This window comes from Triticum aestivum, chromosome 6B (assembly GCF_018294505.1).
Source record: "Triticum aestivum cultivar Chinese Spring chromosome 6B, IWGSC CS RefSeq v2.1, whole genome shotgun sequence".
In the NCBI taxonomy this organism is placed as follows: domain Eukaryota; kingdom Viridiplantae; phylum Streptophyta; class Magnoliopsida; order Poales; family Poaceae; genus Triticum; species Triticum aestivum.
In genome coordinates, this window is record NC_057810.1 from 208,249,891 (window position 1) to 208,321,979 (window position 72,089).

The 72,089-nt window shown below is 45.3% G+C and overlaps 1 protein-coding gene across 1 annotated transcript; it reads left to right on the plus strand.

The window, feature by feature from the left end:
* Positions 1–28,558: 28,558 nt before the first annotated feature.
* LOC123139104 (ultraviolet-B receptor UVR8-like) lies at positions 28,559–42,832 on the plus strand. Its single transcript, XM_044558906.1, has 14 exons — positions 28,559–28,827; positions 31,026–31,257; positions 32,072–32,249; positions 32,357–32,534; positions 33,162–33,407; positions 33,519–33,600; positions 38,423–38,578; positions 38,698–38,871; positions 40,445–40,516; positions 41,686–41,757; positions 42,066–42,184; positions 42,327–42,412; positions 42,499–42,551; positions 42,644–42,832. The coding sequence occupies exons 1-14, from the start codon at positions 28,559–28,561 to the stop codon at positions 42,710–42,712; spliced, it is 1,986 nt and encodes a 661-aa protein (XP_044414841.1). The 3' UTR covers positions 42,713–42,832.
* Positions 42,833–72,089: the final 29,257 nt, after the last annotated feature.

The following is a 72,089-nucleotide window of genomic DNA, read 5'->3' on the forward strand; positions in this document are numbered from 1 at the left end:
TATAGTGATCACAAAAGGGGGAAACTCTAAGCATATTTTTTTAGCAAAAGAGGGTTTCCCCTCCGATTTCTATTAAAGAAACCACCACGGAACCAACATGATCAATTAAACCCAAAGCATGATCAATTAAACCATATTATGGCTGTGCCATGGCAGATTTGAAGCTGCAAACCGAAGAAATGATATTTAGCATCCATTGTTTGCTTCGAACTAAGAACTAAATTCTAAGAGCTGAAAAGAAAGTAGAGCAACCAAGTTAAGATCTATTTTCTGGTTGAGATCAAAAAGTTGAGGAGATATGAAGTACCACCTCTCTTGCGGCGCCGTGTAGGCATCCGGGTGCGATGGCTGTCGGTGGCGTTGAAGCAGATCTGTGACGGTAGACGGGTGCATCGGGGGATAAGTCCCGTTGCAGTGGAAGAGAAGGTCGTGTGAGCGGCCCCGGCAAAGAGGTCGACGGCACCGATGAAGCGAGAGGACGCGATGCAAGGCTATTGGTCTGTCGCCGTGGATGAGAAACGTCCATCTATAGAAGTGGACGACGCAGTCTTGGTAGGCGCTCCGGCATGGTGGAGTATGGTGGCGATGGATGTGGTGGAGGACGGCGGCGATGGATGGGGTGGCGGATGGAGGCTGGTGTGGGGATGGGGTGTTCTAGCGCGAACGGTGTATGAATCAGAAAATGGAGGGAGGGGTACGGGGAACCATGTTTTTTGGACGCGTCTGTCTGAAATATGGGAAAGTTATGAACTTAGCCCCCATTTAAAATTTGGATGTCTCGTCGGTTGGGGATAGGACGGTAATCTCGCATCTCGCCAATATTTGCCCAGAGCGATATCGGGCGAGGAGAGGGTGGTTGGCGCCCATGGTTGGCGCCCATGGTGTATGAACGGGGCTGACAGGTAGGGCGGTTGTATCATGTCTGAGTGAAGTTACAAACCTGCCCCTATTGAAAATATTTGCCTACATCAATTTCGGCCGAGTCGAGTTTGTTTTGCCGCCCACCGTGTATGAATGGGGAATGGAGGGAGAAACATAGGTCTTTCGGACGATCTTGAATCAAATGTGTTTTGCCGCCCATGTTTGACGCCCATCGTGTCGGAATGGGCTCAGAGGCGGTCGTGTCACGTCTTATTGAAGTTACTAACCTACCCCTATTTAGGGCAGTGGAAATCAGGCTGATGGATTGTCCGTGTAATGTGTAGACAGTAATTTCCATCTCCCAAACACTTGGCTTCGGGAAGCCGATATGGGAGTGGACATTTTGCCGCTTCTTTCGAATTTTGGGACAATAAGCATCCACGTTTACCCTGGCAACTAAATTCGAATCCATTTTGTATTCCTATATCAATCTTTATAAATCACTCTACGTGTTTTTATATATCTTCAAAAGGACAACAAAGATGTATTCCACTGTCATATATGAATATGGTTTACAAATGTCGATACTCAAATTCAAAAGCTAGAATCCAGTTTAAGGTGAATTCGAATATTTCGAACACTTCATGTCCAACTCAAATGTCACACGCAGCATATTGTATACTCCCATTTAGATATGTACACAAGCAATGTATCAAAATTCAAATACCGAGTCAATCAACCAAGAATGTACAGAACTAACAGACATATAAACACTTATAGAGTATATGGATCAATAATATCAACTAACATACATAAGCCAGGCCGTTGTACTTTTTTTTGCTACAACATCATCCTTTTTTTAGCCAGCATCTTGGCCCTTTCCGATGCGTGCCACTTATGGTCCATCTATACTACTACTATTGTTGAATGCACATTCAGCCCGATTGGCATATTTGTAGGTCTGGCACAGCAATCCAAATGAAATGTCTCCGAGTCTTATCGATTAATACATACTTGTGCTCAAATAAAATTACAAACCAAAAACCAAAAAAACAATTATTACAAGATCTCTAAAACTAATGGTTTGATTGATTACATGAACAGACAACACAAAGGTTATTCAACGATGGAAAGAACATTTCACCTATGATTTACCAAGTAGGAATTTAATTTCCTTTTTTCCTTCAGGACCTTAACAATCTGGTCAGTCTCAGCTTGCTTCGTTTTGAAATCCACCAAATATTTAATGGTTGTCTTGAGTATTGCTTGTGATTGTGTTGTTTGCTTCCTCAACATGTCAACTTCATCTCTAAGTGCAGAAGCATAATCTCTTTCTACCACTAGTTTAGCCTCTAGAGCATCAGCAGTTGGCAATTCATAATGCACGATTGGGTCGGTGCCACTGCTGTGGGATGATGCAACGTCCATGGTGACCTCGCTCTTTGATCTTGGGCTAACATGTTTTGCCATTAAAGTTCCGATTGGATTCAGAAAAGTTGGAAGTTAGCAAAACATCTCAACTGGGAGTTATAACAGCAAACCAGTTAAACAAACAAGGAATTAAAGAGTTTCAATTGGATGCTGAAAAGTAGTTATTAACATCATTGTAACCCGCTGTTGCAGCAGCAAAGCAGTTAAATAAACAAGTAGATAGTTAAGTTAAGGAAAACAGATAATTCTTAATAGTAAGTATCAAAAACATATATAGGCGCAGTCTAAAATATGATTAACAGGCTGTGGCATTATGTAATCAGTAGCAAACTAAATTAAGCCAAGCAACGTAATTGAACAATTTTGCAATAAGTGGCCAACTAAAATTCCGAGAAGCAGGTAACTGAACTTACGCTAGTTCTTTGTACAGGCACACTGCAACTTATTTTTTGCTTACAAGGTTGTACAAAGGAGTCCATGGCATCAATTGCTTGGATACGCAGTCCCAATACTTCTTTCTTCCCACACTGCATTGGTAAGTCGAATGGTTAATCTGGTAAGATGGTGCGTCCTTGATATGTTATATGAGGACGTGTAGTCAGACTAGTTGTAGCCACACACATCACACTGGCTTTTACTGTATATTTCATGCTATTACTTTTCGCATATCGAGATCTAAGCAATCTACAATAGGATGAAAAGACTGGCATCCTTCACATTATTGGCGAACTCAGTTCATAGAAACAAGCAATTCAACCATTCTGTGGGTAAATCAAAAGCGCCACTAGAATATTTTTCACTACCCAATCATACACGCAAAAAGGGGCGACACCACCATAGGGGCTGGTATGGGACGCCGCCTCAGGTGGCTGGAAAGTGTGCACCTAGTTTGAGTCGTCCAGGTTGGCCCAGGCTAGTTTTGTTTGTCCCAACGCACGAGCAGGCAATGTAAAAAATGAAGAAAAATATTTCAATTTGGATGGGCCAATAACATAAGTGCAAGGCAGGCCATATAGCAGGCTCGCGGCCCAAATGAGCGCCTCCCATATCGATCGACAGCAGGAAAAATCCTAATTGATTTGCTCCAGCCTCCAGTCTGGTTTGCTCCTAACCTAGCCGCCGCTGGATAGACCGACACAGCACTTCCTCGTGCCCTCTTGGAGGGCGGTCGTCGGGCTTCAAGCCAACGGAAGGACAAGAAGATGAAGATCCAACCCTGGGTGTAGCCTGCGTGGGAGGCAGCGGCGGCAGCACGGGCATGGCATCGAGCTTGCGCAAACGGACAGTCGCAGCTTGCAAGAGTAGCATGCGCAATGAGCAGGTACATCACATCCCTGATTATATCTAATTCAACTCTTGAATTTTTGGCCAATAGTTAAACCTGACGGTGTTGTAAAACTGCTTGTATGTAGGGAATCTATGAGAAAATGAAACCAATTTCTACTTATTTTGTAACTCCCCCAATCAATACTGAATTGACTGAATCTGATGTATCTAATCAAGTTTCTGATGCAAACATACAAGCTCATGTTGTTCTTGAGCCTGAAGTGTCTAATGAACAGACTGCTAATGAAGGATTTGATGCAAACATTTTACATGCTCCTGGTGATGAACATATAGTGTCTAATGAGGGATCTGCTATGTTGAGAGAGATAGAGATTTGCAGGCATTGATGACAAGCAAATTATAGTGCATTTTCATAGCTTGAGGAAACGTCGAGGCCATCTACCAGAAAGTCCCCGTATCATGACAACATAGCATAAATACTTTTCTAATCTGTTGTTTGAAACTATTGGCATACTTGTGCAGGATAGATATATTGACTTGCAGTTTGCGCACTGGTTATAGGTGCAATTACACTTCGATATTTTCAGCGAGAGACGAAAAATTCAAGCAGGTACAGACCATGTTTGTAGTCCTTGTACACCATGTTGCATTTTGTGTTTTTTGATGCTTGCATCATTTAGTGTTTATAATCTGAACTACTTTGGATCATTAGCTGGTTTTCAAAGTGCATGTAGCTTCACATTTCTCAAGTTATGTTGATTTCCGGAATGCAAGTGCCTTCGTATTTTTTAAGTTAAATGTTCGCCCCTGGTAACTTGAATTCGTGGATCCGCCACTGCACGCAAATCATACACGAATGCCAGTACGAATTAAATGAAATGCAGGGACTTACGCTAGCTCGTTGTACAGGCTCACTGCAGCTCTGCTTGCGCTTGGGATGTTCCATGTACAAGTCCATGTTACCACTTGCTTGGATGTGCAGGCCTTGTGCTCCTTGCATCCCCCTCTGCATTTTTGACATGGCGAATGGTTGATCAAATAAAGGAATCGACCTTGATGTTGTACCGGAGGAAAGATACTTACAAGGTTATATGGGTGTGCAGGATGTGTACCAGATCCCGTAGCGCCGTCATGCTTCGCTAAAAATGGATTTGCTTGTTTCAGATGATATCTCCAGAAGAAATAAGGGTTAAAGTCAGAGTTACATAGGCGTGTAAGCTAAGAGAGTAGTGAAAGGATATCCAAACATCGTTGGAACAGTGCACAAGGGAGTGATGTGTGGATACCTAGTTCAGGCCGACGTTTGGGCATGCTCGCCTAGCTAAAGTGCGGGTCACTTCAGAGCCGTTGAGGGTGATGCGCTGGTGTTGGCTGGCCGCGCACGGATGCAGATCTTGAGTGGTAGCGGAGCGCTATGATGCGGTGGACGAGACCATTGGTGAAGCCCCAACGGCCTCGAGGGGTGGAGGTGCGACGATGTGCTCGGTGAAGTAGCCCCGGTGAGCTGGGAGACGGCGTCGGTGAAGCGCACCTGATGCGGTGGAACTCGGTGTCTGTGAGGCACATCGGTTGTGGAGGCCGACATTGTCGGTGGACCACCCGGTGCGATGGACGAGGGCGTAGATGAGGTAGCTCCGGTGCCGTGGTGAAGCGAGACCGTCGTCTTCGTCATCGTCGTCCGGCACAGAGGTGGGGAAAGAGATGAGACGAGGGGTGATTCGAACTTTGCTTGGGTTGGCGGCGAATTAGGGATTTGAGCAATCTGGGCACGGAAGGGGATGGTGCAGAAGAGAGATTTTGCAGGGCTGGAATTGGGGCCGCCAGATATTTCAATCCGAAACGTGTAAGAGCAAACTTATTTTGTCGTTGTCCTTTTCTTTGGGGGGGGAGGGACGAGGGAGGGAGTGGGGATGCGCTGGTGTTGGCTGGCCGCGCACGGATGCAGATCTTGAGTGGTAGCGGAGCGCTATGATGCGGTGGACGAGACCGTTGGTGAAGCCCCAACGGCCTCGAGGGGTGGAGGTGCGATGTTGTGCTCGGTGAAGTAGCCCCGGTGAGCTGGGAGACGGCGTCGGTGAAGCGCACCTGATGCGGTGGAACTCGGTGTCTGTGAGGCACGTCGGTTGTGGAGGCCGACATTGTCGGTGGACCACCCGGTGCGGTGGACGAGGGCGTAGATGAGGTAGCTCCGGTGCCGTGGTGAAGCGAGACCGTCGTCTTCGTCATCGTCGTCCGGCACAGAGGTGGGGAAAGAGATGAGACGAGGGGTGATTCGAACTTTGCTTGGGTTGGCGGCGAATTAGGGATTTGAGCAATCTGGGCGCGGAAGGGGACGGTGGAGAACAAAGATTTTGCAGGGCTGGAATTGGGGCCGCCAGATATTTCAATCCGAAACGTGGAAGAGCAAACTTATTTTGTCGTCGTCCTTTTCTTTGGGGGGAGGGACGAGGGAGGGAGTGGGGGAGGGAGGGACGAGGGAGGGGGTGGGTGGCTGGGTGCTACGCGTCCGTCCGACACACGGGACCACCCCAACACGACTATGCTTCGGTGCCTTAAGGCACCGAAGCAGCGTCCACCCCGACACGACCCTGGTCTGCCTGGTGCGCCTACATTTGACAATGCAAACGAATCTTCTTTCATTTGCAAAGGAATCTATATGTATTACCATGCCCGTGTTTTCCTTGCAATAATTAGTCATTCGAAACGAGATACTCCCTCTGTTCACTTTTGTAAGTCATTTCAGACAACTTAAAATGAACTGTTTTGCACATTGTCTAAAATGTCTTCAAGGTCGTATAAAAATGAACAGAGGGAGTACTATAAATTAATTAATGAGGAGTTATTTGAAAAAAATCGAAACAGTATCCACGCTAACGTGGATTAGAGTGTGTGTCACATAATTAGTTATTTGAATTAGAGTGTGTGTCACGTAGCGATCTCCAATTCTAACGTGGATTTTGCACGGCGACCCTATGTGATCGATTGACCTTGCTTCCTCCCACGCACAAAATATATCTACACGTGTGTGACTGGATCATCTCTCAAGCTCTATCTTACAGCCCTCACCCTTGCCAAAAGCTCAATCGGACAATATCTCTCCAGAGCATATATATTTGTTCAATGAATGTCGGACCACACTCACTTTGTCTCTCTATCTATATGTCTCTCGATTGACCTCGCTTTCTCACACTGTATCTTCCACGCATTGAAGCTACTACCTCTCCATCCCTCGCAAAGCCAGAGCTATTTACATTGCGAGTGGCACTCCAACCTTGGATTAATTTTTGTAGGCATTTCTTCCGATCGGTTTAGATTATATTTTCGTAGCATTCGGCCCACAACTACACCAAACACCATTGCAACCCCCGCAACTCCCCTAGTTGATTTCCCTCTAGCTCGATCATCGCTCTCTCGCACATCCTTTCTCGCCTTCAACGTTTCCCTATGGTATTATTGCAAAAAACTATGTTGTTCTCTTTAATTATTATAAATAAGCTACAAAACTACACACCAATAGTCCACTTGGAATGGAACAAAATTCAACCCACAAATTAAAGTGCTACAAACTACACACCGAGGGGCCCACATGTCATGAAACAAATTTGGACCCATATACAAATTAAAAAATAAAGGACGAGGATCGAACATGCAACCGGGCCTTCAAGCCGCACATCAATAGGCAACATACGTAGAACAGCAATGTTTGTTGTACCCCCCTTTGTTCACATAATGTTTTTATATTACCACAGCCTATTTAATGGATAACATGTAATATTATTTTTAGTACTATTCGCCTTCACTTACTGGTGGGTTCCATGTGTGCTCTCTCTCTCTCTCTCTCTCTCTCCTCCCCTTCTGCGTTTAGACGCACGGGCAAACACGAAGAACTCGCGGGCGATGTTGCCGTTGACCATATCTGGACGCGTTCACAAGTCAGGGCACCAATTTCACGTACTAGCAGCACTAGTCAGTGTGTACGTGCAATGCATGTTAATTTGGAATTATATTAAGTGCATGGAGATATTAAGTAGGATATTATTTGCGTGTTATTATGTGATTAGCACTATTTTTGGCATGAAATTAACTGCACGCTAAACGTGTTGAGCGCTCGACATTGAAGCAGTCTAGGTCGTTGGATGACAAGGAATACATGTGGCTTGGTGACATTTTATATTTAATTTGATACGGCTCTAGCAGAACATTCAATCGATCAAACCATAGATTTCGTTCAGTCTGACTCCGACTTTAAATTATACGACGATCGATATAAAATAAACGGAAATGATAAACATTCAGATTTTAAGCATGGCAATCCGAACGTTTTTCATGGCAAATTTAGATTACGCGGCGGCGGCGGGGGTGTCTTGCAGTGGGAAGCGGCTCCTCTGTCGTGCTCTATGTGTCGGTGGGCCACTGACCGACAGCGACGGCGGCGTCTTGCGTCGTTGTTGGTGTACTCCTAGACGTTGGCCTAGCTTCCAGGAAGGCCAAAATGTTCTGGACTTCGGAGCGAGTCAACTGGCGGGAGGAGGCGACTGGCGTTGGTGCAAGGAAGCGGTCGACGGCGGCCATCGATGCCGCTGAGGGGGGCACTGGCACACACGCAGGGACATGCGCTGTCAATGGCGCGGCGGAGACATTCGTGTGCACGGGCACCGCACGGGCGCGCACGTTAGTGCACGCGCAGGCGCAGGCGCTCGCAGGTGCATGGGCACCGGCACTGGCGTGCGCTTCAGTGCACACGTAGGCGCATGCGCTGGCAGGTGCACGGGCGCGTGAAAGTCGGCGGGGACCTCGTGGAACCCCGTGGGATCAAGCTCGGCAACAATGTGCGGCTCGCATCCCATCAATGCCACGAGGGTGGGCGCTGGCGCAATCGGGGCGACGGGAGCCGGAACGGGAGCGGGGACAGGCGCGACGTCTTCCCGCAAGGCCAGTTCAAGCTCGTCCCAAAGCGCCTTATGTTCTTGAGACTCCGGCTGGGTGTCTTCCTCAGGAAACTGGAACACTAAGGGCGGACCATCATGATGCGGCATGCCGTACGTTTAGGTCAGGCTAGTTGGAGGTAGACGACAGGATAATCGGAGAGGAAGAGAGAAGATTGTAGCGATACCGGGTAGTGCGGGGTTGATTTTAAACTGCGGCGCCGACAACATTAAAAGTGGGAGCAGTTGGGAAGGGCTCGCCTCCCGGTGAGCCTGCACAGCGGTCTTCTCGCACGCCTCCCTGTCAGCCGGCGCAGCGGTCTGCTCGCACGCCTCCCGTCTACTCATCACACGCTTGCTCAGACGGCACCTGCCGATGAGAAGCGGGGACTCGTGGCGGCACGAAACGCCCATGGTTTGAATAGTGAAAATGTTCGCCTTAACGTGATAGTTCTTTGTTCCAAAATACCTTGGCTCTTCATTTGTGCAACTTGTCATATGCAGCTTGTCTCAAATTGAAGAAAATCTTACGAAGTAATATTTGTGCCATATCACGTGACCATGCTCAGTTTCAAGAATTCATGCTCACTTTTGGATTTTATGAAATTTAAGATCCAGGATTCGAAACAATATCATAACCTGCATCATGCAATAAATTTTCAAGCCGTACATCTGTCCTGTTGTATTTCTTAAGAAAGGATTTGGTCAAACATTTTGCTTAGTTATACTTCAGACAAGTTATATATGCAGAGTAAAAGGATAATCCTTCTGTACCAGTGCATTGCCTGATATATTAACTCAAGTACTAGGCAGGAACAAACGGGCTCAATTATGTGCTCATCCTGGTGTAGTAGTAGTAGTACTAGGCAATGCAGTTGACGGGTGACCTTGACGAGCGGCGACCGAGGGAATTGAACCGTGCTCGGCACGGTAGGTAACGTTGTCTAGTTACTAAAGCATCCCTCCGTTGTTCATCGGTAGTCATTATGGACCGGGGACATGAGGGGAATTTCCTAGGGCTGGAATTCTGGCCGCCAGATATTTCGACTTGAAACGCTGAGGCTCGACTGGTTGGGGTTGCCTAATGTGCGTACCACGCACGCCACCGAAGGACACGAGCCCGGTTTTTTTATTTTTTTATTTTTTAGGATCAACAGGAGCCAAGGTCTGGCTGGTACGTCGTTGGGTCCTACCATTCGAGAATACGAAAGGAACCTTTTAAATTGCCGAACGAATCTATGTGTATTACAATACCCGTATTTTCCTTGCAAATACTAATCTTAACGTGGTAATTGATTTATGACGAGTTGTTGAATTAGAGTGAGTTTGTGATATAGTGATCTCAACGTGGATTTCACATTTCATGGTATCCCTAGTAAGTTTTCCAATGCAAATTCAAATTTAAAAGATGAACAATATGGAGGTGAGAAAACTTTGTATGTATCAAGCATATGACCACACACACACACACAGACACACACGCACGAACACAACAACAATCCAATAAGTATAGTGCATCTATTTTTCCAAACCATGCATGTATGACACGAATTCAAAAATACTCCTTCTATTCCTAGATATTAGTCTTTTAGAGAGTTCAACAAGTGACTACATACGGAGCAAAATGAGTGAATCTAGACTCTAAAATATGTCTATATACATCCGTATGTGCCAGTCCATTTGAAATCTCTAAAAAAACTAATATTTATAGGAACGAATGGAGTAAAATGTAAGACATGCATGGTCCTCAGTTCAATATTTAAAATGAACATGAGACTGAAACATGAATATTAAGTCTAGTACTACAGTACATGCAAATGTTGTGTTTAGGCGGAGCTATGATTGTCGGGGGTCAACCCCTCGACCTTAGATAAAATTGTGGAACTCTGTTTAGGGTTGTTTAGATTATATTTGTCCCCACCCTCCCAACCACCGATTGGTTGTGCACCCCCACCCCTCCTCCCCGGGAGAATATCATGTGCCCCCATACCTTAGATGCTATATGCCGATACGAGTTGCTTGGAGCTTGTAGATCTGAGATATAGCAGCTCACATGATGTGTCTTAATATTTTAACAGGAAACCTTGATTAGTTTGAGAATTGCACACAATTTGTACAAAAACTACTCAGATGCCCTTGGATCCCATATCCAACGACCTCGAAGCTCGTATCACCGTAGCATCTAAGATGAAGGAGGACATCATATTCTCCTGTATGTAAGAATATCATGTGCTACCACACCTTAGATGCTTTGGTGATACAAGCTCTTCGGAGCCGTTGGATTTGTGACCCAACACCTCCTCGGTGGTTCGAATGGTTTTTTGCAGAAAAGCCCCAAAAGAGTTCGGCCACTGCTTACAAGCACAAAGACTGCTCAGATGCCATTGGATCTCAGATCAAACGACCTCGAAGCTCGTATCACCGTAGCATCCAAGCTGCGATAGCACCTTATGTTTTCTCGCACGGGAGTATATGAGGTGCTCCCGCACCGTAGATTCTATGGTGATACGAGTTCACTGAGATCTAACGGCCCACAGTAGGAGGTTTGAATGTTTTTGCAATATACGGCTGATAGAGTTTGGGAAATGCGCAGAAAGTACAAGTACTACGCATGTGCCATCTAATCACTGATCAGACGACCTAGATGCTCATATCACCGTAGCGGGTAATTAAGCTACGGGGAGCACCTAATATGAGCAACGGGGAGCCGTTGGATCGAAGATGCAGCGGCACACACGAGGCCTGAATGTTTTATTTGCAAAAAAACCTTTGGAGAGTTTGGAAATTGCGCATAATTACAAAGACTACTCCCAAGCCATTGGATCTCACTTCCAACGGTGTAAAAACTCGTATCACCATAGTATCTAAGCTGCGGGGTGGATGTGATATTCTATGCCGCTGTCATTTTTGTTCGTAAACTTGCAAAATACGTGTAACTCGTGCCGTTACTTGTCTAACCGCGCAAAGTGTTTGTTCAAAAAAACCATCCTACACTGAAATATCGGAACAACACACGGGGGTCCCACTTGTCATTAATCAAATTTGGACCTAAAACTAACAAATCTGAAAGAGGAGATTCGAACTGGCAACCTGGACTAAAAAGCATAAGTCGATAGCCTGAAACAACAACGGTTGTTGGCTTTGTCCCATAACTTGATTTTATACAGTATTACGTTGAGTAGAGTAGAGGGAGTGCCTCGTCAACACGTGCATGACCGTTGTCTCACTTACTGGTGGGTCCCAGGTCTGCGATCTCAATCTCTCTTCTCTCCATCGTCTAACCTTTGCACGGGCACACACGAAGAGCGGCGCTAGCTTGCCGTGGTGTTATTACAACAACAAAAAAAGCTTGGAAAATAGAAGAATCGCCTAGAACAAGAGACGTTGTGGCTGGTCGATACGGAGCTAACCACATCTATCCTCTGTGCCACGTTTGCATGATGAAGCTGTGTGGCTAGTGGGGTGTTTTCGACCGACTGGCTGGGTCCCGAGGTCGAACCATAGGTACTAGAGTTACTGCCGACGTCTGATACAGTACTCCCTCCGTCTAGGTGAGTAAGTCACCGTGACCAAGGAGGAGGGGAAAACGAGAGACCTTAATGTTTATTTGCTAATTAATAACATTGCATGCAATGAACTAACCACTGCATGTCGTGTTTGGTAGTCTCAAATCATTAAAAGCATGCACACCCCTCATCTCTTATTGGTTGATATGTCAAGAAACAAGAAACGAGATAGAAGTTAATGCACCGCGCCTAAGTGTTTTGGGATTATTTGATTTTTGTAAGCTGACTTACACACCTAGACGGAGGGAGTATATTTTTACACGCACATTTTTCCTCCGTGCCGAGACGTGGCACACCCTACCGCGCGGTTTCGGGGTCCTCCCGGGTGGTGCACGCATATATTCTTCCTGACGTGGGACGCCCTACCGCGCGTTTTCTGGGTCCTCCTCGGTCGTAGCGCCGAAGCAAGTAAATGAGTCGTCAAATCACGAAAGACCACCTTTCCCGCCGAGTACATCAGTGAAGCACGGTGGCTAGCTAGTTGGGCTAGTTCGACCGATTAGCTAGGCCGCCGCCACATTTGTTTTTTCACCCCTTTTTTTATCTACTTGCCGGCAGGTAAATTTAAATATCCACCGCGGCGTTGCTCTGGTGTTTGGGTGCGGCAGGATTTTTAATTTTTTGATTGACGGGAGCAGGCGCGACAGGATTTTTAATTTTTTGATTGACGGGAGCAGGCGCGGCAGCAATTAGTCACGATGACTCCGCCTGTAAAACCCACTGCTCCCTGATGTGAGAAGTCGTCGACTGGTGTTTTACCGTGGTGAAAACCAAAAGATTCCCCGCTCCTCGGCTGGCTCCCTCCGCCTTCCCGTAGATTGCATTGCCTTTCAGCCGTTTTGCCCCCTTTGCTTCCTCTCCCCATTGCTTCTACCTGGTGCCATGGCGGCGCAGTAGATCACGGAGTCCGAGGTGAGGCGCCTGACTCAGGAGCTCCATGCCAAGGATGCGGAGCTCAGGGCCAAGGACGTGGAGCTCCGTGAGCTCAAGGAGGAGAGGAGTGCCATGCTCCTCCGTTATGTGCGGGAGTTCACGGAGCTTCAAAAGCGGCAGGCGTCCACCACAAAGATGCTCGAGGCGTCGGCGGCGTTGCTGCAGAAAGCGGGAGATACGATAGGCCGTCAGGGGAGCCGGCTGGAGCGCGAGCGGGCCGATCGTGACGAGGTCCAGGATCGCCTCAGCCACTTGGTGAACCAAGTTGCCAAGCACGTGTTGCGGCTGCGCGATGCCTACCGTCGTGCCAGCGCGACGATGCCGGCCGTCGGGCTAAACCCGTTCGACCACCCGGTCGACTTCAACGAGCTGCGGCTTCCTGACCTGGTCTCCTTCTTCACCTATATCTCCGAGGAGCTGAGCCGTCTCCGCGCGATGGTGGGGGCTGAGCTGGACAAGGAGGGGTTGCGGGCTGCCGTCGCCGTTGCCGGGCGAATCCTTTCAGGGCTCCGTCACCGGAATCCATTCGTGCCATTGGACGCCGTCTTTGACGAGCTGGCTCCCGTGGACCGGGAGCGGGCTCTGCGGGCGGTTGCACCCTGCATCACCAACATCGTGCGCCTCGAGAAGAAGAGGGACTTCGGTGGTGTTTAGGCGCCCTCTGCATGGGCATGTCCATGTCTCGGCGCAACATGACCGTTGGATCAAACTCAGACGGTGCAGATCAGTCACTGTAGCACAAAGCGTGTGGGTGTGTTTGGTTGCATTCTCATCTCAATATAGTTGTTTCCTCTTCGTGTATTTTTGTTAACCTACTAGTGTGGACTCATGCACCCTTCATGCACCCTTCCAAACACCCAAAAGTGGGCCGAGAAGGGAACTTTTGCTCCCATCCCGTGCACCCTTCATACGGAATTCCCCTTCATACACCCTGCCTAACACTATTCGTGCTTCATATGGTTCATGTTTCGTGGAGTACTGTAGCACCGTACTCTCCGTGCGCTGTAGACCTACTTCTGTTAACATTGATCTCACCGTTCATTCTCGACCGGACAGTCGAAAAAGCGGTACTATGTTACATATAGGAGTAGTTGACATGCGCACAACATCATTTGTTATCGTCATATCTTACTACACTAGCAACAAGATTGTCTAGTACTGACGTATGAACCACTGCACATGCCTAGTAGTAGGAGCACTGTGTATGTTCAAGTGGCTGCCGTGTTTCGCACTCCTCCGTCGTAAGAGTGGAAACGCTTGCTGTAATCATTTTTTTCTTCAGAAAAACAGTGGACACGATCTACCGTGCGGATCCTCCTCCAGCCATGCGCTAAATTACTCACTTTCGCCGACGTGTGGGACAGCCAGCACCTGGGTCCACCAGCCATGCACTAAATTACTCCGTAGTAGAGTGACGGTAGACTACCCCGATCGAAGCGCCGCAGTAATGCCCAATGAGCCGTCAAATCACAAAACCCCCTCCTTTCCAGCAGTAAGTTGGACGGACGAAGCAACCATCATTTCACTCTTCTCTCTCAGCTTCCTCTCTTGAAGAAAACCCCCACTCGCTTCGCTTCTCCCTCATCTCGTTCCTCCTTTCACTCTTCTCTCTCAGCTTCCTCTCTTGGATGGACGCTGGAGCACCGGCCGACGTGATGTCTATGGCTCTGGCCAAAACCGTCGAGGCTCATGGTACGAAGAAGCGCAAGCACCCCGCCGAGACTACCGCAGACAAGCTCAAAGCCATCGCCCTGTCCAAGCCCCCCTCTCCGGGATCCCTCATTAAGCAAGTCCAGGTAATGTCTCTTGTTGACGATCTTTTTCTCGATCTTGATCGTGTTTTTTCATCTAACATGCAGTACTAGTACTGGTAGTACAACTTTCTGGGTGATCTTGCATGTGATTTTAGTGTGCCAAATGACGGTTCTAAATTCCTCTTTTGACCAAAACATGCGAGAGGTTGACACTGATTTCTTATAGATTACTTTCAACTACTCCCTCTGTTCCAAATTTCTTGTCTTAGATTTGTCTAGATACGGATGTATCTAATACTAAAATGTGACTTGATACATCCGTATCTAGACAAATCTAAGACAAGAATTTTGGGACGGAGGGAGTACTTTATGAACATCAATGCTACCTTTGAAGAGGGTATATTTGCCTCAGTAACTTGTGTTATGGATATTGCAAGTAATCCCTCTGCTCTCATGCCTTTGAAGACATGTTCTAGTGTCTTTGTTCACTCATTTCTGTGCGTATATGTAGTCATATATGGAGTATAATATCGAAAATCATCTTATATTTCTGAACGGAGGTAGTAATAAAATATGGTTTCTGTTTGAATTAGAACCAGGTCCGCGGTGGAGATGAAGTTCTCAAAGTCATGCCGTGTGAACTGGAAGACCTGGGGATGAGTTCTACTGCTAAACTATCCAGCTGTTGTGTCCTTGTCGCCACGTGTCCTGAACTAGTGTTTTCCTGTAGCATTGTTGTCAGGCGTGTTCTCGAGGCTGTACTTGACCACAACAATTTCCTGGCTGTGCCTTCGATTACGAAGGGTGTGGTTCTTGTAAAGCTTCCCAACAAATCTGATGCGGCCTGTCTTCATCATCATGTTTATGAGTGGAAAGACCACTCTGTTAGGTTCTCCAAGGTTGACAAGATGGTGATGGTGCATGTAGACATCTCTCACGAAGTCCATGGCCTAGTCAGTTATGCGGGGTTCATCCCGTAGGTCGGTGGCAAGAAATAGTCTGCAGAGTTTAATTAGTGCAACTTTGCTTGTCTGTAGTAAGTACTATTGTTCAGTACTTGATTTGTGTTTGTGAACCCTGTATTGTTTATTAGTACTGCCGCTTTTGGTGTGTGGTCAGTCCTGAGAACGGTCTATGTTAATGTCTGTCCACTCAATTCAGTCTGTATATTTTGAAGTATCCAGATCATCTTTTTTGTGAGGACGGTTTATCAATTATGGTTACACTCCAATATCTGTATGCATTGCAGGGTTTATCGCACCCACCAGGATTTCCAGTCCCATGGATGTTCGGTCCATACGATTTGTCACGACCTTTGGACTGTCCTGCTTGTGGGAGTAGGAGGGGCCCCTGCATGCCAGCCGTAGTTGGACGATCAATCTTCTGTTTAGTACTTCAACATAGTGATTTCCTGGTAAGGATTCACTCGTGTCACATCAAGTAAATCTTATTGATTTACTGTCTAAATCTTATTGATTTAATGTCATGTTTTCTTTCTTTTCCTGCAATTTTATGATGCAGGTTTTGCCATGTGACATTCATCACAGAATAAACCGTTTGGTTTGCTCTACGATGGCTATTTTTGCAGGTTTGACTTCTTATGTCGTGTCAGTAACGAAGGCACTGTCCATCACTTATATTACTGGAAAAAATTGGATCAGTCTGTTGTCTGAGTACAAGCTGAATCCCTATGATGAACTGCAGTTTGGTTTAACAAAAACGCCACAATTAGTCCTTCTCGCGTTTAGAAGAAATGAAGAAAAAGACTGGATCAAGGTCACGGATCCTAGTCAAGTTAGAAAGCTGATCATAGCAGACCAGACACGATCGCCGCTGTCTCGCACATTGGTACCACCTTCAGCAATGGATCGAGCACCGGCAGTTGCTCTAGCACTGACATCGGCAGCAGCTCAGTCTGATCCAGCTGAGGATTGGGCACCGACCGCATCAGCGGATCAGTCTGATCTACCGGAGGATCGGGCGTCGATACCGGCACCTACTCCGACACCGGCACCAACTCTACAAGGAGCACCATCTCCGGCAGCAGCAGCGGCTTCGGCACCTGCACCAACACTTGCACTTGCATCTGCTCCGGCCCGTGCAGTTGCACCGGCAACAGACTGGGCTGCAGTTCGCACTTCATATACCAAAGTCCTTACAAAAACCGACATGTCCACCTTCTTGGTAAGCATTGGCCGCCCAAGTGCTTCGTTCTTTTTTCTTTTCATGTTGTTTCACATGATTCACTGTGTTGATCTAACTGTTTGGGTATGTCTTCTTGTTTGCAAACAGAGAATTCCTAGAGCAACGAGGGAGTCGTTCAACAATCCGGGCGACCGCGGCCAAGTTTCTCTTACCATGGGCAGCCTTGGTGTGAATGAACCTGCTCAATATACCGTAAGTACAAAGGATGGTCGCATGATGGTTGATGCTAAAGGATGGTCAAGGTTCAAATCTAAATCATATCTTGCGGTAGGGGATGATGTCAAAATCGAACTTTCTCGGGAAGGAGAGCTGGTCAAATCAACTTTGAAATTCTTCAGTAGCAGCACGCAACTGCCGAACTGATCTATCCTCCGAGAGATTTTGATGTAATAATCTGGCATGGTGAAACAAGTGTCCTGTGTGCATAAGTAGTACGACAATATTATTTATCACATGGTATATCGTTGATAGAATTGCAACTCTGATTGCTGGTTAGAAACTGTCGTTCGATTTCATTCCAACAGCTGCCGTGCGTTATTCAATTTTGTGTATTCGCCTTGCGACAACATCTAAAACCAGCGCCGTACCGATCGCTTGCAATATGAAAAGCGCTGAGGTAGAACACATGGGCCCCCAAACATGCAGGGTGGGCCTGCGGCCCAAAGTCCAGAACCGTGAGCCTGTCTGAGTATTATATTCTCAGCTGAACCCCCATAGAAAAAGCTGAACTCCCATAATTCCCGTGCGTTGCACGTAACATCAAGATGCATTTGTATGAGTATTTTATCTTGTGAGAGAAAAGGATGAACGAGGGAAGGCCTTATTTGCAAATGTGGAGAGGTGTGTGGGTACCTTTTTGCAAAATTGCCATAGTATCCTTCCTATCCGTCAGATATAAATCGGACGGCCTATATTGCAGGATGGCAGGCACACCATCATCACCAACTCGTCTATACTGTGTTAAAAACAACTCTGTTTTTTATAATTACTAGCAAGATGCCCATGCGTTGCACGGAACATCAAGATGCATTTGTATGAGTAGTTTATCTTGTGGGAGAAAAGGATGAACGAGGGAAGGCCTTATTTGCAAATGTTGAGTCGGTGTGGGTATCTTTTTGCAAAATTTCCATTTTTCCTTCCTATCCGTCAGATATAAATCGGACGGCTTATATTGCAGGATGGCAGGCACACCATCATCACCAACTTTGTTTTTTATAAGAGTAGAGATATATGTTATATATATTCCCCTTGATTTTTCTTATGTATAAAGTTGTGATATAAAAGATTTGTATATTTCTTTACAGAGGGAGTATCTCTCTGTCAAAAAATATATTTATGTGTAACTAGTTACTCCTGTCTTTCTACTTCCTTTCGCTGATATGTGGGGCAACCGGCAACGGGGTCCACGTGCCATATGCACAAATTAGAGTGCACAACTGCACGGTAGACACACCCCGGTCGTAGCGCCGCAGTAATGCCCAATGAGCCGTCAAATCACAACCCCCCCCTTTCCGGCTTTAGCAGTAAGCTGGACGGACGAAGCGGCAATATTTCACTGGGCCTGAATCCCCTTCTCCCTCGTCTGCTTGTTCAGAGAAAACCCCCTCTCGGCGATTGCATAGGGTTTTCTCATGGAGAACCAGGTACGAATTCTTCATCCATCCCCGATAAATCCAAGTCCCTTGGTCGCAGGTAATCCTAGGATGGCAGCCGCCGCCGTTGATGCATTTTTCTTCCTACTGAATCTAGTGTGTTTCATTTGCAGTGCCCAAAGTGCGAGGACCCTACAGGTTTCTGCGCCCTCGGCGAGACGCCACACTTGTTCCTTCTCATCCTAACACAGCATTTTGAAACGCGCACAGTATGTTCCTAGAATCCTCTTTTCTATCCGGGAGGGTGGGTTTTTTTGAACATGTTGTGTTCTCATATTATTTTTCCTGCAGTGTATTATTTGCTCTGCCAGAACACATGTACTCAAGATGCTCGGCCTTGCCATAACTGAATACACTAGTTTAATGGTCACAGTGAAGACAAGCCATGGATATAAGTTCCGAGTTGGGTTCATGAACCAAGAAGATCGCTGCTTTTTTATGGCCGAACTTGGATAAACTTTCTCAAGTGTTACGGACTGAAAGTTGGCGCACGAATGTTGATGGAAATAGCAGAACCTGGTCTCATCTTCACTGCGATCTTCCACCCCGACGTCGTTCCAATTGTTCATCCATGTTAGTTTTGTATCTGGTTCTTGCTTGTTGCCTCGATTACTTCTTAATCCACCTATTCTGTCTAACTAATCACAATTTAACTTTAGAAGTAGCAACGAATCTCTCACGAAGATGCTACTTCTAACTAATATTTTCTTATAATTGGTGGCACGTGTAGGTTTTTTCAGAGTTAAGCAGTCTGCTCGTTTGTTACTCTGTAATAACTCGGCTGTTACTGATGGCACTGAAGTTGACTGGATCGACATCCACAAGTTCCTACACTTTATTGATCGTCTTGAGGTCCTTGTGGGGCGTTTCAATGGTGGAAGGCCACGTGGGATATGTGTGCCACTGCTGCACTCGTTGAACAGGTCCAACTGTGTCGAGAAACTTATGGTACGAGCTGTTTTCTGTTATATATGTTGTTCATAAACTATTGCTTATACACAGTTTTACAGCTGTGATCTTCTTGAAACAGGAACTGCCCAGTTCTATTGTTCCTATACAGATGCCTGACCATGGTCGGGTCAGACTTGCGCTTGGTCACAACATGATGTTTATGTCGACCTACTCAATTCCCCTTGGAGGTGAAAAGATACTTATTCATGGGTGGTCTCAAATAATGAAGGCCCGTCCATCTTGGAGAATAGGACAGAAGATTATGTTCATGCTTTTCCATGGCTCTAAAGCGAATATCCTGTTTATTGACCACATTGCGAGATGAAGCCGCTTTCAGAAGGTTGTGGATGCGCGGGGTGGCGGTCCTGGGGCTTGGCGGCCTCACACTTGGTTAACTGTAGGCAAAGTAGCACTGTTCGAGGCGTGCTTTGTACGGTTGAACCTGTATAAGTACTCATACTGCTTTCAGCTTTGGTTGTTAAGTGCCCCTGCTGGTTTCAGTTAAGGTTGTTAAGTACTCCTGCTGCTTTTACAGTCTGTCGTGTTTCTTCAGTCCTGTCTTCCTCCAGCCGCCAAAACTAAACCAGCGCCGGCGGGGCCGCCTGCTTCCGCCTCCCACGGCTGGCTGCGCCTCAGCGCACGCATCGCCGCCCCACCGTCTCCTAAATCGTTAACGCCGACGTCCTCCGCGCGGTTTGGTGCGCTCGCCGCGGCGCCGCCCTCTCGCATTGTCAACATGGTCAACAAACAACAGGAATCGGCAGAAGTACGTGGATAGGATGACAGTAGGGGCCCACCACGTCAGCGTATGGAAAAATAAAATGCTTCCTCCTAGTGTTTTCCTGACATCTGGGACCCACGACATTGTGAGCGTATATAGTCAATAGACAAGAGAACAGCACAAGATCGGCTGACACCTGGGACGTAGCTGCTCGAGCAGTATTTTTTTGGTTATTGTTGAGACGGAGCAGGGTTTGAACTGGGCTGTGGCCCGTCTAGCCCAGGCTTATATTTTATGTTCACCATGTGACCAGCCCAGCTATTTTTTCTTTGTAAAAATGAGCCCAGTTTATTTTTTCTGAAGAATACCCAATCCAGGCCTACTTATTTTTCTACGCCCTGATGGGCTGCAACTCTTTCAAGACGCGTGCAAATCTTGAAAGTAATATGAAATGGGTTGTAAATATAAAAACAGATGACAAATTGGCAATTACTTTATATTTTTTTCACATTTTCAGATTCCTATTTCACTGGGCATTAACCTAATTTAAATATATCTTCAAAGTACTTTAAATCTGGCTCGACATTTCGGTATTAAAAATAGTTTGGAACCCACAGAAATATGCGAAATTGGCCCTGCCCAACCAAAAAAACGACTACAATAAATTGCATAAGAAGTTGCCATGAGCTATATATAAATTATTAAAAAAGAAGGAGTGGTCTGACTTGTGGGCCTGTTTAGTTGACGCGTATGCAAGATTTTTTAGTTATTATATACGCCAACAAACGATTCTAGCAGACGTAACCGTTGGATGTCAATCCAACGGCCGTCGTGTTTCTTCAATCTCTGATCTTCTTGCTCCAGCCGCCAAAGCAGCGCCGGCGGGACCGCCTGCTCCCGCCTCCCGTGGCCGGCTGTGCTGCCGCGCAGGCCTCAGCGCCCCCTACTACTCCCACCGCTGGCCAGGGCATCCCTCTACTCACCCACACCCCCTGTTATTCTGCGGCGACGGCAGCCTCACACCGCAGCCGAACCGGTGAACCCTCGTACTCCTCTCCGCGCGGGCTTCCACTGCCGCGTCTTCCCCGGCTCCGCGTCGTCCCCTTCCTAGGCCTCGCCGTCGTCCACCGCCCTGGTGCTCTCGGCGCGGCGTGGTCAACGTGGTCAAGGAACGACTTCCATCGGACGTGGACTGTACGTGGAGAGGCTGACAGCTGGGTCCACGGCCGCAGCAAGGAAGTGCCTCCATATTACGCAGAAAATAATTATTCCTCCACCTGACAGCAGGGACCCACCGGATGGGCCACCGTATTTCGTGAAAAAACTGTTTCCTCCCTGACTGCTGGGACCCACCAGCTACATCTTCGCACGCAAGGAAGTGCGTCCAGGCAAAAATATAAACGATTCGCTCCCCTGACTGCTGGGACCCACCAGCTACATCTTCGCACGCAAGGAAGTGTGTCCGAAAAAAAAACGATTCGCCCCCCTGATTGCTGGGACCCACCAGCTACATCTTCGCACACAAGGAAGTGCCTGACAATCGGGACCCACCTGGTCGAAGCGTACGTAGCATTGTCATTCTGGTCGCAAACGTGTACGTACATATATACTGGTCGATGTAGAGGCGCACACGTGTCGTAGTAGAGGCGCGCACGTGTCGTAGTAGAGGCGTGCATGTAGCATGTACACGTACGTACAGCGGCCAATGTGCAAGAAAGAAAATACGGCCACGTATGTTTACATACGGGCGGGGTCTCGAACGCCTACGCGCGCATACGTACGGCCAGGGCTCGTGTACATGGCTGGGTCGGAACAGAGAAATAGCGTCGTCGTCGTGTTCATGGGGAGCCAACCGGCTGGGTTGGAACGGAATGCATGGTCGTATTCATCCACCGTCGACCTCCTCCAGCCTCCACCTGCGACTGTTCATCCACGGGCTCCTGTTCATCCAGCCTCCACCGCGCGCTACTCCAGCGGCTACTGTTCAACCACCCCTCTCCACGGGCTCCTGTTCAACCACCCCTCCACGGGCTACTGTTCTTCCACCCCTCCACCATCTACTGTTCATCCAGCCCTCCACGGGGTCGTCCTGTTTATCCAGCCCTCCACGGGGTCCTGTTCATCCAGCCCCAACCGGCTCCATCGATCGGGGTCTTGTTCATCCAGAGGCAACGCCACGGGTCCTATTCATCCACTCCCACCGCTCACTGTTCATCCAAACCCCCCCCCCCCACAACGCTCACTGTTCATACAGAGAGGTAGCATCGATCGGCTTCAGTTAGCAGCAGTAGCGAAGGAATCGATCGCTCAGGTTCAGTAACGCGTAGCCTACAGTGCAATCGCTCGGGTTCAGTTAGAGCCCAATGCCTTGCTCGGGTTCAGTTAGAGCCAACGCCTCGCACACACGCGCGTACGTGTACGAGAGAAACGCGCATCGCTCGGCCCCCGACCACCCACCATAACCGGGAACTCCCCGAAATTTTCCTCGCCCTCGCTTCTACCATGGTTTTTTCCGTCATGGATGGCCCAAAGAATGTCATGCAGCTACGTCTCCGGCCCGCCCAGGACGAAAGCCCATTTTCTGTCATGATTTTTTGTCATAGAAGTAGGAGCCCACCACATCTATGATGATACCGGGTTTTGTCACAATTATCGTCATAGAAGTGTCATATGTATGACAGAAAAAAATTCGTTCGGCCCAAAATGTCACGGATGTGTCTTTTTTTTGTAGTGTGAGCACTGCGTTGGTTTTCCCTTAAACAGGAAAGGGTGATGCAGCAAAGTAGCATAATTATTTCCCTCGGTTTTTGAGAACCAAGGTATCTATCCAGTAGGACGCTCCTCAAAAGTCCCTCGTACCTACACAAACAAACAAGAACCACGCAACCAACGCGATAAAGGGGTTGTCAATCCCTTCACGGTAACTGCGAAAGTGAGATCTGATAGAGATCATAAGATAAGATAAATATTTTTGGTATTTTTATGATATATATTGGAAAGTAAAGATGCAAATAAAAGTAGATCGGAAACTTAAAAGATAGACCCGGGGGCCATAGGTTTCACTAGTGGCTTCTCTCAAGATAGCATAAGTATTACGGTGGGTGAACAAATTACTGTTGAGCAATTGATAGAAAAGTGCATAGTTATGAGAGTATCTAGGCATGATCATGTATATAGGCATCACGTCCGCAACAAGTAGATCAAAACGATTCTGCATCTACTACTATTACTCCACACATCGACCGACTCCTGCCTGCATCTAGAGTATTAAGTTCATAAGAACAGAGTAACGCATTAAGAAAGATGACATAATGTAAGAGGGATAAGCTCATGCAATATGATATAAACCCCATCTTTTTATCCTCGATGGCAACAATACAATATGTGCCTTGCTGCCCCTGCTGTCATTGGGAAAGGACACCGCAAGATTGAACCCAAAGCTAAGCACTTCTCCCATTGCAAGAAAGATCAATCTAGTAGGCCAAACCAAACTGATAATTTGAAGAGACTTGCAAAGATAACTAATCACACATAAAAGAATTCAGAGGAGATTCAAATATTTCTCATAGATAAACTTGATCATAAACCCACAATTCATCGTATCTCGACAAACACACCGCAAAAAGAGTTACATCGAATAGATCTCCGAGAAGATCGAGGAGAACTTTGTATTGAGATTTAAAGAGAGAGAAGAAGTTGTCTATCTAATAACTATGGACCCGAAGGTCTGCGATAAACTACTCACAACTCATCAGAGAGGCCTTGGATATGATGTAGAGGCCCTCCGTGGTCGATTCCCCCTCCGATGGAGTGCCGACGAAGGCTCCAAGATGGGATCTCGCGGATACAGAAGGTTGCGGCAGTGGAAATAGTTTTTTGTGGTGCTCCTGGATGTTTTCAGGGTACGTGGATATATATAGGCGAAGAAGGTAGGTCAGGGGAGCCACGAGGGGCCCACGAGGGTGGGGGGCATGCCCACCCTCCTAGGGCACGCCCTCCGGCCTCGTGGCCACCTCAGCTGCTTCTTGACATCCACTCCAAGTCTCCTGGATTGCGTTTGTTCCAAAAAGATTGCTCCTGAAGGTTTCATTCCGTTTGGACTCCGTTTGATATTCATTTTCTTCGAAACACTGAAATAGGCAAAAAAAACAGCAATTCGGGTTGGGCCTCTAGTTAGTAGGTTAGTCCCAAAAATGATATAAAAGTGTAAAGTAAAGCCCATAAACATCCAAAACGAGTAATATAATAGCATGGAACAATCAAAAATTATAGATACGTTGGAGACGTATCAAAGCCTTTGCCCCAAGACATTGAATATCCAAAGGAATTCTTTGTTAAGGACCTTGAGTATCTGCCTCGCATAGTATATCACATTCTGAGGCATACTCTCTGGCCCATCAAAGGTTATTCTTCTGAAGCCAAACTTGAAGGCGCCATGAAGACTTTGGTATTCTATATCATCAATGGCATCACATTCAACACCCAGGATTTCTTCATTAGACAACTTGCTGCCTCCGGGATTGATCTATTTGGTCTGAAGTTTTATGCTCCATGGGTGATGCGCTTGATTAAGCATCATTCAACTGTTGACTATCGGCCATCAGCTCGCAATCACATTATCTTTTTTCCTGATGTTGATATGTCTGTTGAAGCCATCTAACCTGAGCCTGCCAAGAATCCCCTCCACCTTCAGAATCTTGAGTTCCAGAGCTTCACACAGCCCATTGATGGTGTTCATGTGCCAAATGTTGCAACTTCTGCTTATCCTTTGGCTAGCAACCTGCGCCAACCGCACCGTGCAAATCCTAAAGCCACTGCAAGCACCATTGCTCAAAGGCCTCAGAAGCGTTCTCGTGTACTTAATGATTGTGAGCTTCTGGTGGCTTTACATCAAAAGCAAGACAAACATCATGACTGGCTGAAGCGTCAGATGCAAAGTATCTTGGTGGATGTCAATCACATTCGCAACTTGGCCACCAATAACTCGTTTGTAGCCCATGAAGCATGTCGTCGTTCTTGGAAGAGTCTCACCTTGCTCTGCGCTGAAGATGATCTTCGTGCGGATGGCTTCACTGAAAATTTCAAGTTTGACTCGAGGCCTCCTCAAAATGCAAGTTGGCGTCGCACACCCTCCATTGAAGATTCTGTGTGCTCATCTTCGGCTGCAACTATTGTTGCGAGAGTCATCGATGAAGAAGATGACGTTACTTCACTGGTTCTAACTGCATTGCATGATGATGATGCCCAAGGACCGTCTGCACCACCAAACTCCAACGTCGACCTTACTGCTCCAACTTCGTCTCCACTTGGGAACGGGTAGATACTCTATGTCTTCAAACCTTTTTGGTCATTACTGACAGAAGGGGGAGAAGCATATGAGTTGATAGTCTTCAAGCGGGTCCATATGGGTGGTTGCTTAATTTTTGCTAAGTTCTTACAACTCTCATTCTGAAACTTTTGGCTTTTGAGTTGTAACACTTAAACTTGACTGTCGTCTGCTAGTTTTGCTGCCACTTTGTGATGCAATGATAAATTCCGCATGAAGTCATTCTGCAGACGTCCGCTTTCCATTATGCATATCATTGTCTTCATTATCTTTTTATATGCATGAATAATTGTCTTCACACTTTGAAGATGGCCTCCGCAAAGCAAAACCTACCATGTGCATTTGCATTCAAAACCAAACTATTTATATGCACATCTTCAGGGGGAGCCTCGTCATATGTATGAAGACAATACTCACAATACTGAACTTTCACATACTATTATACCCATTGAAAACTTCAACCAGTTTGTCATAAATCACCAAAAAGGGGGAGATTGTAAGTGCATCTAGTGCCACCCTTAGTTGGTTTTGGATTATTGACAACAAACGTGGTTGAGGGACTAATGTGTTTGTGAGAATTGCAGGATAACACATGTAGTGTCCCTCATTGATTCGGTTTACCTACCAGAGATGACCCCTAAAAATGTGTGAAGACATTGAAGACAATGGTGGTTCGTGAAGACATTCACGACGAAGATTATGACATGTGAAGCTATTCACTTCAAGACTATGGAGTGCGAGGACATAGTTGTTTTGTAGTTTCCTTTTCTTCTTTATTAAGTCATAGGAACCACTGCACTGTTAAGTGGGGTCCAAGTGAACAAAGTCAGAGTGAGTGATGTGATGCTCAAACAAATCCTATGTCTTCGAGCGAAGACAATGAGAGCAAATCTTATCCAGAGCTGGATGAGTCAGCTTTGCTTGTAGCCCAAGCCAAGCTGCCGCGTGTGTTTGAAATCTGACTGTTGGACACGTGCCAGTTCCTTAGTGACTCAGGGTCATTTCAGACGTATCGGGTCGGGTTACCTCCTGGCTATAAATAGTCCACCCCCTACACCATAAATTGGTGGATGCTCAGAGTTAGTGCACGGCTTTTGTCATTTGAGAGCAACCCACCTCTGAAGTAGCCAGATTCTCAATTTCAATGTCTCTAAATCCCATGCCTCCCTTATACTTCAGCATCGTCATCAAGTCTGACGAGACCCATGCCGTCTTCCTTCCTTTTTACTAAACAAAATTTGACCCTATTTCAGTACCACTTGATAAGCCCGGATCTGTCTGACCAATAGGAGATAGGCAGAAGAACAGCGCTAAGGATAGTTACTGAAAGGCAAGGCTTATATGAATGTGCTTTCTAACAGTCTTAGTCGATTGAAAGAAAGGATTACTATCCAAGCACGATAAAAAGAATATAGATAGAGCCTCTATAACTCGAGCAAATGCCATGAGTGAGACTCTAGGACTTTCAGCATTCATCCTATTTATGATAAAGCGTAGAGAAATACTTGCAAGGACAAAGCCCAAAACACCCAGAGCCAAAGAGTGTTAGGCATCACTGAAGTCTTTCTGTCCGAGTGATCTGAAGACTTGTTACACTTGAGGACTGTGAATCCTCCAGCCGGTTAGGCGTCGCGTTCTGAGCATCCAAGAGTCATTGTGGATTGCCGGTGAACGAAGTCTGTGAAGGTTTGGAAGTCTACCTAGAAGACTTACCAGAGTGATTGGGCGAGGACTGGGCGTCCTTAGCTCAAGGGGAATAAGGTGAAGACATGGTCTTCTGAGTTAAATCTCAGCCTCCCTAACCATACGTACAGTTGTCGCAACAACTGGAACTGGTCTACCAAATCCTTGTCTTCGTCAAGCTACTGGTTCTATCCTCTACTCTCCTTACTTTATAGTTGTCTTTGTGAAGTCATTGCTTGCCAGTCTGATCTGTTTGACTTCACTCCTTGAAGACTAATATCTTTTTAGCTTCGTACTATCTTCCTTTCTGATCATGTCTACCTAGTTGCAGTTAGTCTTCGTGCTTTCATTGTATTGTATGTTTGACTAATGCTTGCCTAGTGTAGTTTTCATTCCGCGGCTTACTATATAGGCTCAGTTTACCTGGTTTGCTTCAAAGCCTCCGTGTTTTGAAGACTTCCATAAAAATCGCCTATTCACCCTCCCCCTCTAGTCGATAACTAGCACTTTCACATGGCGCCTAATCTTGATGGCGGGGGTGGAACAACATCTCGACGTGGTGGTGACACCATCATGAGTAGGGGTGGAGCGGCTTCCCACCGTGGCAATGACTACCATGTCACACTATGTGGCATCCACAAGTGTAGCCCTGGAGCGACCGCTCCTCTCCCTTTGTGGCCAGTCTAGAGCTTGCTTGGTTCTTCGACCTCCTCGCATGGGAAGATGTAGAACCGGGCATATGTCAAAGGGATAAGAAACGATCTAGCAGGAAGTAATACTCGTATTTTTGTGCTTGGTGTAGGACTTTGGAAAAGGTGTATCTGTATGCATGTGTAGTGGTTGATAAAACAATCTTATCTTAGAGCATCTTCAACAGCTGCACTAAAAAAATGACCTTTTTAGCACGCGCGCAATCGATAAATGGGCTCCAGCAAATGCGCGATAAACACGCGCATGGCATATAGAGTACAGCGCGCGGTCCGAATTGCCATCGCGCACTGTGTATTTGGTGTGCCCGCTTCCGCGCGCCGCACAGTCGAGCGCTCGCACCGCACTCTCTCCGCCGCACCACCTTCGCCCGGCCCCGCGCCGCCGTCGGTGAATTGGCCCGATGGACGCCCGCGTCGGCACCCCCCTCACCCATTCATACACCCGCGACCCCTCTGCGACCGCCGCCGCAAACCCTAGCGCGGGGAGCTTTGGCTTTGCCTCCGCCTCCGCTCCTCCAAGCACCGGCATCACGTGCGGCCTTTTCATGCCACCATGGATGACCTCGGCGGTGGGTGGAGTCACGCCGGCACCCGCTGTGAAGCCACGTGCCCCCTCTTAAAGCTCCCAAATGCGGCGCGGCCGAAGAAGGGAAAGGTTTCCGTGAAGAAGAACAAGGCGGCGAACGGCTCCGGCTCCTCCAAGCCGTCGAGGAAGAAGCTTGCAGGGCATGCGACGGATGCGGTGGCTACCGAAGCACCGGCGAGCTCACTTGTTGAGCCGGCGGCCGACGCACACAAGGTGTTCGAGGAAATGCCCCAAAGGTATAAAAATTTCACCAACTTTTTGTTGTTGTTATTTTTTGAATGCATACATATAGATAGCTCATTTGCTTCGTTGTACATCCTTTGTAGTTTCAATGATGAGGCATATATGTCAACTATGGGTGTTAGCTCCAATAATTGTCATTGGTCTCAAACCAATGACATGCATTTCGATGACCATGAGTTCGAGGTGGACGAGGATGGTGAGGGCATTATCGATGCACCGAAAGGAAGAGGAGGCAACTACACTAATGATGAAGACGTCTTGCTATGCAATACTTGGTTGCAAGTGTCAAGGGATCCATCCGTTGGAGGTGATCAAAGTAGAGATGCATATTGGAGCCGAATGAAGGAGCACTTTGATCTACACAACAAGAGTGGAATTGACCACTCGGCACGATCTCTTCGCTCCCGGTGGTCGACAATCAACCGAGATTGTCAAAAGTGGGCGGCCGCACAAAAGGCGGTTGACAAGTTGAACCCAAGTGGCACTAATGATATAGATAGGGTAAGTGCCATTTCATCCATGTTCATCATGCTTGTTCTTGGTGTTTGTAGTGCTAACTTGTTTTGTTTTTTTTTGCAGTTCAATATTGCACAAAACTTGTTCAAAGGAGAGGAGACGAAGAGCAAGAAAGGGAAGATCAAGAAAGGGAGACCATTTACCTTGCCTCATTGCTATGAGGAATTGAAGGATGATGAGAAATGGAAAAAGCGTGATGGTATCGATGATGTTGATGAGAGCAACAAACGCAAGCGAACCATTGAGTTGGATGATGATGAGGACGAGGCATCAAGTGATGATGGCAAGAGAAGCCCTACACCAAACTCGGTTTCATACTCAAAGCCAAAACGACCGGATGGGTGCAAGAAAGACGCAAAAGAAAAGAAGAAGAGGAAAGGGAATGATGAGCTCAAAAATGCTATGGAAGCTATTGTGAAGGCAAGAAAAGAAGCGAACGAGGTGAGGAAGATGGCAAGGAACCACGATGTCGCGGCCGAGGAGAGGAGGTTGGCACCGAGGAGAGGAGGGTGGCGGTCGAGGATTGGAAGGTGGCATTGGAGGAGAGGAAGGTGGGCATGAAGGAGCGATCTAGGCTGTTGGATTGGGAGAAGTACTTGTTCTTCTTGGACACATCTATCCTCAATGAGGCGTAAAAGAAGTATGTCAATCTTGCCCGTGAAGAAGTCTTGATCCAAAAAAGAGCCATGATTCACGCCATGGGTGGCGGTGGCATTGGCGGCATGGGTGGCGGTGGCATTGGCGGCATGGGAGGCATCGGTGCCATGGGTGGCTTTGGAGCTACCATGGAGATCATGGGTGGCATGGGTGGCCTAGGAGCACCTCCGGGCGGCATTGGCGGCATGGGAGGCATGAGTTTTGCGTCTCTCATGGGAGGCATGGGAGCACCTCCGGGCGGCATGGGTGAAATGTCTTCCAGTGTGCCAACACCTTCACATGATGTTGTTGAAGATCTTGCCAACACCGCGCGCGACAATGAAGAGGAGGAGGAAGAATCGTCTTCGGATTATGAATCGAAGGAAGAGGAAGAGGAAGACAAGGACGAGGCTTGATTATTGATAGGCCATTCTTTGGTGTGAACTTTTGTGTCATGAACTTGGTTCGGATTTTGAATTTAGTTGGATGATGTTGTAGGCATGAACTTTTTATGTCATCATGAACTTGTTTGTGTGATTTAAATTATGTCATGTCTTTGTTTTCATGTTTGAAATTCATATGATGTCCAAAATGCAACATATGACAAGTGCCGGCTGCTCGCGCGCGCTGCATTTTAGCATGCCTGCTGAAGCTACGTGTGTGCGCTGCATTTTACAACGGTCGCTGGAGCCCGCGCTGGCTGCCGCGCCAAAACAGGCGATCGGCGCGTTGTAAACGCATTTTTAGCGCGCCGCGCGTTGAGTGGCTGTTGGAGATGCTCTTAGGCATGGGACCAAATCTAGAGAAGGCAATAAAGAGCAGTTTTAACATGGGCCCTCTTATCTGAATTTTGGGATAGTAATCCTCCGAATTTCTATTAGGTGAACTAGTTCGGGGATGTAACTATCATCTGATTTGAATAAAATGTGCCGCAACTTAAAAAAAAAGTTGATCCCGTAGCGCGTGGAACAGGACAACAAGCGCGTGCGTGCGTTTTATAGATTTTCCGAACAAGAAACCCACAGAATCATAATTACAGGCCAGGCCAGCCCCAGGACTGGCCCTGCTCAAGCTCCTTCCGTGGGCAAGGCACGTGGATGTCGACCCGAGAAGAGATCAAGAGATATCTTCCATCTGCAGTGACGCAGGCAGTAAGACCCGGAGAGAGCGCCATGCAGATGCAGCCTCAGGGTGACGCGGGTACAGCGGATGCGGCGGCGCTACGGCCCGACGCCATTGATGCGCTCGGACAAAGTCGACCGAGGAGCAAGGTGCGTCGTGCGTATATAGTGGAGTGAAACAGCGGAGGTACCTTGCTTTGATAAAAGCTACCTGGTGACATTAATACGTCTGGTTGGTTAACCGTCCCATCCCGTCCTGCTCCCTCACCCTGTGCATTTCAAAACCGAACCGAAAAACCATACCGAAAATAAACCGAACCGAACCGATTTTATGATTTTTATGGTTTCTGATTTCGGTATGGTATGAACTTTTCATACCGATTTAAATTTTGGTTTTTATGGTATATACTGAAAAACCGAACGGTTAACCGAATAAACCGAAGTAAAAATAAATTTATATTTCTTGAGATGAACAACCATACAAGTTGTCATTTTTCTTGTACATGAGTCAAAATCACTAATAAGCATCATGAGTCAAAATCACTAATAAGCATGTAAAATTTTCTTGTAACATAGTCACTTTTCTCTTTTTAAAATGCTAAGCATGTCGATAACCATCAACAGATGAATTAATGCATGCATATATACTTATATATATAGTCATATACTATTTGTGTAAAATAATATGTGTTTTGAGTCATAAATTTGCAAATTATTATTACATCATTTTCAAATTCGCGTCAACTTTGGTTTTTATGGTATATACCGAAACCATACCGAAATAATTTGGTATATACCGAAACCGAACCGTATTTTAATTTCATACCGTATTTACCGAAGTATTAATATCGTACAAACCGAAAAACCGTATAAACTGAACCATGTAAACCGAATAAACCGAACGCACAGGGTGACTGCTCCCCCTCTACTTGTACCACTCCACTGCACTGCTTCCATTCCATAGTTCCAGTCCACCTGGTCGAGAGTCGAGACTCAAGAGCGAGTAGCTGAGACCCACCCGTGGATTCTTTCACACATGGACGCAAAGGTAGAGGCGGCCGGCGACGACGCGGTCCCGGAGGCGCCGGAGCAGTCCATCGTCCTCATCTCCGCCGGCGCCAACCACTCCGTCGCACTGCTCTGTAAGCCGCCACTCCTCTTGCTCTGCGCCGTCAAACCGCCGCCTTGCCTTAGGCTTCTCGTCGATCGGTCTGATGATGAAGCGCGATGTGGTGTTTCAGCGGGCCAGATGGTGTGCTCCTGGGGCCGGGGCGAGGACGGGCAGCTCGGCCACGGAGACTCCGAGGACCGGCCGTGCCGACGGTGCTGACCTCCTTCGACGTGCCACGCATTACGTCCGTCGTCTGCGGCGCCGACCACACCGCCGCCTACTCCGACGACGAGATGCAGCTCTACAGTTGGGGATGGTACGCCGTCACCCTGTGCGTTCGGTTTATTCGGTTTACATGGTTCAGTTTATACGGTTTTTCGGTTTGTACGGTATTAATACTTCGGTAAATACGGTATGAAATTAAAATACGGTTCGGTTTCGGTATATACCAAATTATTTCGGTATGGTTTCGATATATACCATAAAAACCAAAGTTGACGCGAATTTGAAAATGATGTAATAATAATTTGCAAAGTTATGACTCAAAACACATATTATTTTACACAAATAGTATATGACTATATATATAAGTATATATGCATGCATTAATTCATCTGTTGATGGTTATCGACATGCTTAGCATTTTAAAAAGAGAAAAGTGACTATGTTACAAGAAAATTTTACATGCTTATTAGTGAATTTGACTCATGTACAAGAAAAATGACAACTTGTATGGTTGTTCATCTCAAGAAATATAAATTTATTTTTACTTCGGTTTATTCGGTTAACCGTTCGGTTTTTCGGTATGTATCATAAAAACCAAAGTTTAAATCGGTATGAAAAGTTCATACCATACCGAAACCAGAAACCATAAAAACCATAAAATCGGTTCGGTTCGGTTTATTTTCGGTATGCTTTTTCGGTTCGGTTTTGAAATGCACAGGGTGAGTACGCCGCACGCCGCACGCCGCCTCCTGTTCCTGGATATCTTCTACAGTAGTTTCGTACTACGTGACGAGGCTGTGTTGGGTGTGCTGTGCAGGGGAGACTTCGGGAGGCTGGGACATGGCAACTCGAGCGATGTGTTCAACCCGCAGCCGGTAGTGGCCCTGCAGGGGATGAAGATCAAGCAGATCGCATGCGGTGACAGCCACTGCCTCGCCGTCACCGTCACCGGACAAGTGCATAGGTAGGTGTAGGTACCCTCAAAACCTTAATAAACAAGTAGTACGTATTTTGCCATGTAGGAGTATTAATGTGTTTCAGCTACTGCCTTATGCTGCTGTTTAATTTGTTTCAGCTGGGGGCGCAATCAGAACGGGCAACTTGGTCTCGGAAACAATGAAGACTCGCTGCTCCCGCAAAAGATCAAGGCTTTTGAGGTAAGTATAATTTTTGTCGTGGTTTTAGTTCAGATACAAATAAAAGAGTTATGCTGGCTGTTGGTTTTCCTTTGACATCACTGCTGTTGGGTACTAAGCAGGTAGGAAAGAACACGTCTGTGAAGCCTGTGGAGGGTTTATTTATCGAGTCTCACTTCGGTACAACCCCCTCACTAATAAACATATAAAAAACAATAACATATACGCCATACGAAAACACCTTGTACGAGGCTCTCTGCGTCAGTTCTTGTGCGTATGGGCCGGCCCATTAAGTCACATCCGCCTGTTTTATATATAGAAAAAATACTGAGAAAACGGAGGTCCATTTTATGTACAAAAAATACTGCAAAAAGAAAAAAGTACGGTGAAAAGGGAGGTCCGTTTTATGTAAAAAAATGCAAAAAGGTAGATGACGAGGACTCAAAATCGGGACCTCAAACTGTTGGCGCAAACTACTTGCCACTCGACCCAACAACTGCTTGTGATTTCATATAGCACGGATTTTATAAGAACACACAACAGTGTTCATATGTTGAAACAAATCAAAAAAATTCTTGCAAAAATGTGAATAATTTGGAAATGTCGAATATTGTTTTGGAAAAAGAACATAATTTATGAAAGTCCAATTTTTATTGAACAATTTCTGAAATTCCAAAAACTTTTTGAAAAAGAACTTTTGGGTTTCCAAGCAATTGTTTTTGGAAAATAAAAAAAATCCTGAACAATTAATAAAAATGCAAACAAAATTTGAAAATTCCAAACATCTTCAGAAAAAAGAATGAAAACATGATTTAGAAAATATGAGCATTTTAAAGCATGAGAACATTTTTAGAAACTCAAATAAAAATTGGAAAAAGCAAAACTTTTTTGGATACGTGAAGTTTTTTTTTATGCAGATTTTTTTTAAATCCGTATTTTTGTACAAAAATTGTGTACAAAAATTGAAAACAATAATGATTTTATAACTTCTAACTATTTTTGAAAAGCACGAACATTTGTTATATTCCCAAACATTTTTTAAAATTACAAACAAAATTTGCAAATATGAACATGTTTTTGAAACTTCAACAAAAAAATTATAACATGAACAATTTTTTAATTTTCAAACACTTTCCGAAATCATGAACAATATTTTGAAAATGCAAATAGTTTTAGAAATTCCCAATATGCGTCAGACGGGAGTGATACCGTTGCCTAATTGGGCCAAGGCCTAAGTGTTTTTTTATTTTCTTACCTTTTTGTTATTCTTCTATTATTTCATTAATTCAGTTTCTCCTTTTAAACGTTATTCATCTTTTTTGAAACCAGTTATATTGTTTGGAACACCAAAATAACAATTTTAAGGAAATGTTTTAAATTATTATTTAAAACTGTTATTTTCGTCTAACATTTATTAAATGATTACTAGGAAAATCGTTTACTTTTTTCAATTATGCTTTTGTATTCATTAGTTATGTTAAAACCTTAAAATAACAGTTATTAGTACATGTTTAAATTGTAATTTTAAATAATTTTTTCCTTCAAACTTGGCATGTATGCCTACTATGGGCATGCCCACCCATTGGTAAAAGTTGTGGTCATTACAAAAATGTTCCAAAAAACACGATGCTCAACGTAGTGTGTCCGGGTAGGGCAGAAGGCTCTGTTTGAGACCATGTTGTTTCTTGACATTTGTCAAATGAACCCCAATTGTTTCCCCTTAGCTTGTATGACCAATTCATGGCATCATGCCAAGTTGTTTTGGTTTTTGGTAAATTTTGCATTTTGTAGAGTTTTCTCAGTCAAAAAAGGCCGATAAATGGACGAACGTGTCGCAACTTGCATAGGGTGTCGGAAATCGTTCAAAGCTGGCATGAATGCGTACCATGGACATGCCCACCTGGTAGTAAAAGTTGGGGCCATTTTAAGAATGTTTGAAACTAGACCATGTTCAATGGAGGATGTTCGGGTAGTCCGGAAGGCTCTGTTGGAGAGCACATTGTTTATCAACATCCTTGAATTGACCCCAATTTTTTATAGCCTTATATCACAAATTCAAGGCACCATGCCAAGTTGTTTGTTTTTTCGACAAGTTTTACATTTTCTAGAGTTTTCGTAGTTGAAAAAGCCCGATAAAATCATCGGATGTGATGCAACTTGCATACGGTGTGGGAATTCATTCCAACCTAGTATGGATGCCTACCATGGGCATGCCCACCTTAGAGAAAAGTTTAGGGTTATTTCATGCACGTCCAAAACTAGACATGTTCAACGGAGGGTGTTCGGATATGCCAGAAGGGCCCGTTTGAGAACATGTTTCTTTCAGCATCCATCAAATGACCCCATTTTTTCCATGAGCTTGTATAACCAATTGAAGTCACCATGCCAAGTTGATTTAGTTTTCGACAAATCTTGCATTTTTGGAGTTTTATAGGTGAAAAGTGGCCGATAAATGGCTGGACATGATGCAACTTGCATACGGCATCAGAATTTATTTAAACCTATCATGGACGACAACCATGGGCATGCCCACCCGCTGACAAAAGTTGGGGTCATTAAAAAAAGTCCAAAACTAGACCATGTTCAACACAGGGTGTCTGGGTAGGCCAAAAGGCTCTGTTTGAGAGCATGTTGTTTCCTGAGATCCTTTAATTGACCCCCAGATTCTTTTTATAGCCATGTATCACCAATTCAAGGCACCATGCTAAGTTGTTTGGGTTTTTGATAAGTTTGCATTTTCTAGAGTTTTTCTCGTTCAAAAAAGCCCGATGAATGGTCGGACATAACACAACTTGCATATGTTGTCGAAAATCGTTCAAATCTAGCATGGATGCCTCCATAGGAATGCCCACTTGCTTGAAAAAGTTGGATTTATTTCATGCATGTCCAAAAGTAGACCATGTTCAACAGAGAGTGTTCGGGTAGGCTAGAAGGGTCCGTTGGTGAGCATGTAATTTAACCTAATTTGAATAATTATGTTATTTGCAATTACCGTCATTATAAATCAATATGAACATTTTCTTATGTCCTAACCATTTCCTAAAAAATTTCAACAATTTTTGAATTCAAAATTATGTATAAAAGTTTTACAAACTCGAACACTTTTTCCAACATTGTTGAACAAATCCTAACAATAGATGAAAATTCCGAATAAAAATTGCAAAACATATACTTTCAAGAAAATTATCTACTTTGGTTGAAACGTATTCATAAATTTGTGAACAAACAATTCAAAAAATGCGAACATTTTTTTAGGTTCCCGAATAATTATTAAAATTTTAGACAATATGTAAAAACAAGAATTTTTTGGATATTCCAGACAATATTTTAAATTTTGAAAAGTTTTCGAAAAAAAATAAATTTCAAAAAGGAGAAAATGAATTAACAAATTAACAAAAGAAAACTCAAAAATGAAAAATAAAAAATGCTTAAGGCTTGGCCTAGCTAGGTGACGGTATCGCTCCTGTCGGGTGCCTGATGGGCCGATCCAAGCATTCGGGGTTTGAAAAAGTTCACAAAATTTTGAAAAAAAATGTTCACAGATTTGAAAATTTTCGCAGATTTTAAAGAAAATCACTAAAAAAAGTTCAGTGATTTTGAAACTAAAGTTCCCGAATTTGTTGTTTTAGTCGGGTTTCAAAGTAAGTTCAGGAATTTGAAAAAAGTTCATAGGTTTTGATAAAAAAAAGTTCACAAAAGCTGATAAGAGTTAGTGGATTTGGAAAACATTCATGTATTTGAAAAAAAGTTCACACATTCGGAAAAAATTCATGGATTTAGAAAAAGTTCAAAAATTTAGAAAATGTTCATGAGTTTGAAAGATTCATGAATTTAAGAAAAATCACGACGTTAAATTTTTTTTTTGAATTTTGAAAATGGAAAAAATAAATGAAAAAAGGAAGAGAAAAGAAAAGAAAAACAGAAGAAAAAACCGCTCGAATCAAAAATAAAGAATACAAAAGAAAGTTGTGCTTTAGCATTGATTTGAAGAAGGAAAAAGAAGTAAACTGGGCACATCGGGTCAGTTGCCTGACTTGTTTAATAATGTTGCACTTAACCGGGAGGTCAGGAGTTGGAATCATGTGCCCGCACTTTTTTTTTTGAGATTTAACAGAAAAGAAAAAGAGTAAATGGGACCAAGCAGAAGTGTTATTTATTTATTTTTGAATATCATATTTGCATCAGTCGGTATTTCTAGATTCTACTTGAGTGGAAGTATATCTTATAGCTAACCAGTATACGATGTGGTAGTGAGGACCGTCGTTTTGGAGCCCGGGCTCATCTACACCCCTCCATAAATAGTAAAAATAGAAAAGATAGCAAAATTATTTTTAAAAAATTGTTATCTTTTGACATCCAAGTTGCTTGTGCGCTAGGAGCGTGCGAATTTTCATAGTGAAACAACGTTTAAGGAGCTGTAGTAAAAAAAAGGCTCTCAATAAAACTTAGAAAAAAGACACTTTGAAGGCCTGATTTTGTATTTACTTTGTAGAGCTCCTTGATTATCATTTCACCATGACAATTTGCATGCTCCTAGCGCACTCGGGCATCCGGGATGCCAAATAATTTCAGTTTTTTTTCTTACTATTTTTTTAATTTTACTGTTTGTTTGGAACAAATGGGCGTCGGCTCATTTATGGATTACCGCTGTGGAAATTTGCTTTACATACTACCCCCTCCGTCCTAGTATAATATAAGAGCGTTTTGATACTGATGTAGTGTAGTGTCAAAAACCCTATTATTATGGGACTGAGTGAGTAACAAATATGAAAGGAAAATCATGCTCCTAGCTTGTATGCCAAACCCTGCACCGCCACCGAGAGTGACAGAAGAATGTGTGCAGGGTGTCTGCGTAAAAATGATCGCTGCTGGCGCCGAGCATACTACGGCCATAACAGAAGATGGCCATCTCTACGGATGGGGCTGGGGTCGATATGGCAACCTAGGTCTCAGCGACCGCGACGACCGATCAGTCCCGGAAAAGGTTTCTTCCGTTGAGGTGGGTAATCTTTTGCGGAATCTTCTCCCGATACTGTGCTAATTCAACTGTCTACTGTAAAGTTCCTGCGTTCTGAACAAGTGCTTGTGTCATTCCCTTGTAAACTCTTAATCTTCCAGGGAGAAAAGATGGCGCTTGTTGCATGTGGGTGGCGCCACTCGGTCACTGTGTCGTCGTCTGGTGGTCTGTACACCTACGGGTGGAGCAAGTATGGCCAGCTAGGCCATGGTGATTTCGAGGACCATCTGGTTCCACGCAAGCTCGAGGCCCTCAAAGACGTTTCCATTTCTCAGGTACTAAGGGCAACTCTAATCTTAATGGGCAACTCTAATTGATCCAAAAAACATGTGGGTGGCGGGGCAGCGCTCGGAGGCGGCGCGTGGCAGCGGCAGCACAGAGGCGAGTGGCGGTGCGGTGTGGAGGCGACATGGCATGGCGGCGGCGACATGGCATGGTTGCAGCCCGTCAACATTTTATGGAAAGACCATCTTCCCGTAAATGTGAGGGGAGTTGGGGGCAATCATACGATCCCATAAAAATTCTGGGTTTACTTTGAGCTATTGGAGGGCTATTTGTGCCTCAACTTCCCTAGATTTTTAAAGGATACATGAGCTGTTAGAGTTTCTCTAATTGATCCCCAATATATTTTAAAATCCTATAAAATGCATGATCCTTGGTTTACTCAAAGAAGGGATGCTACTGGAACTACAAAACGAACTCATAAAGCACATGTGGCAATTTGCCAGGGAAGAATAACAATTTCATCTATCATCATTCAGACCATTTGTTGATTTTTCTTAGTACACGATTCATTCTCGGATAATTTGTTATGTTGGAATTCAAAGTTTTTTTTTGGACAATAAGTTTGGAATATCGTTGAAATATTTGAATGATTTACATGAAAGTTTGAATTAATAAGTTACCAAAAAGTGGGTGAAATGGACTTGAAGTTAGCAAAAGGAAGTGAGAACTAGTGAAATAGAAGTTTTAGGGATTTAAGTTTTGGGGTTCGATTAGAATGTAGCCAAAAACATGGAATATTTTAGGGTTAGGTTTTCGAAACGGGGTTTTGTGAGTTAATTTTTGAGGATCGATTAGAGTTACCATAATACAGCATACCAAGCTTCCATAATGGTTTTTACTAGGGTCCACTTGCTAGAACTTGGAATGGGAGCCTTGGCGCAGTGGTAAAACCGTTGCCTTGTGACCATGAGGTCACGGGTGCAAGTCCTGGAAACAGCCTCTTACAGAAACGTAGGGAAAGGCTGCGTACAACAGACTCAAAGTGGTCGGATCCATTCCCGGACCCTGCGCAAGCGGGAGCTACATGCACCGGGCTAGCCACTTGCTAGAACTTGGGGAAATTGTCCTTTAAGGGTTATGTTTTTTGAAAAGCTTCAGTGCCTGTTTGATTCATAGGATTTAAAAAACAGGAGTAGGAAAAACTCATGAATAGGATAGGATTGCATGTGGAAAGTAGAGGATTATGAGAACACGAAAATTTGTAGAAGCGAGTGTTTGATTTGCAGGAATACGAAAAACACAGGAATCCTAAAAGTTATGGTTAAATTAAGGGTAAAACATACTGGAAGGTAAGATGGAGTTAATATTGTGCTACTTATGACATTTATCTTATTCTTTGTGGGCATGAATGTAAAAAGGAGGCTCGAGTGGGTTGCAATTCTTTTGTTTTTCCATTGGAACTCTACCCAAAGGATAAATTCCTCCGTTTTTCCTATGGTCCATTTCTTTGAATCAAATGCATGAATAATATTACCATATGAATATTTCCTATTTATGTACTTTTTCTCGATTTTCCTTGTGAATCAAAGGAATGGTTCAGGAAGACATGATCTGGTGGTGTAGATTGCAGGTGGGTGGAGGCATACAATGGCAGTCGCTTCAGATGGGAAACTCTACGGATGGGGGTGGAACAAGGTGATTAGTCATATACTCAAATTTTTCTTCATATTATATGATCCCCCTTATCTGCATTAATCTAAATTTCATTAATAAGTTCTTATATATGAACATCAATTCATTTGGTCGTTAAATATGATGTTCACCATTCTATTCTGTGAGTACGCATCTTTGCTATTGTATAATGTGATTCATAGAACATAGAGAAATGACAGGTGAGGACTTGATCTCCTTATTATGCATCTTTAGAAGTTCTCACCTCTTTGGAAATCCATCTGTTATTCTTTTGCCTTGCCATAAGTCCATAACCAACCCACCGTTTCAGCTTGCTACCAAACACAACTGCCAACACACAGAAGCATGTTCGATAAGGAAAACCCACCGAAAGCGTGAGCGTTATGCTATATGTCAATGCTAGCAACCTGTATCCAATTCATTATCTGCTGCTGGTCTTGTTTTGGTTAGCGATTTAGCTTGAAAAACTAAAGTTGTAAAGTGAAGGAAAACTAGTCTTTTTTTTCGAAAAGGGGGACTCCCCGGCCTCTGCATCTGAACGATGCATACGTCCACATTTATAGATAAAAAGAGGTTCAACAAGGTCTTATAGTCTGAAAACAATAAAAAACGGCAAGCTCACAAAGAGCCACAACGTCAAAAACAGAAGGCCCAAAAGCCACAACCGGCTGGCATAACAAAGATAGGTAAACTAATCGCCTATCCTATTACATGACCGCCATCCAAACCGGTTGAAGATATCCCGCGCTACCATCTCCCACCGGATAGATCCAGTAACCAAACGCTCCCTGGCCTCCGTCGGAGTGAGTAAGGGCCACATACGAATCAGCGCAGTAGCTCGGAATAAAACCTGCAAAAAATGAATAGTTATTGTTCTGTTAAAAGCCAAATCATTTCTGCAGTTCCAAATTGCCCATAACAACGCACATACTCCTACACGAATGTGTCTAGCTGTTTCGGACTCTATCCCAACAAGCCACGTTCCAAATAACGTACTGACCGAATTCGGAAGAGTAATGTTAAAGGCAATTTGCACCGCGTGCCACAAAACTCCCGCCAACGGGCAATCAAAGAAGAGGTGCTTGATAGTTTCGTCCCGATCACAAAAACTAGTCTGGTTACATCTTGTTATCACCTCTCTTCTTGTCCTGACCCATATTTTTAATATGTAGTTTGGCCAAGTTGGTGTCGGCGATAACATAGATCACTGTTCCCCCGTGGAGGTGAATTTCCCCGACGAACAGGTACGTGAAGTTTATTTGCACAATCTTTTGCTTATATAAATTACTTAAATGATGTGGTTGTGGCTTGGGGCTACAACATTTATGACATGTTCCATTAAATCATGTGAAGATGCATTCGACATTTGATGCTATGATATACTCCTTCCGTCCGAAAATACTTGTCATCAAAATGGATAAAAAGAGATGTATCTAGAACTAAAATACATCTAGATACATCCTTTTTTATTTATTTTGATGACAAGTATTTCCAGACGGAGGAAGTAGTTTCGTTCTTTAGTCTCATTTACATATGGGTATGTGGATTGCAGAAAATTGCACAGGTTGCCTGTGGATGGAGGCATACTCTTGCCCTGACAGAAAACAAGAATGTTTTCTCATGGGGTAGGGTTGCCAGTGGACAGCTTGGTCATGGTGAAATAATCGACAGGTAAACATTTATCAAGTACATGTTGTTGCTCTTTCTTTTTGACGAGGTACTTGTCAGTTGCCACTCAGACCGCGCCAATCAATCTTTTTCTTATATATAACGTACGATAAATGAATCGACAAAACGGTTGCACCTCGTTAAGGAACACACCCAAGATGATCGATGCCCTGAGCCTGGACGGGTCTGCTTGCAAGCAGCTGGAGTCATCAAACGCTGTTCCAATGATAGGTTTGCATTTACATGAAGGTCTGCTGGAAAGTCTGTGCACATGCATTTCCTCATGTTCAGTTTACGACATGTCTTCATATTTTCAGCTAAAGTCTGGGTCCCTCCTTCGAAGCGATTCGCCATCGTCCCCGAGGAGAATGTGAGCAAGCTGCTTTAAAAGAATATTGTCATGTGGATCGTCTACTACGGAGCACCGTCACTGATACGCCACTTCACATTTTCTGTTTCCAGGTTAGTAAACCAGGCAATGGAACCGACAAGCACGCGCCTGAAGGCGATGCCAAGAGGATGCGCGTCTGAGCATATGTCCTCATTCCACCCTCCTTGGTCACCTATCAGTAATTCAGTATACAAATAAGCTTATTAGCTTGGACAATTTTCTCCTTCACCATCTAATAGTATACAACTACATGGTGCCCAGTTTTAGAGCATTGTCTTCATCCTGAAGTATGATGTATTTAATGATGTACTCCCTCCGTACATCTAGATACATTCATTTCAATGACAAGTATTTCGGGACGGAGGGAGTACTTTAGAGTCTAGTGGTTTCAAAAGGTATTGACCAAGGTGGGCGGCCGCTTGTTAAATTTTCAGTTAAAGGGAACCTCCCGATTCTGGTAATTTGTAAAAGCATAATAAAATAATAAGTTTTGTTAATTCTCACACAGCTGAGGAATAACAAAGTCTTAATCATTCATGGTTGTTATATTCAGAGCAATTAATTGAGGGGTATCCCTTGCGGGAGCCCCTCAAGGGTCACGTGTCATGTGTTGGTCGCTTCCTCCGAATTTTATTTTATATTTATTTTTATGCATTTTTAGGTTTTAAATAATTTTTTTTGGTTTTTTCAGCCTTTCGGTTTCGCCTGGTTTTCCCTAAATTTTGGATGAATTGGTACATAGTATTCGCTTCCACCAGTGTGTCTCTCAGAAAATGAAAAAAATGTGTTTTTTCGTAAGAGGCACGAATTTGTCTCTCGAAAAGAGAAAAAGACATGTTTTTTTTGTGAGAGGCACATATTTGCTTCTCGTGGATGGGGCTTGGGAACACTTGCACAGAGGAGGACATGGACTTCTTCTATGCCTCAACGACCATCATTTTGGGCAACGGTGCCAAAACACCTTTTTGGGATTCCCCATGGCTTCTTGGGCGGAAACCGAAGGACATTGACCCTTTGATTTATGAGGCCTCCACACGCAAGAACTGGAAGGTGCGTGAGGCCCTCCATGGAGATGCTTGGATTCTTAAGATCGGTCGCAACACCATCGTGTCCGGTGACCACATCCTCCAATTCTTCATGTTATGGATGCTTGTGCATGACCTACCCTTGGATCAACAAACTGACGATGACATTATTTGGAAACACGCCAACGACGGGTCCTACTCCGCGGCCACCTCCTACAAGGATCAGTTTCTTGGACTGGCACTTTCGCCCATGGACTTTATGATCTGGAAGGCTTGGGCCCCTCCTAAGATCAAGATTTTTGCTTGGTTGGCTATCCAAGACCGGATTTGGACAGCCGACAGATTGGAGCGGCGCGGTTGGCAAAACTGTGGACTTTGCCCGCTTTGCAAGCGTGTTGGCGAGACGGGTGCACACCTCTTCTACAAATGCCGCTACACCATAAGGCTATGGAACTCGGTCATCCTTGAATTTGGTCTAGCGCACATGGACACCTCCTCTTGGCATTTGGATGGATCTGTTTTGGAATGGTGGGAAAAGCGAACCTGCTTGCAAAACCCAAACCGACGAGCCTTGGCCTCACTTACAATGCTAGTCTCTTGGACGATTTGGAACGAGCGTAATGCTCGGGTCTTCCGACACAAGAGCGCACCGCCTCCGATCCTTCTTCGTGCTATCATCAACAATGTCAAGCTTTGGGTTCTCGCGGGAGCTAAAAAACTGGGGTGTATTCTTGTGCGCGAGTAGTTGCCATGCCGGGCATATGGGTCATTTGTAACACTCTAAAACACTTCTCTCTTATTTAATGAATGAGGCAAATCTTTTGCCTCCATTTCGATTTTTTTTCTTACTCGAGCTGTGCCTCTCGGAAAAGGAAAAAAACATGTTTTTTTCTTCTGCGAGAGGCACATATTTGCATCTTGTGGAGACACAATTTTGGATTCGCGAGAGGCATAAATCGAGGGCTTTTTTTCTTTCACGAGAGGCACATATTTGCTTCTCATGGAGGCATAGTTGTGGCTCCCGGAAAAGCAAAAAAAAACATATTTTTCTCTTTCGGGAGAGGCATAAATTTGCTTCTCGTAAATGCGAAGAGGATGTCTCTAAGCATACGTTCTTCTACCACCCTGCTTGGACATCTATCAGTATACAATAAGCTAGCTTGGTCAACTTTCTCATTCACCATCTACTAATTTTTGGATGGGGAGGCCGAGTGCTTACTTGCCTTGAGTTGAAAGAGCCTCTGACAGAGATGCGCGTGCTGTATCACCGTGAAGTTGTAATTCAGGCCAGGGCGGAGCCTCATGATGCCGGCCGCATTCTTGTAGTCCCAGGCCGGTCTCTCCTTGTTGTCTAGAGGAGCAATGCGGCGGCGGATGAAATCGGCCCCGATCATCTCGAGCGTGAGCCCGGCTGAGGTGAGGTGGTGGATCCTGGTGGTGGTGATCGTGAGCTTCCCGTCATCAGCATCAAGCTCGCCCCAGTCGTTGCCGCGGACCGGCGGCTTCCGACGGACCTCGCAGAACTCTTGCGGATCCTTCTCCTCAATCCAGCACCACCGGCCCCGCCATTCGTCCCACTTGTCCTTTGTGGAGCCCTCCGGGTACGTGCCCTTGCTAAGAGCCCTCGGGATCCAAGTGACGCACCCAAAGATGGCGCCGCCTGCCTGGATGCGGGGGACGAAGTAGTGGCGAAAGAGTGCGGTGTTGGGATGCACCCCGGCAAAGCCCTCGCAGAGGTGGGCGAAGAAGGCCATGCATGCCACGACATTTGGCGTAAAATCCAAAAGATGGAAGCCGTAGGTGTGCATGATGTCATTGAAGAAGTCGGAGAAAGGGGGGCAGAGCCAGCAGGAGAAGTAATCAACGAAGAAAGGGTATTTGTGAGGACATGGCTTGGCGAAGGGGCCGGGGATGATCTTCGTGGCAGGATGCCCTGAGGGTGAGCGCGTCAACTGTCGAGATGAAGAGGGCGTGCTTCTTCCACAGCTTCACCAACTCTCTCTCTGGCACTTCCTTCCCCTCGGCGGCCTTGGTCGCGCCCTTGCCCTTTCTTGCTTTGGGCGCCATGGCGGCTGAGAATAGGCGAGGGATCAAGAAGCAATGGAAGCGTGACAGCGACAAGCAGAAGCGAGAGGCTCTGGTTTGTGCTCGAGGAAGAAGAGGGGAATAACGGTTCCTAGATTGGGAAGGGCATAGAGGGTAAATGAGCAACGCCTCTGCGGATTCCTCTTTTTATGGGGAAGGCGCGGGCCGCCTCTTTACAATTTACTGTGGAGTGATGCAGGCGTGCTGCGGCCATCCCATGCACAACCCCCACGTCACGCACTCAATGTAGATCGTGGGGAAGCGCAACTGACGAAGATTTTACAGTGGTTAAAACCCTGCCACGCGTGCCCGCGCACTGCTTTGGGCCTAGCCCAACTACGCTTTGCGCTTATGTGTGGCCCAGGCCCGGGGCTCCCGTTAGTGTACAAAAGTATGGGATCTTCTGTACCCTTTACTTGTGTACGGGCAGTTGTAGCCACGCCTGCGGCAGGGCTTGGCAGGGCGGGAGGGGACAAAGTAGAAGGCTACCAAGACAACAATCAATCCAAAGAACTAAGAGCAGAAGGCAGACTAGCCCCCCCGGCAACATCCCTGCCGGGGCAGCCTATGTGGCCCCCGACAAGAGCCTTGCTGGGGCGACCTGCGAAGCACCAGCAAGGCCATCACCCTTGAGGCTGAGAGCTTTGACACCATCAACAGTGTCAAGGCCAAGGCTCAGGGCGCGCATGCAAAGTAGAATACATATCTTTGTGAAGATTGATAACCTGCGGATCCACGTGGGACCAGAAGGTGAAGACCCCCGGCAAGACCCTTGTCGGGGACGACCACGAGGGCTTGCCCGGGGACGATTGCGGGGCCGCAGCCAGGCCTGCGCCCGACAAGGTTTTGCCACCTCACCACCACTCCAGCGCGACGACCAGCTTGCCAACTAGGCAGACGCCTATGTGGCGGCATGCAAATCTTCGTGGAGGCTCTACCACCGCGCCAACACATCAGCTAGCTAGCTAGTGTGGCACTGCATGCCTCATCATCCTGGATGCGTGTCAAGGCAAGGAGGGGCGGCGACGGACGAGACGACTTCTATTGCCGTCCCCGATAAAGTGAAGGGGCATGTAGGCAGCTCATTAAATGTGTTTGTTCTATGATGTCAGAGATAAACTTGTACACTATAGCTTGCTTTCCACCTCCTGTGTGCCACTGTGGCAACTCCTTTGACATATAAAAGGAGGCCCGAGGCGTATCGAGAGAGGATTCAGACTTTTTGGACTAGGCATGCATCGTAGCTAGTTCAAGAGCTCAAGAAAACAGAATATACACCAAACCAGAACTAGGGTGTTATGCACCTTTGCGGCCCGAATTTGGGTAAAAAAACCTCGCGTTGATCACTAGACCTGCTCTTTGCACGACTCTCTCCCTGCCAACCATAGAAGGGATCCCCGTGATCCCATAGGTGTTCGTTTACCTGACATGGAGAACCCCACTTTTAAACTTGGGATGACATTTTCAAACCCAGAAGAATTGAGAAAGGCATTGGAAAACTACATTGTGAAGAACATAGTGTTAGTTAGGAAAACAAGGAGCAATGCAAAAAGGCTAGAAGCCATATGTGTTGGGGACTGCCCTTGGAAAATGATTGATGTTAGAGACTCAAGAACTGGTTGCTTTCTCAATAAAACACTAGTGGATGTGAACACTTGTCAGAAGGTTCGGGAAGTGAAAGAAATGCAGCTACTTTGCTAGCAGGAAAATATCTTGAGGATTTCGGAAATAATGCCCACATGAGTTTAATGGCTTTTTCCAACAAGGTTGAGACCAGGTACAACATGAAAGTGAACAGGTTCAAATTGGCAAGGGCGTGATTAGATTTTCTGAAAAGAATTAATGGAAAATTATGGGACTATGGTCAGGAGTTGAGGAGAGAAAACCCAGGAAAAACATTATTTTTAAGTATGGGTGAAACATTCAGTTCCTTTAACTTTTGTTGGGCTACTTGCAAAAAAGGCTGGTTGAGTGGATGTAGGCCCATTATCTACCTTGATGGAAGCCACATTCAAACTGAATATGGTGGCCAAATTCTAACAACAATAGGAATATATCCAAATGATTGTATCTATCCTATTGCTATTGCAATTGTGGAGGTGGAGTGCTATAGCAGCTGGTTGTGGTTCTTAACAACATTGAAAAATGATTTGAACATCATTAATACATTCCCTTTTTGCATTATGAGTGGCAAACAAAAGGTGTGTTATCTATGAAATAAACTTGTGATTTGTTATGCTGGAAATTTCTGTATGTGGTGAAGTGCATAATAATTATGTATGACATATGTTGGATGTAGGGGCTGATCAAAGCAGTTAATGAAGCATTTTTAGATTCTGGGCACAGATATTGTGTCAGACATTTGTACTAGAATATGAACCAGCTACACAATGGAGAAGTGGTGAAAAATCACTTGTGGAAATATGCAAGGTCAAGCAATGAAACAAAATGGAGGGACAACATGGATGGATTCAAGGTTGATTGTGTAGATGCTTATGCATGGTTAGAAGAAAAGCCCCGCAATGAATGGTGTAGAGCATTTTTCAGTAATTTTGTGAATGATATTCTGACAAATAATAGTTGTGAGGTATTTAACAAGTAATCCTCTCTCCTCTTTATGTATACTACTGCATTTGTTCTGCTCTCAGTATTTAACAAGTACTACTCTCTCTCTCTCTCTATATATATATATATATATATATATATTGCTTGTTCTACCCATGTTAGAGCACATAGCATGCCAAATTGGGAATGTATATTACAAGAAGCAAAGAGAGGCCACGAAACAGTGGGCTGGACAGACATGTCCTAAAATTAGGCAGAAAAATAGAGAAAAACACTGAATATGCTGCTAACTGTCGTGCAGAAGAATATGGTAGAGCAACATTTTCTGTTAAAAGCATTGGCATGACATACATAGTGGATCAGAACCTCCTAGCTTTCTCATTCATAGATGGTAGCTAACCGACATTCCATGTAGCCACTCCATAGCATGCTTGAGATCGGAGAGGATTAAACCTGAGCAGATGGTTAACAACTATTATTCAGTACATTCCTATATGCAAGCATATGGTGCAAATATTATGCCCCTGAGAGACCAGACAGAGTGGCATCATGTAAATGGGCCAACAATTTTGCCTCCATCCTATGAAAAGAAAGTAAGCAGGCCACCAAAAAGTAGAAGAAAAGCTCATGAGGAAAAAGCAGGTGGGACAAAATTAAGCAAACATGGAGTGACAATACATTGTGGGTACTGTAGAGGCCCTAACCATAACAAGGCTGGGTGTCCTAGACTGAAGGCCATTGCACAGGCTAAAGTACCAGCTCAGAGGCATGCACAATAACAAGCTCAAGGGCTTTAACAGGAACAAGCTCAAGGGCATGCACAAGAACAAGCTCAACGGGATTAAACAGAGCCAACAATAAGACCAAGGAGGAAAAGAAGGAGGACAATGCATGAGCAAGTGGGCATGTTAACTATTAATATTAATAGAGGGCCCACAACATTAGATGAAAATGGAGATGCACACATACCTGAGATACTTCAGGTACAATTTTTCCAAGTCCTTCTTTCTCTTATTTTTGTACAGATCAAGATCTCACATAAGTGTTTTCATTTAGCACATTGAAGAGGTTTACCTGGATCCTAGGCTAGATCCACTGAATGGCATATCAAGTATGGTTTCATAGCTTGGGAAATAGGTATAAATAATCAAGACATTTATTTGCTCTTTATTTTCAAGCTCTTTCATATGTGTTGTGTTGGTTCTCATACATGTTGCAACTTAACTGCAGAAACCAAATATTTAGATTGAAGAAGACACTCATTTCCCAATAGAGTCTGTATTTGATGCTGCTAATAGATCTTCCATACCAGTAGCTAGGGTCACAACTGCAGCAAGATAAGTATTAGCAACATTAAGAGGTAGGGGAAAAACAGATCTGGGAGAAGGAGAGTTGTTGTTGCTGGTGGTGGTGGTGCTAGAAGTAGCACAACTATAGGAAGGAGATGTGTTGCTACTACTGCCGCTGGTGCTAGCAGTAGCACAACTAGAGACACAGGGGATGGTGAGAGAGGCAGAGGGGCTAGTGCAAGAGGAAGAAGAGCTGCTACAAGAGGGAGAGGAGTTACTGCAAGAGGTTGGGAACACCTACTATATGGTGATGGACAAAGGCATAGCACTACTCTTACTGAAATGAAAATCACTCGGAGTGCACCATTTGACATGTCACAGGAGTAGATCATGTTAGGTGCTGTGAAAATCTGATCATTTGTGCCCTTAGTTTGTGTGATACATGAAATTCTCAGTTTACTCACACATATTTTGTCATGGATGTGATACTAAAGAACAGCTAGTATTCTGTAGTTCTTAAGTTATGTTACATGACGAACAACTACTTATGGGTGTGATACATGAATGGAAACACAGTAGTTGTGATGTCGAAAGTCTCATGTTGAAAAAAGATCTTTGACATATATTTGATGTTCAAAGGATTTCAATTCAAAACATCTGTTGACAGTGGTACAAAATTAGCCAGTACATAAACATAATTCAATACATCAGTTGACAGTGGTACGAAAGTAGCTAGTACATCATCAAAATGAGTTACATCATGGTTACATAATTATGTACATGAACATCATTGAATTAGAATGAAATTCAAACTACAAGAACATAGCCAATTCTATTGAACAATCTACCTACACATGCTTGCGAGCTTGGCCCAGCAAACCCACTGTAACATCCCAAATTTTCGATTTGGAATGTTATACATTAGATCATCATTGCATATCATATTTTATGGCATTTTGGGTTGATCCTAGAAATTCTACGCAACTCAAGGACCCATAGAGAGAGTTGGGGATTTCGTTATTTTCATATTTGAGTTTTCTCAAATTTTGAAAAGAGGATCGTTTGATTTTAATTATTTTTCTCTTCAAATATTTCTTATACGAAAAATAAAGGAGAGGGGATAAAATGACTTCCCCAAAATAAAGAAATATAGGAGGTTAAATATTAAAATCAAATAAGTATTTTATTCGGAGTTTTATCACTATTTTATTTGAATTAGGAAAAAAATACGTTTTTCAAAATTGCATTAGAGACCCAAATAAATGTTCACTTTGTCCGCTATATTTTTAGAGGACGGGGAAAATTTATATCAGGATTTTTGGAGTCTGTTTAATATTTCTTTTCTTCGATTTTCTATGCATTGAAATAATTTTTTTTAAAATCCCACCGACCTAGCCCGGCTGTGCCCGACTATGACTCGACCCGGCCGACCTTTATACCCCGCGAGGCCCGAGCCGCCGAAGCCGCCAGCCCACCCCACCGAAACCCTAACCCTAACCCGCCACTGGCGCCGCCGCCACTAGCGCTGCAGGACGCCGCCGCCGCTGGACATCACCGCCGCCCTCGCCGCCACGCGCGCCAGCCGCCACCACCCGCCCCGCCGCCCGCACCACCGCCTGCCACCGCCGACCGCCACCGCCGCCGCCCCCGCCGTCGCCAGAGTTGCCCGCCGCCGCCGCCGTCCCGAGGTAGCCGCCGGTTTTCGCTGGAAAACCGTTCGGTTTTTTTAGAAACCCTCAGTTATTTTATTTTAGATCGGTTTTATTTTTTCCCCGGTTTAGTTATTTAGAAAACGCCCGTTCGTACGTTCGTTTTTATGAACTAAGTTCACCCGTTAGCCGCAGACAACGATAGTTCGTTCGTTAGCCTGTTCGTCAGTTTTCTTTTTTTCAGGGTTTTTCCGCGATTATTTTCGTTTTAGTTTATCTTTTCGCTCGTTTATTGGAATCAGGCGATTCAAGCGCCTATATCTTCTTCTCAAAGCCCTCTTTCTGTTTAATCAACTTGAACAAGGTTTTGGTACTGTAAAATTTGACTTAAGTCCAGATTAGTAAACAGATCTTGTTTTTTCGCAGTTTGAGTTTCGTTGCTTCGTTTGATTTGATTCTTTTTGCAAACCGGAGTTCTTAAGTAGAACTTTCTGGTTAGATCTCTTATTTGAGTTTCACCCGTGCTTCTAGTTGAGTGCTTATTTTATGCTTGTTTGTTGCGATAGAGTACCCGGAGTGCAAAGCGTGCTACTACGAGTCTCTAGGTTTCACGGATCATCAGCAAGGCAAGTAACACTTTGATCATACCTCTTTACTACCCAGTTTTATTGCATTAGTTCAACCCTCAAACAATTGCATGGTTAGGATCTGATTTAACATGTGGGTTTTGGGAAGTAAATGATGAGGTAGAACCTATTGCCCTATTTATTATCAAACCATTTGGAGTTACTTTTACGTTATGCTTTATTGCTATGTTATGCTCGTAGACGTGGTTTGGGTGAGTGTATCCATGATAGATGTGAGTATTGTTAATTAATGGTTTACTTAAGGTGGCTACTTAAATACACATCTGGGTGGATTGCTTGGGGCACCCTGGAGTACCCAGTGGTTGTCAGGGCACCTGGAGAATCCAGTGTTGTCCTAGGATATCCCGGAGTACCCGTGTGATCATCCTACGGTCCTCCACCCAGGCTCAAAGGGACCATAAGATTATTCATGCTAGAAACTTCCGTGTGCAGCCACAAGCCAATATGGGCTCTGGCATAGTTGAGTAAGTTGCATGAAGCTCTTGAAGAGGTAGACTAGCAGATGTAGTGGGTTGTAGGTGGTACTGTTTATCTAGAGTAGAGAGTTAATGCTTCAAAAAGACTGTGTCTCGATTCTCCGACCATGGATGTATTCGAGTCTTGTGGGGAAAGTGCGCAAACCTCTGCATAGTGTACAAACTGATCATGATTAGCCGTGTCCCCGGTTATGGACATCTTGAGTATCTAGTTCTTGGATTATCATGTTGATCTCATCACTCTAAATTAATTTGATTGGCTTTAATGATGATGTTTAATTGGGATTGAGTTGGAGGAACCTTCTCAATGTTTTACAACCACCATGATAGTTAAATAAAATTTATTCCTTTGTTGTAGGAAAAAATTGGCTTTATGCAAAACTGTAACCATAGAGCTTTCCACCAGCCATATATGCATGTAGTGATAGCATTTATTCTGTTCATTACTCCATGTGTTACATTGCCAGCATATTCCATGTGCTAACCCGTTTCGGGCTACAACGTTCATGTTGCAGACTTTCCAGACGACGAGTAAGGTGCCATAGGTCGTTGTCTTTCACTTAGTGATGCTGTTGGAGTTGATGGACTCACTTTATCTTCCAAGCCTTCTGCTGTTATCGATTTTAGATGGTCTTAAGCCATATTATTGTAAGTTCTCTTTTGAGACATTGGATGTAATAAGTGTGTGATTGAAACTTTGTTATAAATCCTCAAGTATTGTGCGTGTCAGCATTACCGATCCAGGGATGACACTGGTGCATAGAGACTAGACTGTTTGAGGTCTGGTCGCTACAAGATGGTATTAGAGCACACGCTGACTGTAGGGCACGAACACTAAGCCAAAGCCCTGGATCACTACTCTCTTCTTTCTGACTCCTCTCCCTTTTCTACTCTATAGGATGGTGGATGCAAGGAACAAGTTCACCCAACCAGATGAAGATACACCTTTCGGACGACACTCGAAGGAAATCACTAGATACCTGAACATCGGAATACCAAGCTTCACCAGGACCTACATCGCCACTTTACCAGAAGAGGAGTGTTGGATGATTCGAGTTCAAGTTCCAGGAAGGACGTTCATGCCAGTCACTGAGCCCATAGAGTTTTCCTTTGATGCACCAACCTGGAGTCTAGGAAAGAGCATGGCAGCTGATACGTCTCCAACGTATCTATAATTTATGAAGAATTCATGCTATTATATTATATGTTCTAGATGTTTATGGGCTTTATTATATACTTTTATATTATTTTTGGGACTAACATATTAACCGGAGGCCCAGCCCATATTGTTGTTTTCTTGCCTATTTCAGTGTTTCGAAGAAAACGAATATCAAACGGAGTCCAAACGGAATGAAACCTTCGGGAAAGTTATTTTTGGAACGGAAGCAATCCAGGGGACTTGGAGTGCACGTAAGGGAAGCTTCGAGGTGGCCACGAGGCAGGGAGGCGTGCCCACCTCCCCTGGGCGCGCCCCCACCCTCGTGGGCTCCTCGTGGCTCCCCTGACCGACTTCTTTCACATATACATCTCCATATACTCTAAAAACATCGACGATCAGAATAGATTGGGAGTTCCGCTGCCGCAAGCCTCTATAGCCACCAAAAACCAATCGGGACCCTATTCCGGCACCCTGCTGGAGGGGGGATCCCTCACCGGTGGCCATCTTCATCATCCTGGCGCTTTCCATGACGAGGAGGGAGTAGTTCACCCTCGAGGCTAAGGGTATGTACCAGTAGCTATGTGTTTGATCTCTCTGTCGTGTTTTGAGGTGATATGATCTTGATGTATCGCGAGCTTTGCTATTATAGTTGGATCTTATGATGTTTCTCCCCCTCTACTCTCTTGTAATGGATTGAGTTTTCCCTTTGAAGTTATCTTATCAAATTGAGTCTTTAAGGATTTGAGAACACTTGATGTATGTCTTGTCGTGCTTACATGTGGTGACAATGGGATATTCACGTGATCTACTTGATATATGTTTTGGTGATCAACTTGCCGGTTCAATGAACTTATGCATAGGGGTTGGCACACGTTTTCATCTTGACTCTCCGGTAGAAACTTTGGGGCACTCTTTGAAGTACTTTGTGTTGGTTGAATAGATGAATCTGAGATTGTGTGATGCATATCGTATAATCATACCCACGGATACTTGAGGTGACAATGGAGTATCTAGGTGACATTAGGGTTTTGGTTGATTTGTGTCTTAAGGTGTTATTCTAGTACGAACTCTATGATAGATTGAACGGAAGGAATAGCTTCGTGTTATTTTACTACGGACTCTTGAATAGATCGATCAGAAAGGATAACTTTGAGGTGGTTTCGTACCCTACCATAATCTCTTCGTTTGTTCTCTGCTATTAGTAACTTTGGAGTGACTCTTTGTTGCATGTTGAGGGATAGTTATATGATCCAATTATGTTATTATTGTTGAGAGAACTTGCACTAGTGAAATTATGAACCTTAGGCCTTGTTTCCTAGCATTGCAATACCGTTTGTGCTCACTTTTATCATTAGTTACCTTGCTGTTTTGATAATTTCAGATTACAAAAACCTTTATCTACCATCCATATTGCACTTGTATCACCATCCCTTCGTCGAACTAGTGCACCTATACAATTTACCATTGTATTGGGTGTGTTGGGGACACAAGAGACTCTTTGTTATTTGGTTGCAGGGTTGTTTGAGAGATACCATCTTCATCCTACGCCTCCCACGGATTGATAAACCTTAGGTCATCCACTTGAGGGAAATTTGCTACTGTCCTACAAACCTCTGCACTTGGAGGCCCAACAACGTCTACAAGAAGAAGGTTGTGTAGTAGACATCAGCAGCCCACATCACCATGGGACGCATTGGAGAAGTTTACCACAAGGATCTCAAGGATACTATCTACCAGATTTGTGGGCGCTGAGATGAGCAATGGGGGATGATCAGCACCAGAAAGGATAGATCCATTGCAGCATTCATCCAGGTGTTAAACCAGCACATTCGTCGCCAGGAGAACCAGATGTGCGCAGGCATGATAGATATGAAGAAGGAAATGACCAGGATCACGGAGCTGGAGGAAGAACTCAAGTCTACATGTGATGGATATGAGGAGGAAATGACGATACTCGTGGAGAAGAATGACGATTTGACGAGGAAGCTAGGAGTATTCATGGGAGACCCCGCGCCAGCAGGAGAAGACGACGATTCCACCTGTCCAGAGAACTACATCATCATCGACGACACCGACTCAAACCCTGATGATAGCGATGATGACTATGTTGATGAAGCTGGAGCAGATATCATGGAGTCTTCCACCGAGCAAGTTTTCTAGTCGACCACCATATCAGTAGTAGTATTCCCCCATGTATATAGTATAGTCCGAGCACTTTTGTAATGATAGTTAGACCGATTGTATGCCCTTGTTTGAAATGATTGAAGTGATATGTTTGTGTTTGTCTCATGTACATATGGGTAGTGTTTTCCCTCTAGACCTCATTCTATTCTGTTTTCTCACCTTTTTTAAACCCATAAGATGCCTCCGAGACGCGACAATGGATTTGCTTTCCCAACGGAGCTCACTCAGTTGATCCAACAACAGAATGCATTGGTGCAGATACTAGTCCAGAATCAGAATCAGGGGAACAACAACAACAACAACAACAACAACAACAACAACAACAACCCACCACCACCCCGACCTATTGATCACCTAGCCCATTTTCTAAGGCTGAATCCGCCGATGTTCTCCAGTAGTACCGAGCCGATAGTTGCAGATGATTGGCTCCGAAAGATTGGAAGGGAGTTGACCACTGCAGGATGCACAGATGCGGAGAGAGTGTGTTTTGCCGACATCAGCTTGATGGACCCGCAACATCTTGGTGGGAGAATTTCACAGCCACTTACCCCATCGACACTGTCACATGGGACCAGTTTCAGCAAGCTTTTCGCACTGCCCATGTTTCAACAGGAACTATGGCCATGAAGAAGCGCGAGTTTCGCAACTTGCGCCAAGGAGGATGCATAGTGGGACAGTATGTGGATGATTTTAGTAAGTTAGCATGTTATGCCCCAGATGACGTTGCTACGGATGCAGCTAAGTAGGAGAAGTTTCTGGAAGGACTGAATGATGAGCTGAGCATGTAGTTGATGGTGGCAACCTTCAACAACTACCTGGAGTTGGTAGACAGAGCTCTAATGATTGAAGGGAAGCAGCAGCAGGTTGACAACCGCAAGAGGAAGTATGGACAAGGGAAGTACAATTCTGGAGCTCAGCAGAGACCCCATTTTACCCCAAACTCGGGAGGACACCTTCACCGTAACCATGGAGGCCATAATTCCAATGGATGGTTCTCACAACCATAGTGGCCCCAAGAATGGGAATGGTAATGCAGGAAGCAACGCCAGAACCGTTCCAACCCAGCAACGCCTGCCAAGAAGGATCTAAGTCACATTACTTGTTTCAAGTGCGGGAAGAATGGACATTACGCCACGGAGTGTTCTGAAGCAAAGAATGGAAATGGCAATGGAATCTCTGGGAAGAAGCCCAACCCTTTCAACAGGGGACAAGTGAACCACGTTAGCATGGAGGAGGTTGAAGCACAGCCAGATGCAGTAATAGGTAAGTATTTGGTTAAGTCATTTACTGCAATCGTTCTTTTTTATACTGGTGCTTCGCATTCATAGATATCAAGGGGATTTATGGATAAGTTTAAACTGCCAACCCAAGCCCTTAGGTCACTCATGTTAGTAACCTCGCCAGGAGCAGAGTATATGGCTATCTGATGGTGTGATCGGTTACCATTAAGGATTGGTAACTATGTGTTCCCCTCATACCTAATAGTATTGGATTCACAAGGACTGGATGTGATATTAGGCATGGATTGGTTATAGTAAGTCGATTTTGCTCACCACCCCAAAAGGAAGAAGGATCAAGTATGTATCCCGGCATATACCGAAGAGGACTCAAGTGAATTCCTTATCAGGAGTTGTACGGGAGGAAGTACCGGTGGTGAAGGATTTCCCTGATGTATTTCCAGAAGAGTTGCCAGGCATGCCACCGGATAGAGACAGAGTTTTTGATTGAGCTTTTACCAGGCACAGGGCCAATATCTAAGCGACCATACAGGATGCCTGCAAAGGATTTGGAGGAAATTAAGAAGCAGATTAAGGAGTTACTGGATAAAGGCTATATTCGCCCAAGTTCGTCACCTTGGGGATCACCAGTGCTTCTAGTGGAGAAGAAAGATGGATCATTAAGGATGGTTGTTGATTACCGTGGATTGAATGAGGTGACGATCAAGAACAAGTACCCACTGCCAATGATCAATGATTTGTTTGACTAGTTGCAAGGAGCTAAAGTATTTTCCAAGATCGATCTGCAATTAGGATACCACTAGCTGAAGATTCGAGAGCAGGATATACCTAAGACAGCTTTTACCACCAGGTACAGGCTATATGAGTATACCGTTATGCCATTCATTCTGACTAACGCACCTGCCTATTTCATGAACATAATGAACAAGGTGTTTATGGAATTTTTGGATAAGTTCGTCGTGGTGTTCATTGATGACATATTGGTCTACTCGAAGAATGAAGAGGAGCATAAGGAGCATGTGCGTTTGGTACTTGGGAAGCTCAGAGAACATCAGTTATATGCCAAGTTCAGCAAATGTGAGTTTTGGTTGAAGGAAGTTGGATTCCTCGGACATATTATATCCGGAGAAGGAATAGCAGTAGACCCCACCAAGGTTGTTATTGTGACAAATTGGGAAGCACGAACATCAGTTGGAGAGATACGGAGTTTTCTTGGACTCGCAGGATACTACCGAAGGTTCATTGAGAATTTCTCCAAGATTACAAAGCCCATGACGGAGTTGTTGAAGAAGGACACCAAGTTAAAATGGACTGAGGAATGTGAGTGTGACACTCCAAAATTTTAATTTGGTTTTCATCAAAAACTTTGTTGGATTTTAAAAGAGGGCACTTAAAATTTCTTTTCCAGAAATCCTTCCTCTTAAAAACTTCCTTTACTTTGGCAAGGATTTTCTTTTCCCTTTCAAATTTGGTGTTGAATTTTTGGAAGCTTTTCCTTCTGGTTGTTACCCTCTCAAACTTATTTATTTTCTTTAAAGAAAAAGAAACCCCAGGAGTTTTGGGACTTCTTTCTTTTTGAAACCACCCATGGTTTTACCATGTCTCCTATAGTAAATCTTCTCAAAACCCCTCCCTCCACCTTTGAGCAATTTAAATCCTCTGTCTCAACAAGTCCAAACAAGTTTTGGATTTTATTTCAATTATTTTTATCTCCCAAAACATTTTTGCCAATTATTTTGAGCCTAAGTGATTTTCAAAGCAAGTACCACTTTGCCTTTGAGTTTTTATCCCAAACCAACTTCCCTGGATTGTCCTTAGTACCCACAACCTAGAACCATCTTGATCCACTCTTCTTCTTTTCAAATATTTCAAATTTCACTCACTGCAAGTTTGGACCAGATTTGCCAAATTTGATGAAATTCATATCCACACTTCTCCAAAAATTCCACCAAAATTCAGGCAGCCTACTGGAGCAATGAGTAGCCACTCCACCAAGTTTCAGCTCAAGGAAAAATCCCTAGATGCCAAAAGCATTCTGTCGAACACCTGAGCTGCACTGTTCTTTGCATTTTCAGTAAAGTTCAGTAAAATTCAGTTTTACAGTGTCGTTTTCTTCAGAGTTCAGTCACAAGCTCACAGTGCGCTTGGCTCGATGCTCGCAGCCCCTCCCTCTTGTCCGGAGCTTCAAACGCGTGCGTGGAGCCTTCCTGGCGTCGGTGGCACGCTGGCCCACCCTCGCCGGCGTCTTCTGCGGCGTCGGGACCTCCCGTGGCGGCCGACAGAAGGCACACCACGGCAGAACGCCGTTCAGCGCCGCCCAAAGCCCCCTGGCTCTCCGCGTGGCCTCATGCATGCCAGCGCACGCCCGTGGCACCATCACCGTGGCCCGGCAAGCACGGAACGTGCTCCCTTCCGCCGACGGGCCGCGCCACCCCCGTTCCGTCGAGCTCAACCCAAACACCCAAACCCGGGCCAGTTTAGCACCTAAACGGACCCATTGAACCCCCACGACGGCGCTCGACCCCTAATCCTCCCCGACCAATGCCCTGCGCCGCCGTAAGCTTCGCCGGAGAACCCCGTTCTCGGCCACCACCTCGAATCGCCTATAAAAAGGAACCGGAGATCACCCTCAAGCATGCACCTTCACTGCACCTCCCCAGGACCCTGCCAAGCCACTAGGAGGACCTCGAGGAGGTCTCCTTCCCCAACTCCGGCCGCCTTGCTCCGCCTCGGCCTCCAGCTTGATTCACTCCGGTGAGGCCATCTCCGGCGCCCAAACCTCGTCCGTAGCCCTCTCTCACACCCAGTACTCTAACCCCCTCATCTATTTGGCCTTTGCAGTCCTCTCCGACGAGCTCCATCCACGCCCGAACCACCGTCCGCCGGAGTTGAGACAGCCGTCGACGTGGTGCTCCCCGGCGACCAACACCACCACCCACCGTTGCGGAAGGACACGGTGAGCACGTTGGTAACCTCCGATCCCCTTACCTCGCTGTGGATCGCCGCCGGCGACCACCGCAGCCCTCGGGCGCCGACGAGCCTCGTCCCTCCCATTTGAAAGTTTAAACATGACAAGTGGGACCCGCTGTCAGCCTCTCTGTCCTTTCTAAACGAAGCATTTTCTGAAAACGCCTTCTGCCAAATGCGCTTTCCCTTTGGGCTGGCGTAGTTTCTGCCGAAGCGTTTTCTGTTTTTATAAACTAGCCCCTGGAAACTTTCTGTTTCATTACAGATGAGTCCCTGGATTAAAACCCTTATACCTTTTAAACAGAAAGGTATTTTTAATTGATTCTTTTTATGTTCTGTTTAAAATTTTGTCTAGTTTTTTATTAGATTTATTTGAAAAATATTTGGAATACTTTTTGTGCACCTCTTGGTATTTACGATAGCGCATATATTTTCTTTATACCGTAGATACCGAAGGAGGTGACGGAGCCGCGAACTTCACCGAGCTAGGCTCCGACTACTCCGAACCAGGCAAGCATGTTTGAACTTTTGATATGATGAGTGTCTTGGCAAGTTTTGCATTTAGTTAGTTTCATGGCATGTTGATGAGCATACCGATGAACGTTATTTTATGCAATGTTGAGGTAAGTGAGTTCGATGATCCATAAGTGGATGGATGTGAGTATGAATGGCCATGTGTTGGCATGAGGATGGGTAAGATGGCAGTGTCGTAGCATGCCAGTCTTATGCCAGACTATATGACTTCAGTGTCAAACCGTATCGGTCCAGTTCCTCTCATTTCCTTCCCTGTACTACCACATGTTTTCCGCAAGGAATATGGTTTAGTAAGTTGCAAACCGCTTTCCTGGTACACACCAAAAGGAGAGGCCGGGATGATGGTTCCATGGCCCTGGATTAAAGCCAGTCATCCGGTCAGGGGGCATGGGTGTTTCCGGTTGGGACCGAGAGGGGGGCACCCCTTAGAGCGCGCGTATATAAATTTAATCCCATGCTATTCGAGATTGTGATCTCCTCGTCTCAAAAGTTTTTCTTGGACGATGTCTAGGGTGAGTCCTGGCATGGAGAGGTAGGATGGGTGTGTACTGGATAGCTGTGTTTTCTTCCGAAAAACCGTAAACGGAACTAGTCCTTCGTGACTACGGAAATCCGTTGGCTGTGGGAAATTTTTTGTACAAACTCTGCAGAGTCATACATTTCTTGAATCATCTATTCCATGTCCAAATTCATATTATCTTGTCCTAACAGTATCAGTTTGATGACAGAGACTCCGGTGAATCCCATGAGTGCTAAGTCCGGTTAAATGTTATTCCTGTGGGTGGACTAACCTGTTTATTATCATGAATTGAATATTTATTATGAGTATTATTTACTTGTGAATAAAGCCCTTTCTGTGATGTCGCCCCGACGTCCGACTGTGGCATTTCTTTTAAAGCCCTTCTTGTGATGTCGCCCCGACGTCCGACTGTGGCATTTCTTTTAAAGCCCTTTCTGTGATGTCGCCCCGACGTCCGACTGTGGCATTTCTTTTAAAGCCCTCTCTGTGATGTCGCCCCGACGTCCGACTGTGGCATTTCTTTTAAAGCCCTTTCTGTGATGTCGCCCCGACGTCCGACTGTGGCATTTCTTTTAAAGCCCTTTATGTGGTGTCGCTAAGACGCCCGACTGTGGCATGATTTTCTCCTTTATTTATTTGTTCACCTTTCGAGGCGTCGCTTCAGACACCCGATCGGTTTCCATTTATATTTCTGTCGGGATTTCAGGTGGACTACCGCCGATTCCCTCTTTGCTTACCTTGCCTGCTATTACTTTAAATGTACATTGGTGAATTAATCATGACGCATTCATGCATGCATTTGTTATATCTTATGTACGAACTGTCTTGCGAGTACTTTCAAAGTACTCACTGGCTTGTTGATTTGGCCAGATGCTGACGAAGGCGATCTCATGGATGAAGAGTTCGATAGCGAGTCCGACGCCTAGAGGAATCCCAGTCAGTCTTGTGCGACCCTGGATTTGGTCACTGTGTTATATCCGCTTCCGCAACCCGAATAAATTTATCGAGCCTCACCTCGACGCTCGATGAGATGCCAGTTTGAGAGTCGTGTTATCACACTCCCCACTGTGTTATTCCACCATCACTTTATCCTCGAGCCAGTAGTATGCCACCACACCATTGTGTTATATCCGCCATTATGTATAATTATTGGCGCGCTTGTAATAATTTGTTGAGCAGCCCTAGCTCAACCCTGTAATATATCCTATGCTACTGGCTTATTGTATCAAGAATTTGTCTACCAGTGAGGAGGATTTCTCTCATACTGGACTCAAAAGATTGGTTTCTCAATAAATATTTTTATTGGAAAACCGGTCGTGACAAGCTTGGTACCAGAGCCAGGCTGACTGTAGGAAGCCACTAGGTGCGATCGCTAATTAGTTATTAGCATGATAGAGCTAATTTATATTTTTGCAATTGTAGTCATTTTATGACTGTCAGCATAAATTTATGATCTGACCATTCAGAATTTTTGCTTACGTTTGTAGATGGCCGACAACAGCTGCGAGTCTCAGACCTTCGCCAACGTGCCCGATGGGTTCGTCAAGCTTCTCTCCTTCATCGTTCAGGTCGCGATGGGGCCGTCTGTGCGCCCAGTCTTCACACTCTTCCAGCACAAGGTCAACGACAGTCTGACCATGCACCAGGTCACGGTGTAGTTCAGGGGAGGGCGTGGTGAGTTACGCCGCTTCCGGTTCGTGGGAAGAGCCATGCCTACGGAGAGGCATGCTATGCAGATGGCAGCCCGTGAGGCGATAGCTCGCCTCAGGGATGTCCTTGCCGCGATGAAGACTCGTCGGTGCCGCTATCTTCCATGCCATGTGCCTTACACCTGTCACTACGCATTCTCCTGCCCTAGAGGAGAACGAGATGAGGCTTTTGAGATGCTTATTGAGTATCTCCGGGCTCTGGAGGCAGCCTTCGACAACCTGGTGGACGACTTCGTAGCTGCCCGCATGGACTCAGTCCATGGCTGTGCCGCCAACAGGAGGGAGCTCCTGCCCGCCGCACCGCCACTGACTTTTGTCTCGTCATCAGCATCTTATGCACCTACTCGTCGCCTGCCTACCACCGAAGAGTTCAACCAGGCCATTGCGCCCACTCCAGCGCGCACTGCACCACCCGTTGTGCCTACTCCTATTCATGTTGCTCCGCCCCTGGCACCCTCTCCATCTACCCGACACAGCTCTTCACGTCTGGAGCCTATTAGTGAGGAGGAGGTCGAGTCCCCAGCCTCACTGCGCCTCACCCTTGGCAGGGCCAAGGAGATCGTCAACATTTCCGGCTGAGTGCGCTTGCCCGTCATGCGATGTACCGCTTTGTAAGATATGTACATAGGTTGTGAGGAGTAGCCTGTTTGCGCATCATGTAGGAACTGGAGAAGTGCACTAGCCTAAATAACATGTCAGGATTATGTACGCATATCCTGAGTGATGTATTGTATAATTACCGCCCGCGTGTAAGATATGTAATGCGCAGTCCTTCTCCGTGCGCAAGTCGATTTGTTTTTCTTAAGTAAGCTTGGTTATTTAATTTTATTTGCCAGCTTTATGCACTTATGGATTTGTTTTTGCGACTCTTTCCGCTTTTCTTATGGGTTTTACAAATATATCCCCAGAGTGAAAAATGTCTCGTCCTTGGACTCGCTCCATGCCAACTCCACCAGAGGAAAATTATGATACACAACCCAGCAACGAGTTCACTCAGGGACAGTCAAGCCAACATGGCAGTGAATCGGTACTTTCACAAATGTGCCGCCTTTATGAGCAGAGTCAGCAACAACATCGAGAAATGATGAACCAAGTCATCAACATGGGAAATCACCATGGACAGTATCAACAACATTCCAAGTTATCTGAGCTACAGAAGACCCGTCCCCAAACATTTTCTCATACTGACAAGCCTCTTGAGGCCGAGGATTGGCTTCGAGATATGGAGAGGAAATTAATTATTGCAAAATGTTCAGACCCCGAAAAGGTATTGTATGCTCCGCACTATCTCACAGGAGCAGCCGCATCGTGGTGGGAGAATTTTCTGCACATGCATCCCAATGAAAATGACATAACCTGGGATGATTTCAAGGAAGGCTTCCGTGGTGCACACATTCCTAAGAGTATTATGAAAATCAAGAAGAGAGAGTTCGATGACCTCAAACAAAGGAACATGACAGTGTCAGATTATAACAGCCAATTTACTCTATTGTCCCTCTACGCCAATGAAGAGCGTATGACTGAAATCAAGAAGATGGAGAAATTCCTTGACGGTCTGGCGCCCGCGCTTAAATGCCAACTGGTCGTGCACACTTTTCCTGATTTTAAAACACTGGTGGACAAAGCCATTACTCTGGAAAGTTAGAGACACAGTCTGGAAGATATCCGCAAGCGAAAAAGGGACCAGACTAACCATGCTCGCAATCACCGAAGCAAGACAGATTTTCAAAAGGGTGGGACGCACAAATCCTCATCCAATGTCTCACGCCCAATCAAGAATTTTCATGCAAGGGACAAGGAGTTCACATATCGCCCCGGCGTTACTTGTTACGCCTGTGGAGAGGAAGGACACTATGCCAAGCAGTGTCCCAAGCCTAGGAACTCAACCCCAAAGCCGAACAATGGCGGCAATAATTCAGCGCCCAAGCGAAACAATTTCAATCCCAACAATAACCACAGGAAGGGTCATCTGAACCACGTGACCAAAGAAGAAGCACAAAATGCTCCGGATATCGTACTCGGTACGTTTCCTGTCAACACAATACCTGCAACGGTTTTGTTTGATTCTGGAGCTTCTCACTCATTCATTTCGAAAAGTTTTGCTTTGCAAAATAATTTTTCGATGTTTCCCTTGGAAAAATCCATGATCATCAAGTCCCTTGGGATTCAGCAAGTTACTCAGAGTTACTGTCAGAATGTGGTCATTGAGTTCGAAGGATTGAATTTTTTTGCCAATCTTATTGTATTGGAAAATAAAGGACTGGATGTCATCCTAGGGATGGATTGGCTAACCACCAACAAGGGGTTTATCGACCGTTTCAACAGGACCGTAATTCTCACACACCACCAAGGGAAGACAATAAGAGTGTCAGCCAAGGAGGGAAAGATACCCCGGCAACCGAGATTGAATAAGGTGGACGTTTCTGAGCTAAACAAGGTTCCAGTAGTGTGTGAATTTCCAGACGTATTCCCTGAAGAGCTACCAGGCATGCCACCAGACCGAGAGATAGAATTCAGCATTGAGCTCGCACCAGGAACCACCCCCATATACAAGAAACCGTATCGAATGGCACCATCCGAATTACTTGAGTTGAAGAAACAAATAAAGGAATTGCTAGACAAAGGATACATTCGAGCCAGCTCCTCACCTTGGGGATCACCAATTTTATTTGCCAAAAAGAAGGATGGAACGCTGAGATTATGTATTGACTATCGAGCACTTAACATGGTCACAGTCAAAAACAAATACCCGATGCCAAGGATAAACGATTTGTTTGGTCAACTCGCTCAGGCCAAGGTATTCTCAAAAATTGACCTAAGGTCAGGATACGATCAATTGAAGGTACGAACGGAAGATATCCCCAAAACAGCCTTCACCTCCAGATATGGACTGTATGAGTTCACAGTGATGCCATTTGGATTAACTAACGCCCCCGCATATTTTGTTCACCTCATGAACAAAGTATTTATGAAGTTTATGGACAAGTTCGTCGTGGTATTCATCGATGATATTCTGATATACTCCAAAACACCAGAAGAGCACGCAGAACATCTCAGGATTGTGCTAGGAGAACTCAGGAAACATCAATTGTATCCCAGGTTCAGCAAGTGCGAATTTTGTCTAAGACAAGTAGGCTTTCTAGGCCATGTACTGACCCAAGACGGTATCGCAGTGGACCCAGAGAAAGTCAAGGCCGTACTTGGCTGGAAGTCACCAGCTAGCGTAACGGACATACGGAGTTTCTTGGGAATGGCAGGATATTACCGCAAATTTATTGAAGGATTCTCCACCATAGCCAAGCCTATGACGCAGTTACTCAAGAAAGATAAGAAGTTTGAATGGACAGAAGCCTACGAGAAAAGTTTCCAAGAACTAAAGCGGAAATTAACGACAACACCGGTATTAATTGTACCCGACATACACAAGAATTTTGAAGTATATTGTGACGCGTCCAGAAAGGGTTTCGGATGCGTGTTGATGCAGGAAGGCAAGGTTGTCGCCTACGCTTCAAGGCAACTCCGCAAGCATGAGGAAAATTATCCCACTCATGACTTAGAAATGGCTGCAGTTATTCATGCACTCAAGGAATGGAGGCATTTCTTACTTGGGAATCGATGTGAAATATATATACGGATCACAAAAGTCTCAAATATATTTTCACGCAGCCAGAACTAAATTTATGGCAACGACGCTGGTTGGAATTGGTAAAGGATTATGATGTTGGTATCCATTACCATCCAGGAAAAGCAAATGTAGTGGCCGATGCTCTTAGTCGGAACCCCAGCTCCGACGAAAACAATCTGCATAGCTTGAGGCCCGAATTCCAACAAGAATTTGCCAAGCTCAACTTGATAATGGTAGCAGAAGGCACCATATCAAACTTGGAAATACAACGCGACCTTGTGGGGAAAATTAAAGGAGCTCAGCCCGGTCACACCATCATCGAAGGCATCAAAAGAAAGTTGAGTATGGGCAAGGCCTCGGAATTCGTCATAGACAATGAAGGAATATTATGGTACGGAGAAAGGCTCTGCGTGCCAAACATAGAAGACCTTAAACAGCAAATTTTAGCTGAAGCCCACACCGCCCCGTACTCGATCCACCCTGGAGGAACCAAAATGTATAAAGATATTCAAGAAAGATTTTGGTGGCACGGTATGAAGAGGGACATAGCCACCTTCATTGCATGTTGCGACTCATGTCAACGCATAAAAGCTGAGCATCAGAGACCAGCCGGACTACTGCAACCGAACAAAATACCTGAGTGGAAATGGGATGAAATAGGGATGGATTTCATTGTCGGACTACCTCGGTCACGACACGGGAATGATGCCATATGGGTCATCACTGACAGGTTAACCAAAATGGCACACTTTATTCCAATAAAGACGACCCACACCACTCAGAGGCTTGCCAGGATTTATCTTTCCCGCATAGTTTGTCTGCACGGTGTCCCAAAGACTATAATATCCGACAGAGGCACTTAGTTCGTCTCAAGATTTTGGGAGCATTTACAACAGGCTCTGGGAACCCAACTAGCCTTCAGTACCGCATACCACCCACAGACTGATGGACAAACAGAACGCGTAAACCAGGTTTTAGAAGACATGCTGAGAGCATGTGTCCTCACATATGGAACCAGTTGGGACGAAAGCCTGCCATACGCCGAGTTCGCGTACAACAATAGCTACCAGGCCAGCCTACAAATGGCACCATTTGAGGCTTTATACGGACAAATATGTCGTACCCCGTTAAATTGGTCAGAGACCGGAGACAGCCACATCTTCGGACCAGACATGCTCAGAGAAGCCGAGGAAAAGGTCAAGCTAATCAGAGACCGACTTAAGACCGCTCAAAGTCGACAGAAGAGTTATTATGATCAGAAACATCGTAGGGTCAGCTTCGAACCCGGTGAGTTCGTATACCTGAGAGTATCCCCTATGAGAGGATTGCAACGATTCAAGATTAAAGGGAAGCTAGCACCAAGATTCATCGGACCTTTCTGTATAAGGGCACGAAGAGGCACGGTAGCCTACCAGCTAGACTTACCCGAGGAATTATCCGATGTCCACGACGTGTTCCATGTCTCGCAATTGAGGAAGTGCGTAAGCAACCCAGAGAAACAAGTATCCCATGAAAACATTGACGTGCAGCCAGACTTCACTTATCGGGAACGTCCCGTAAGAATATTAGAGGAGTCTGAAAGGAGGACCCGACAGAAGACCATCAAGTTTTTCAAAGTCCAGTGGAGCAATCACACCGACAGTGAAGCAACTTGGGAAAGAGAGGATTTTCTTCGGACAGAGCATCCACACTTATTTAAGGATCAGCTGAAATCTCGGGGACGAGATTTTTCCTAAGGGGGTAGGTGTTGTGACACTCCAAAATTTTAATTTGGTTTTCATCAAAAACTTTGTTGGATTTTAAAAGAGGGCACTTAAAATTTCTTTTCCAGAAATCCTTCCTCTTAAAAACTTCCTTTCCTTTGGCAAGGATTTTATTTTCCCTTTCAAATTTGGTGTTGAATTTTTGGAAGCTTTTCCTTCTGGTTGTTACCCTCTCAAACTTATTTATTTTCTTTTAAAAAAAGAAACCCTAGGAGTTTTGGGACTTCTTTCTTTTTGAAACCACCCATGGTTTTACCATGTCTCCTATAGTAAATCTTCTCAAAACCCCTCCCTCCACCTTTGAGCAATTTAAATCCTCTGTCTCAACAAGTCCAAACAAGTTTTGGATTTTATTTCAATTATTTTTATCTCCCAAAACATTTCTGCCAATTATTTTGAGCCTAAGTGATTTTCAAAGCAAGTACCAATTTGCCTTTGAGTTTTTATCCCAAACCAACTTCCCTGGATTGTCCTTAGTACCCACAACCTAGAACCATCTTGATCCACTCTTCTTCTTTTCAAATATTTCAAATTTCACTCACTGCAAGTTTGGACCAGATTTGCCAAATTTGATGAAATTCATATCCACACTTCTCCAAAAATTCCACCAAAATTCAGGCAGCCTACTGGAGCAATGAGTAGCCACTCCACCAAGTTTCAGCTCAAGGAAAAATCCCTAGATGCCAAAAGCATTCTGTCGAACACCTGAGCTGCACTGTTCTTTGCATTTTCAGTAAAGTTCAGTAAAATTCAGTTTTACAGTGTCGTTTTCTTCAGAGTTCAGTCACAAGCTCACAGTGCGCTTGGCTCGATGCTCGCAGACCCTCCCTCTTGTCCGGAGCTTCACACGCGTGCGTGGAGCCTTCCTGGTGTCGGTGGCACGCTGGCCCGCCCTCGCCGGCGTCTTCTGCGGCGTCGGGACCTCCCGTGGCGGCCGACAGAAGGCACACCACGGCAGAACGCCGTTCAGCGCCGCCCAAAGCCCCCTGGCTCTCCGCGTGGCCTCATGCATGCCAGCGCACGCCCGTGGCACCATCACCGTGGCCCGGCAAGCACGGAACGTGCTCCCTGCCGCCGACGGGCCGCGCCACCCCCGTTCCGTCGAGCTCGACCCAAACACCCAAACCCCGGCTAGTTTAGCACCTAAACGGACCCATTGAACCCCCACGACGGCGCTCGACCCCTAATCCTCCCCGACCAATGCCTTGCGCCGCCGTAAGCTTCGCCGGAGAACCCCGTTCTCGGCCACCGCCTCGAATCGCCTATAAAAAGGAACCTGAGCTCGCCCTCGAGCATGCACCTTCACTGCACCTCCCTAGGACCCTGCCAAGCCACTAGGAGGACCTCGAGGAGGTCTCCTTCCCCAACTCCGGCCGCCTTGCTCCGCCTCGGCCTCCAGCTTGATTCACTCCGGTGAGGCCATCTCCGGCGCCCAAACCTCATCCGTAGCCCTCTCTCACACCCAGTACTCTAACCCCCTCATCTATTTGGCCTTTGCAGTCCTCTCCGACGAGCTCCATCCACGCCCGAACCACCGTCCGCCGGAGTTGAGACAGCCGTCGACGTGGTGCTCCCCGGCGACCAACACCACCACCCACCGTTGCGGAAGGACACGGTGAGCACGTTGGTAACCTCTGATCCCCTTACCTCGTCGTGGATCGCCGCCGGCGACCACCGCAGCCCTCGGGCGCCGACGAGCCTCGTCCCTCCCATTTGAAAGTTTAAACATGACAAGTGGGACCCGCTGTCAGCCTCTCTGTCCTTTCTAAACGAAGCGTTTTCTGAAAACGCCTTCTGCCAAATGCGCTTTCCCTTTGGGCTGGCGTAGTTTCTGCCGAAGCGTTTTCTGTTTTTATAAACTAGCCCCTGGAAACTTTCTGTTTCATTACAGATGAGTCCCTGGATTAAAACCCTTATGACTTTTAAACAGAAAGGTATTTTTGATTGATTCTTTTTCTGTTCTCTTTAAAATTTTGTCTAGTTTTTTATCAGATTTATTTGAAAAATATTTGGAATAATTTTCGTGCACCTCTTGGTATTTACGATAGCGCATATATTTTCTTTATACCGTAGATACCGAAGGAGGTGATGGAGCCGCGAACTTCACCGAGCTAGGCTCCGACTACTCTGAACTAGGCAAGCATGTTTGAACTTTTGATATGATGAGTGTCTTGGCATGTTTTGCATTTAGTTAGTTTCATGGCATGTTGATGAGCATACCGATGAACGTTATTTTATGCAATGTTGAGGTAAGTGAGTTCGATGATCCATAAGTGGATGGATGTGAGTATGAATGGCCATGTGTTGGCATGAGGATGGGTAAGATGGCAGTGTCGTAGCATGCCAGTCTTATGCCAGACTATATGACTTTAGTGTCAAACCGTATCGGTCCAGTTCCTCTCATTTCCTTCCCTGTACTACCACATGTTTTCCGCAAGGAATATGGTTTAGTAAGTTGCAAACCGCTTTCCTGGTACACACCAAAAGGAGAGGCCGGGATGATGGTTCCATGGCCCTGGATTAAAGCCAGTCATCTGGTCAGGGGGCATGGGTGTTTCCGGTTGGGACCGAGAGGGGGGCACCCCTTAGAGCGCGCGTATATAAATTTGATCCCATGCTATTCGAGATTGTGATCTCCCCGTCTCAAAAGTTTTTCTTGGACGATGTCTAGGGTGAGTCCTGGCATCGAGAGGTAGGATGGGTGTGTACTGGATAGCTGTGTTTTCTTCCGAAAAACCGTAAACGGAACTAGTCCTTCGTGACTACGGAAATCCGTTGGCTGTGGGAAAATTTTTGTACAAACTCTGCAGAGTCATACATTCCTTGAATCATCTATTCCATGTCCAAACTCGTATTATCTTGTCCTAACAGTATCAGTTTGATGACAGAGACTCCGGTGAATCCCATGAGTGCTAAGTCCGGTTAAATGTTATTCCTGTGGGTGGACTAACCTGTTTATTATCATGAATTGAATATTTATTATGAGTATTATTTACTTGTGAATAAAGCCCTTTCTGTGATGTCGCCCCGACGTCTGACTGTGGCATTTCTTTTAAAGCCCTTTCTGTGATGTCGCCCCGACGTCCGACTGTGGCATTTCTTTTAAAGCCCTTTCTGTGATGTCGCCCCGACGTCTGACTGTGGCATTTCTTTTAAAGCCCTCTCTGTGATGTCGCCCCGACGTCCGACTGTGGCATTTCTTTTAAAGCCCTTTCTGTGATGTCGCCCCGACGTCCGACTGTGGCATTTCTTCTAAAGCCCTTTATGTGGTGTCGCTAAGACGCCCGACTGTGGCATGATTTTCTCCTTTATTTATTTGTTCACCTTTCGAGGCGTCGCTTCAGACACCTGATCGGTTTCCATTTATATTTCTGTCGGGATTTCAGGTGGACTACCGCCGATTCCCTCTTTCCTTACCTTGCCTGCTATTACTTTAAATGTACATTGGTGAATTAATCATGACGCATTCATGCATGCATTTGTTATATCTTATGTCCGAACTGTCTTGCGAGTACTTTCAAAGTACTCACTGGCTTGTTGATTTGGCCAGATGCTGACGAAGGCGATCTCATGGATGAAGAGTTCGATAGCGAGTCCGACGCCTAGAGGAATCCCAGTCAGTCTCGTGCGACCCTGGATTTGGTCACTGTATTATATCCGCTTCCGCAACTCAAATAAATTTATTGAGCCTCACCTCGACGCTCGATGAGATGCCAGTTTGAGAGTCGTGTTATCACACTCCCCACTGTGTTATTCCACCATCACTTTATCCTCGAGTCAGTAGTATGCCACCACACCATTGTGTTATATCTGCCATTATGTATAATTATTGGTGCGCTTGTAATAATTTGTTGAGCAGCCATGGCTCAACCCTATAATATATCCTATGCTACTGGCTTATTGTATCAAGAATTTGTCTACCAGTGAGGAGTATTTCTCTCATACTGGACTCAAAAGATTGGTTTCTCAATAAATATTTTTATTGGAAAACCGGTACTGTCAGTGAGGCCAGTTTTCAGGAGTTAAAGAAATGTTTGGTTACAGCCCCAGTGTTGATTCTTCCAGATCAACACAAGGATTAT

Bases quoted from the DNA above. Each gene is read 5' to 3' on its own strand.
- LOC123139104 (XM_044558906.1), top strand. From the start codon at position 28,559: ATGGATGACCTCGGCGGTGGGTGGAGTCACGCCGGCACCCGCTGTGAA. The intron at 31,258-32,071 runs GTGCGTCGTGCG...TCCATTCCATAG, and splicing joins AAAGTCGACCGAGGAGCAAG to TTCCAGTCCACCTGGTCGAG. The intron at 42,552-42,643 runs GTGAGCAAGCTG...TTCTGTTTCCAG, and splicing joins CCATCGTCCCCGAGGAGAAT to GTTAGTAAACCAGGCAATGG.